The 72,089-nt window shown below is 38.4% G+C and overlaps 3 protein-coding genes across 3 annotated transcripts; 1 reads left to right on the top strand and 2 right to left on the bottom strand.

Moving 5' to 3' along the window:
* Positions 1–32,126: 32,126 nt before the first annotated feature.
* Positions 32,127–33,257, top strand: LOC112094741. Its single transcript, XM_024176444.1, has one exon. The coding sequence runs from the start codon at positions 32,127–32,129 to the stop codon at positions 33,255–33,257; it is 1,131 nt and encodes a 376-aa protein (XP_024032212.1).
* A 9,103-nt stretch (positions 33,258–42,360) lies between these two features.
* Positions 42,361–43,829, bottom strand: LOC112094740. The gene is made up of 3 exons (XM_024176443.1): positions 43,741–43,829; positions 43,448–43,622; positions 42,361–43,002 (listed from the first exon to the last, which is right to left on the bottom strand). The coding sequence occupies exons 1-3, from the start codon at positions 43,827–43,829 to the stop codon at positions 42,361–42,363; spliced, it is 906 nt and encodes a 301-aa protein (XP_024032211.1).
* Positions 43,830–61,634: 17,805 nt separating this feature from the next.
* Positions 61,635–62,042, bottom strand: LOC112094739 (uncharacterized mitochondrial protein AtMg00810-like). Its single transcript, XM_024176442.1, has one exon. The coding sequence runs from the start codon at positions 62,040–62,042 to the stop codon at positions 61,635–61,637; it is 408 nt and encodes a 135-aa protein (XP_024032210.1).
* Positions 62,043–72,089: the final 10,047 nt, after the last annotated feature.

Here is a 72,089-nt window from a genome sequence, read left to right as displayed (position 1 = left end):
ACAAATCTGCTAGATTATTCCCCTTTCCTAATGGTTTATTTTTCAAAGACTTCTCTTTCTTTCTTCTGCATCTATATGGAATAAAACTCATAGTTGATAAGTTCAGGCCATACTTGAGGATAAAGACCTTTTATATGGCTCATTTGCCTATTTTTTAAAGTCTGAGGCAAATCCTAATTATTTTGATTTTCATCTTTCTAACTGCATATCTTTTCTAAAGGTACGTCTATTAACACCACATTTTACTTTTCACACACTCCATTAATAAAATTATTGTTAAGGATAATAATATTTTTTTAAAAATACTCATTACACTCCACCTTAAAAAAAAATATATGTATTGCCTTCTAAAATTACACTCCACTCAGTTAGGACTTCTCTGTGAAATATATGATCCCTAAAGAACAAGAAATTAATAATGCCAACTGCATATAGTTTTCAGGAAAAAAAAATTTTCTTTCGTAAAACAACAAGAATTCGTGCATTTCTAAGAATTGCACAAGAGCACATATTATACATGAATCCACCATATTACAAGGGAGAAAAAAGAAAAACACTAGAGAATTTCTTTTGACAACCGAAATATCCCAAATGGTGAAAGCAAAACCACAAGAATAACTGCAACCTACGAAGTGGTCGACTTAAAAATTGGCTCTCTAAGAATCAACCAAATTCATGATTTTACTGTCGAAAAGGTCACGTTTTTCTAATTTATTTGCCGAGAAGGAAGAATTTTGTAGATTCAAGGTACAGATCACTTATATAACAATATCAGAATTTCCAAAATTATAGTGATAGTAATAGTCATATAATTGTTCAAAACTTATATAATTTTATAATTTGTTACGTAATAGATATTGATGATATTGTCGGAACTAATTATATGATTTTAGTCATTTACGTGACTGGAATTAATATGTACACATTGTGTATGTCGTATGGAACTCTTGATTAAAAAACAATAATTTCTTCATTTCTTGTATAATTTGAAGTACTTCTTATTGCTTTATTTAGTTGCAGAGATTTTTTTTTTTTTTGAAATTTTAAGGGGGTGTGTAACAAGTAGAATGCGGTAATTTAAGAATATGTGTGTAAAAAATAGGATGTGAGGTGATTTAATTGTAGCGACTTTTCTGAAATGTTAACAGGATTATAACAAATATAATACAAGGTGGTTTCAGAATGTGTGTAAAAAGTAAAATGGGGACGTTAACTTGTAAACCAAACTTCATATTACTCATAATGCATTTATATATAAACATTTTGAATTAGTAATTACAGCAACTTGAGAAAAGAAGAATATCTACTTCAGATATTGTTGTACTTGTAATCCACTCATTCAGATATTGTTGATTGCTTCTGCCTATCTATCATGCCTACTGTAGCCCACAAAGCTAAATTCAGATTTTATAATGGATTATTGATCAATATAAAACTAAAGAGTTGAAAATTAATCGAACCAAAGTTATTAAAAGGAAAAAAAAAGGACAGAAGAAAGCGTTACCTTTCAAGGCTCCAAAAAACAGCTTGAAAATCATGAAATTCCACAATACGCAGACAATGTAAAAAAAAAACAGAGAGAGAGAATTTAATATATATATATATATATATATATATGTATTATTACCTATAATCGGAGTGTAGTAACCTGTCAAATGGAAACCGAAAATTGAGCTCTCTTAGGATTCGGTTCCACCGTATTTCAGGGTCATTTGAAGTTCGATCACATGAAAATCATATTTAATTGAATCTCCCATGAGCTAAACGATTCTGAAATTTCATCTCCAGGACAACTTTAAGCCAAGCCAAGCTAAACCCGTCAACTTTCAAGGATAAGTTTAGTAATTTTCTCTATTACAGATAACCTTCTCTTGGTTTAAATTCATCAACAAAAATCTTATACTAGACAGAAATCTTAGTTCTTGTTAAGTTTTTTGAGTTTGAGCTCATTCTTATCACTTATTCAGAATTTATGGTGTTATATTGTGTATTAAAGTGTTAAAGTTTGTTTACTTGTTTTAGGTAATTTAAATGTATTTTAGATCAACTATAATTGTTTTCGAAGTAATCTATTAGCATTTAAGAAGATTTTGCTAATCGGATTCAGATTTAAATATGATATGACAATATGTTCACACTTATATAAATAATTCATAGAGTATTTATAAAATTTTACAATTTTAAAATATTAAGGAGAAAGTCGATACAAAACCAATATTTTAAGGGGTATTTAGGAAATTATATTAGTTCAGAGATGTTTCGAACCATTACATATTTTAAATGGTGAAACTGACTATTTTTAAAATTTAAAAGGCATGTTGAACAAGGATACATAGTTCAATGGACATTTTATGAAATTAACCATTAAAAAAAAACTAAGGATTCATTCATAAAAGTTTGAGATACATATATAATTTTTAGTCAGTTTTTTTTATAAGGATTAATTAGTCTTAGTTGAGTAAAAGTGGGTTCCTCTTGTCTTTAGAAAAAAAAATAATAATAATAATACGAGCATCTCTTGAGTCATTTTTCTGGTTTTAATTGGAATATGATGGCGGATGGCAAAAATTTGAAGAGTGGGGCTGGGTTGCAAGAAAACTAAAAAGTCGTGTAGTACCCAAGAAATTCACGAAGATAAATCATGATATTAATCAAACTTTACACAATAAATTTCTTAGTACACTTTTGTTTTACATCAATGTAGTTTGTGATTATAATTTGAATTAAATAAACCATGTCATACTTTTGATTAATTTAGGTTCTAATAGCAAACTAAATCTTGAAACATTCGTCAAGATTTAGACAATAAATTCTTTGATAGGCTGTTGAATTATGTCCATATTATCTTGTGATGAGAATTAAAGAAATTTACTTTGTTACAGTTATTGAAATTTAATTCGCAAAAATTTCATTGCACAGGAAATTAAGAGTGCAAGCTACGAAATTTTCGAGAACAGAGATTCCGCCAAATTTCAACATGAATGTATAATGTGCAGAAAGGAAATTCTAAGATTATAACCAAAATAGCCAATTATTTTAATTAGCGAGTCAGTATAGAGATCAAAATGATTAATGCAAGACTCGTAACTAATTACAGAAGGACTGAGAATTACTGACAACATATAATTCATAACAGATATTTCTCTATTACTACAAAGTTATCTTAACAATAAGTTAATCATGCCAAGCGCACATCATACGGTCAGTAAAGTTAGAAATTGCTGTCAATGTACAACTTCACCGCAATTCACTTAAACAGATAGGCTTTAAGAGTGATATGAACTTGCCAAATACATTATTAGACTGGAATGATGTCTAGAGAAAGCTGATTCCAAGGGTTTAGATTAGGTAGTTTGAAGTCAGTGGCATAAATTTCATTTTAAAAAATAATTGAAAATGATGAAAGGTGGCCGAAGTTACCAATGGGTAATATGGAGGATTATCAACTTTTACATATGACTAGTGAAAGGATTAGAATAATGCTTGAAATCGATAGAAGACACGCTATGGACCAAGAGTAGAGCTGTAAGTTAGGGCTTGGCTAAAAAGGTCAGTCCGTAGCTCGTTATTGTTGATTCAGGATGATCAGATCCGATCTTAAATTTTTAAGTTTAAATCATGTTAGGTTGACTCTTTCTCTTTTAAGGTTAAGTTGAACAAGCTCAAACATCATATTTTTTAAGTTTTTATAAAAAATACCGTATAAAATTTCGGGTTGAGCCTGACTGATCCTAAACTTTTTGGACTTAGAATCAGGCTGGGCCTATCCTCTCTCTTTTAAAGTCAGGTCAGACTGGTTCAAAATTTTATTTTAGACCGCCGGGTCCAGAACGGGCCGGACGGGGTCTAAACTTACACCTCTAACAAGAGCTTTAAAGGTAGTCTTAAACAAAGGATTAAAATAAGGGGGTAGGCATATGTATGTTAGATAATAGAATGTAAAGCAAGGCACTACCATTAGATTCTTTAATCAACTTTGTCTCTTCCTTGTGTACCCGCATTTTTGTAGGAGTAGATGAGCAAAAATTTTGTTGCAAGTAGGCTCCAATAAGCTTGTCTATATAAAGGATGGGGTAGTGAGGACCCGTTTAGTTCGCTGATTTGAGGTTTTAATTTGAGTTGAGATGTAATTTTATATGAAAGTTTTTTACTGTAGTAAAAATGTTAGATGTGACTGTTTCTGAGAGCTTTTTACTGTAACAAAACTTAAATTCTAAATTCGAATCAATAAAATTAACGGAACTTTCATTTGCTCTCTATCACTTAAAGGAAAGAAAAATCCTCTCCAATTCCTCCTCTCAAATCCGCCCCCTACACCACTCTTTCTCTCTCTCTCTCTCTAAATTTTCTTTTCTTTCTCTCTCTCTCTCTAAATTTTCTTCCATTAGACTCAAGATAAATCAACTATTAGCACAAAATCTTAGAAGTGCAAGTTGGGTTAGGTGTTTTAGGTAAGAGTTTTGTTAATTTCTCTTAGTTTCTTCAAGATTTGTTATGTTTTTAAACTAGAGCCTAAAGTAAGTTTTTTCTTCTCTTAGAAAGTAGATCAACCTAGGAGAAGCACTAAGATTTCAAGAAAGAGGTGTCTCCAACAAGGTAAAAAGAAATCAAAACCCTTTTCTAGTCTATCAAGTTCAAATGCCTTGTTATGTGAAGTAATTGCTGTTTTTACTAGGTTTTGCCTTTACAGTTGTGACTATACTTAGATATGAAAAGAGCATGTTACGACTGAGTATTGATTTGCTAAATAATGTATTTGAAGACTTCAAACATGGAAAATACAACAAAGATGGGATTTTTATGGTAGTCTTTGAAAAATGTAACTTTTTCACTAGTTTGATATTAGATTATGACTTGTCATGAGAAAATGTTATTTTGACATGAAAGTATTAGCTATCCACTGGTTATATATGATAATATAAGGTATAGAATGTTTGGTACCAAAATGAAAACTTGAAGAAATCAATACTTAAATAGAAATGGTTCACCGAAAAAATGTGACTCCTTGAGATGGCATAGTTAAAGGCCGAAGCATTGTAGGTCCACAGATAAAAGCTGTAGATATCAGTAAATAGAGCAAATCAAATCTCATGAAGAAATCTTTGTCATAGTCAGAATATAAAGCATAGAAAACTACCGTTGAAGTTTAGGCCTATAAGTAAAAGCACACATGAGATGGCAGAATTAGACTTGGGGCGCAACATGAAACTTGTAGATCTCAATGAAACAAGTAACTTACACAAAGAAAAGGTTTTTACAAATTCTGTACAGGTTATGAGCTATTTGGTACAAGATTTGTTGACCTAACTTTGACTTGGGATAAAAATGCCTAAATGTTTAGAATCAGCCAAGGGTCCTTTAGAGTATTTCATTCCTTGCAGGAAAAACGACTGTATGGTGAGAAAAAGTTTAGTTTGGTGTTAAGGGCAAAAACGTCAAAATTTCCGTTAACGTGTCAAAAATTGTAATTTCAGGAAAATTGATGGTCAATCTGTAAAAAATATTCAGAACTTGTTTGATGCAATAAGAAACCTAAAAAGTTATAATTAGAACCCTCTAGTTACCTAGAAAAATCGCTAAGGGTAAAACAATAATTTTTCCAAGGAGAGAACCATCAACAGAAATCAGAAACTTCGATTCAGCCCAATTTACCTTAGGTGACCAGAGGTAACCCTATTTTGACCCAATTAAGGTAAGAAAAATAGGCCAATATGAAAAGCTTAAGAAAGTATATAGGCCAATTTTTAGTTATAGAAATTAATAAGCCATAACTTGTCAAGTTATGGTTCATAACTAGATAAGTTATGGACAAACTTATCAAGTTATGGTTCATAGCGAGACAAGTTATGGACAACTTGTCAAGTTATGGTTCATAACCAGATAAGTTATGGACAAAAACAGTAATTTGACCTATTTATTAACTTATGTAAACTATTGGCCTATTAATTTTAATTCATCTCAAGTCTTAGCCTATTTCCCTCTTTCTCCCTTAAGGTAAAGAGACTAATTGGGCCTAAGGGGCCAAGTGAAAGATATAGTAATCCTTAGATTTACTAAAGGTGACCTTCTAGGAGACAGTTGACGCCTGAAACTTATGTGACCTTATAACCTAACCTTTAGGGTGCGTTTGGTTATAGTGGAAAAATGGTAATGAGAATGAAAATGAGAATGGTAATAAAATATAATGGAAAGGAAAGATGATTCATTTGTTTGGTTCTACTTTTATAAATGCAATGAAATGAGATATGAATATATTCATGTTGACAAAATTACCCCTCATGCTAATATAACTAATATCATATATATTAATATAATCATTTAATAACTAATATTATATATATAAAATTATGTATTCTTCTATGAAAGCTTTCTGAAATGACATTGCTGTTGTAACCACACTGATGTTTTGAGTGATGTAACGAACTTTTTTACCCCCTAGTGATTTTCTACAAGACCTTTGAACTCATGTTTGGTTTCTTCACGAAATCAATATTTGTGTTCCCTTTTAGCATTATTTGAGTGCACTCTACTAATGTATATGTTAAGAGAAGTGTGTTTTAGCATTGAGTGGTCTGACGAAGGCCCTGTTTACTTTACCGGTTTGAGTTTAGAATTCGAGTTTGAACAATAAATAAATGTTTACATGAAAAGGAGCTTCAACTTCTTCTGTTTGGATTTCCTCCACTGCGTTTCTGGACAAAGCAAAGTCATTATTGAATAGTTGTGATGATCATACTTAATGGTCATAATTATTAATTACAATATCACAACTATGTTATATTATATTATAACTATTATATTATATTTATAATGATAAATATAATTACAATGTATACTACATAATATAAGATATTATTATAATATTAAATATGATATATTATAATATACATATATAATTATAATATATTATAATATATGTTATAAGATATAATTACATTATATTATAAATTATTATAATATAATATTAATTATATTATAAATATTAATATTATAATATTTAAGGGTAATGATGGAAAAAAAAATTAAAAGAGCTTGGAATGGGCATTCCTCTCATATGAGGAATGAATGATGATTCACCCATTTGATGGAAAAATCATTCCATTTTGAATGACCATTCTTTTTCCTAAAACCAACCAAACATAAGAATGAACCTTGATTCCTTTCCATTCCTTTCCATTCCCCCAACCAAACACACTTTTAGAGAAGCTTAGAATTAAGCGTAAGTCTAAGTGAGCTTAGAAACCAACAGAGTTACGGAATCTCGAGATGAATTGCTTATGAATGTAATTAAATTAATTTTAGTATTCCTTAGTTTAGTACTAAAGTGAATTTGATTAAGTTAATAATAAAGTAACTAGTTAGTATAATTAATTGATTAATTTGAGTTACAAAGTATGTGATTTTGAGAAGAGTACGTAGAGTTTGGAAAAAGTGGCTTAGCATTATTTCATTAGGAGAGAATAATGATATATACAATGTACATGATCGGGAGAGTTAATGCTCTACCACTAAGTGCGTAAAATACATAAAGCTATCTATGGACAGAATATTTACATCCTTAAAATAGACAATATATACAACTCATCAATAGTTGACTATTATTTCCTTAATATGCCCCCTCAAGATGGAGTCCCAGGAAGGATGCCAATCTTGACTCGAAGTGTATCTAGCCGTTGATGAGATAAAGCTTAGTGAGTGTATATGTAACACCTTGAAGAATTAATTCAGATTAATTAAGGTAATTGAGATTATTAGTGTGCCTAATCTGGATTATTAATTGAGTATTAATTAATAAATGTTTCTGACATGTGTGAGTTTAAATAGTTCCAAGGTATTTAAATTATTTTTAGTAATTTATTTTAACCTAGAAGTGTGTATGGGCACATTTCTGGACTGTTGTTTAAAATATTGTACACATGTCCTTTTCTTTCATTTTCCTTTTCTTTTCTTTTTCCTTTTTCCTTTCTTTTTTCCTTTTCCTTTCTTTTTCCCTTCCTTTCCCGTGTGTCATTCTCCCCCTCTCTCTCTCTCTCTCTCTCTCTCTCTCTCTCTCATTTTTGCCCCAAATCAAACGGAATTTGAACCAAGGAAGGATTTAAAGAAATTTTCAACGTCAAAAGAAGGATTCGACGTAAGATTACTGAAAGAACCTCTCTTGAATCTCAAGTTTTTGAATTTCAAAACTTACTTTTGGTTCAAACCGGATTTTGATGGTTTTGAGTAAAACTAGAGTAGAAATTGGAGATCTTGGGTTCTTTGGACTTTTTTTAGGACCTAGAACCCATATCTAGTGGTTTCCCTTTGAAATATTTCGATTTGTGACTGGATTTGCAGGTAGAGTAGTGATTTCCGTGAGCTTCTCTCGCACAGCTGATTCCACCGGTCGACCTGTGCGGTCGACCGGATCACATGGAAACCGGTCGACCTATGCGATCGACCGGATTGTAGGCTGACCGGTCGACCGGTCCGGTCGACCGGTGTGCACACTACCGGTTGACCGGTAGTGTTGCACTGCTCTATCACCGGTCCACCAGTTGACACGGGGTTTGACCTTGTTTGGCCTGAAATTGCTGTTTTGACCCCTGTTTTCGGGAAGAACCTAATTTAGCTTCATTTGGGGACTTGAGATAAATGGATTAGCATTGTTAATCCTTGATTTGAGATTGAAAACCATTGGAATGATATTTTGAAACATGAAAATGGATTAGGGCACACTAATTGAAAATCTTGGTACATAATTGAGATTTGGATCGCTTTAGGAATGAGAATTGATCATAAAGTGTTGTCTTGCATCAGTGATCGCTGAGGATTCAGACTGAAGGGGCTTGAGGAAGCCGGAAAAGGCAACGCCAGTCCCAGGTCTGATAGTGCGAGGTAGGATTTCTATCCCTTTTCCTTGTGAGCCTGTTTTCAAAAGGATTTTGGCCTTGGAAATGTTTTAAAGAAAGGGATTGGTTTATGAAAGAAAACGTTTTGAAAACCATGGCTTGTTTAGTTCATGGAAATCCATGGCTTTCTTGTCCATGGAATCCATAGCTTGTTTAGTCATGGAACCTCATGGCTTGTCCAGTCATGGGGCCCGCGGCTTGAGTAGTTCGTAGGGTCGTATTAACGATTTCAAAATGTTAATGAATGATTTCTTAATAAAGAGATCTTGTGAACTGGTAATAGAGTCTATTGCTGTAAGCCTAGATAGGATGCGGAGAGTGCATCCTCGGGGGCAGAACCTGAAACTCGGTCCGGATAGGCGAGGCACTTGGTTAGGTAAGTAATTTGTACTAATTACTTGCTGAAGCCTGTAATATGGAGATTTTATATTTATTTCTTTTGAGAAAAAGGATGAGGTTCCGGCTGCTCTGTCGGGACTGAATGTCTTGTTTTATTTACTTATTCATTTATGTATTTCCTCACTCACTTATTAATCATTTATTTATAACGTTTATTTCAAATTATATCCTACTGGGCCTTTCTCTCATGTTTTATGTTTCAAATGTATTAAACCCTTCCCAGGAGACTCTAGGAGTGGTGCGGGGTAGCGAAAGATTGCTACTGTTGAATCAAGTGAGGATTGTGGTCATCCTCTGGAATAAAATGTAAGGAATTGAGAATTCTGTAAACTTATGTAATATTTGGATTAACTAGACTATGGTTGATGTCTGTTGTAATGATTATTTACATAAGCATGTATGTACGATACTGTATGTCCTGTGGGGTAGAGCCCTGTGTGTCAGAGGCTCCGGAATTCTGTAAGTTATTTATATTTTAATGCAGTTAAGTATGGGGCTCGGTTGGAAATCTGCTTTATTAATCCCTAATCGAGCTCCACGTCACCCACCCCGTTTGGGGGGCGTGACAAGAGTGGTATCAGAGCCCTAGGTTAAGAAACTCCAGGATTGTACATATATGTGTGACATCTGTGATCCACTGAATAGTCTAGTTTTATTTCAGTTAAAGGAAATGGTGCCTCGCTGTAGGCCCGCTAATCAACCGGCATAACAGAATCAGGGATTTCTAGATGCCATGTATGCTGCCTTTCAAGGCATGGCCACAAAAGCTCAAAACGAGCGGCCGGTTAAGGATAGGAAGCAAGGTTACTTCCGGGAATTTAGGCATGCGCCTATCCCCTCGTTCAATAGTGAGGGAGGACCCCAGGAAGCAGAGTTTTGGTTAGACTCCATAGTCAAGCATTTGAGTACTATGGGAGTTCCAGATGAATACTGGGTGGAATTTGCGGTGTACAAGATGGAGGGCTTATTGAATACTTGGTGGAAACAGGTCAAGAGAAGAATGGATGTTACAGGACTGACCTGGGAGCAATTTGAGACACTGTTCAATGAGCAGTACTTCCCTCAGAGTTATAGGGAGCAAAAAATACTGAAATTCATGTCTTTGCTGCAAGGTGACATGTCTGTAAGGGAGTATGAGGCCAAGTTTAATGACCTGTCCCGGTTCGCGCCATCTCTGGTGGAATCTGAACACCTTAGATGTCTTAAGTTTGAGAAGAGCCTCAAGAACTCTGTGAGGAGACCATTGGTGGCTTTGAGAATCTGAAATTTTTGAGATTTGGTGGCTGCTGCTACTAGGGTGAGCATGATAACATAGCTTATCACCAGAGTAAAGAACAAGTGGGAAGAGTTTCAGTTTCTGGGGGACCATCTGTTTCTGGCGGGCCACATCGGAGTGGTAGAAGGAACCGTAACCAGGGACAGCCTGGTGGGGGAGTGGTTAGTGGTGGCAGTAGTTCGTCAGGAAGTGACAGAAGTACTCCATACGGGCCCAGGTGTCACCATTGTGGGCAGGTGGGTCATATTAGGAGGAATTGTCCTAATCGACCGCCGGCTCAACAAGCCCAAAGTGACGCTTCATACAGTCAAGAAGGGCCACCACCGTACATGCCACCATATCAGCCACAACAGATGCAATACCCTCCTGTGCCAACTTATCAACCACCTATGTTTACACAATTCCGGCCTCAAACGCCGAGACGTGTACAACCACCTTCGCCGCAACAGTAGAGGCCTCCGACCCAACGGCCTAATGTTGGTGACAGAGGGAAAAGGAAAGTACAGGGACAAGCTTATGCCCTAGCAGGAGGCAGTTCTGGAGGTCAGACCAGCAACATGGTGGTTGAGGGTATGATTCTAATCTCTCATTCTTTTGCTCACGTGTTGTTTGACACAGGTGCCACACACTCGTTTATATCAAGTTCTTTTATTCAAACTTTGAAACTGAAATCTAAGAATTTAGAAGTCCCGATGACTTTGAACTCTCCACTGGGATGTGTGGAGGTAATGAGTGTGTGTAGATCGTGTGAAATCATGATTGAGAGTGAGCGAATGAGAGCTGACTTGATTATCCTTCCGATGAGCCTGTTTGATGTGGTCCTCGGAATGGGTTGGTTGTCAGAATACGGAGCAATTGTTGATTGTTACCGTAGGAAAGTGACTCTGATGACTAAGTCTGGAACAACGATTTCTTACTGGACAGATCTGAATCTAGTCCTAGGAAAATGACTGTTGAAGTACAGTGTTGGGGGACGGAGGAATCTAGCCTGTTTCTCTTCCCTCCTTGCTTTGGAAGGTGAACTTGAAGTAATTGGAGATAGTGTGGGAATCCCTGTAGTTGATAAGTTTACAGATGTATTTCCTGATGAGCTACCTGGTTTACCGCCAGATCAGGAAATTGAATTCTGTGTTGATTTAGTTCCAGGAACGGCACTTATTTCCATCCCTCCATACCGGATGGCTCCGGCGGAGATGAAAGAATTAACAACGTAACTTGAGGAGCTGGTAGAAAAGGGGTATATCCGGAATAGTACTTCCTCTTGGGGTGCACCGGTGCTATTTGTGAAGAAGCACAACGGATCTCTTCGGTTGTGTATTGACTACCGTCAATTGAATAGGGCAACTGTGAAGAACAAATACCCATTGTCGAGGATCGATGAGTTATTCGATCAGTTGGGTGGATCACAGTTCTACTCTAAGATTGACTTGAGATCTGGGTACCATCAGCTAAAAATCAAGGAGGAAGACATTCCGAAGACTGCTTTCAGAACTCGATATGGACACTTCGAGTTTCTTGTAATGCCGTTTGGGTTGACGAATGCCCCGGTTGCATTCATGGATCTAATGAACCGTGTTTTCCGGCCGTAGTTGGATCAGTTCGTGATCGTCTTCATTGACGACATACTGGTTTACTCGAAGACTTGGGAAGAACATGAGCAGCACTTGAGAATTGTTCTTCAGACTCTTCGAGAACACCAGTTGTATGCTAATAAGGAGAAGTGTGACTTCTGGCTGACAGAAGTGAAGTTCCTTGGGCATGTGATTTCTGGACAGCGAATTTCTATAGATCCTTCCAAGATCGAGACTGTGCTACAGTGGGAAAGGCCGAAGAATGTAGTGGAGATTCACAGTTTTCTCAGACTTGTAGGGTATTATCGGCGTTTTGTGAAAGACTTCTCGAGTATTGCTGCACCGCTGACTCGGTTGACCAAGAAAGAACTCAGATTCCAGTGGGACGCTGAGTGTGAAAATGTTTTTCAAGAATTGAAAGTCAGACTGACAAGTGCACCAGTCCTGACTATTCCTGATAGCCTGAGACCATATGAGGTGTATTCTGACGCCTCGGGGAGTGGGCTTGGCTGTGTCTTAATGTAAGACGGACACGTGGTAGCGTACGCATCTCGTCAATTAAGACCACATGAAAGGAATTACCCCACTCATGATTTGGAGCTGGTAGCGGTAATATTTGCTCTGAAGATATGGAGATGTTATCTCTATGGAGCAAAGTTGCAGGTCTTTTCTGACCATAAAAGTCTGAAGTACTTGTTTACTCAGAAAGACTTGAATCTCAGGCAAAGGAGAAGGGTGGAGTATATGGAAGATTACGACTTCACTCTACAATATCATCCGGGAAAAGCTAATGTGGTGGCTGATGCCCTTAGTAGGAAGACGACGGGGACTCTGGCGTCATTAGCTTTGGAAGATTGGAAAATGACTGAAGTGGTGAGTGAGTATGATCTTCAGCTCTACGAGGATCATAACCAGGCTATGGTGTATAATTTAATCTCTACACCGGATATTGTGCAACAAGTTAAGCAGAATCAATGGCAGGATCCACACCTCCAAGGAATTTGGATTTGAATCCAGAATGGGGAGCAATTCGAGGATTGGAGAATCCGAGAGGATGGAGCCTTGTATTTTCGCAACCGCCTTCCTGTTCCTAAGGCGGGTGAGGTAAAGAAGACGATTCTACAAGAGGCACACAAATTGAGGTATGCCATACATCCGGGAAGTACAAAGATGTACCCGGACCTGAAAAGACAGTATTGGTGGAGAGGCATGAAAAGGGACGTTCGTGAGTATGTCTTAGAATGTGTGACTTGCCTCCGGATTAAAGCTGAGCATCGAAAGTCAGCAGGAGAGTTACAACCTCTTCCTGTCCCTAGATGGAAATAGGAACACATCACTATGGACTTTCTGATGGGGCTACCGAGGACTGAGCTGAAGCACGACGCCATCTGGGTGGTGGTGGATAGGTTGACGAAGTCTGCGCACTTCATACTGTTCCGTGCGACGTATTCTCAGAAGATTCTGTCAGAACTGTACCTGGAGCACATCGTGAGGCTACACGGAGTGCCGTTGTCTATCACGTCAGATCGTGACACACGTTTTAATGCGAGGTATTGGAGGAGTTTCCAGGAAGCCATGGGAACAGACTTGAATTTCAGCACAACATTTCATCCTCAGACTGATGGGCAATCTGAAAGGGTAATTTAGATTCTGGAGGATATGCTGCGTGCTTGTATTCTGGAATTTGGTGGGAACTGGAAGAAATACCTGCATTTAGCTAAGTTTGCTTATAACAACAGCTATCAGGACAGTATTGGAATGGCACCGTTTGAAGCTCTGTATGGTCATCCTTGTAGGTCACCTGTGTGTTGGTTGGAACCAGAGGATCGACTGAGCACTAGGCCGGAAGTCATTCAAGAAAATAATGAAAAGATAGCTGTAATTCGGGACCGACTGTTGATAGCTCAAAGCCATTAGAAAAGTTATGCTGAGAGAAGGCGTAGGCCTTTGGAATTCCAAGAAGGCGACTTTGTCTTGCTGAAAGTTTCCCCACGCAAGGGAGTTGTTCGGTTTGGTGTGAAAGGGAAACTTGCACCAAGGTATGTGGGACCATTCCCGATCGTGCAACGAATCGGAGTGGTGGCTTACCGGTTGGCCTTACCGCCTGAATTATCTCACGTGCATGACGTGTTTCATTTCTCCATGCTTCAGAAATGTCAACCTGAGCCGGAAGCTGTAGTGCAGTGGTTTGACGTTCCAATACAGTATAACGCGTCGTACGAGGAGGCACCAGTTTAGATTCTTGACCGGAAGATAAAGAGTCTGCGTCATCGTGAGATTCCTTTAGTAAAAGTATTATGGCAACACCATGAAGTTGAGGATGCGACATGGGAGCTTGAAACGACGATGCAGGAGAACTATCCGCATCTGTTCACACTGTGAGGTAGGCTTTAATTTCGGGGATGAAATTGCCTAAGGGGGGTGGAGCTGTAACACCCTGAAGAATTAATTGAGATTAGTTAAGGTAATTGAGATTATTAGTGTGCCTAATCTGGATTATTAATTGAGTATTAATTAATAAATGTTTCTAACACGTGTGAGTTTAAATAGTTCTAAGGTATTTAAATTATTTTTAGTAATTTATTTTAACCCAGAAGTGTGTATGGGCGCATTTCTGGTCTGTTGTTTAAAATATTGTACACATGTCCTTTTCTTTCCTTTTCCTTTTCTTTTTCTTTTTCCTTTTTCCTTTCCTTTTTCCTTTTCCTTTCTTTTTCCCTTCCTTTCCCGTGCGTCATTCTCCCTCACTCTCTCTCTCACTCTCTCGTGCTCTCTCTCTCTCATTTTTGTCCCAAATCAAACGGATTTTGAACCAAGGAAAGATTTAAAGAAGTTTTCAACGTCAAGAGAAGGATTCGTGGTAAGATTACTGAAAGAACCTCTCTCGAATCTCAAGTTTTTGAATTTCAAAACTTACTTTTGGTTCAAACCGGATTTTGATGGTTTTGAGTAAAACTAGAGTAGAAATTGGAGATCTTGGGTTCTTTGGACTCTTTTTAGGACCTAGAACCCAGATCTAGTGGTTTCCCTTTGAAATATTTCGATTTGGAACTGGATTTGTAGGTTTTGGACTGATTTTCACGAGCTTTTCTCGCGCAGCTGATTCCACCGGTCGACCTGTGCGGTCAACCGGATCACATGGAAACCGGTCGACCTATGCGGTCGACCAGATTGTAGGCTGACCGGTCGACCAGTGTGCACACTACCGGGTGATCGGGGTCGACCAGTGTGCACACTACCGGTTGATCGGTAGTGTTGCACTGCTCTGTCACCGGCTGACCGGTTGACACGGGGTTTGACCCTGTTTGGCCTGAAATTGCTGTTTTGACCCATGTTTTCGGGGAGAACCCAATTTAGCTTCATTTGGGGACTTGAGATAAATGGATTAGCATTGTTAATCCTTGATTTGAGATTGAAAACCCTTAGAATGATATTTTGAAACATGAAAATGGATTAGGGCACACTAATTGAAAATCTTGGTACATAATTGAGATTTGGATCGCTTTAGGAATGAGAATTGATCATAAAGTGTTGTCTTGCATCAGTGATCGCTGAGGATTCAGACTGAAGGGGCTTGAGGAAGCCGAAAAAGGCAACGTCAGTCCCAGGTCTGATAGTGCGAGGTAGGATTTCTATCCCTTTTTCCTTGTGAGCCTATTTTCAAAAGGATTTTGGCCTTGGAAATGTTTTAAAGATAGGGATTGGTTTATGAAAGAAAACGTTTTGAAAACCATGGCTTGTTTAGTTCATGAAAATCCATGGCTTGTCTTGTCCATGGAATCCATAGCTTGTTTAGTCATGGAACCTCATGGCTTGTCCAGTCATGGGGCCCGCGGCTTGAGTAGTTTGTGGGGTCGTATTAACGATTTCAAAATGTTAATGAATGATTTCTTAATAAAGAGATCTTGTGAACTGGTAATAGAGTCTATTGCTTTAAGCCTAGATAGGATGATGAGAGTGCATCCTCAGGGGCAGAACCCGAAACTCGGTCCGGATGGGCGAGGCACTTGGTTAGGTAAGTAATTTGTACTAATTACTTGCTGAAGCCTGTAATATGGAGATTTTACATTTATTTCTTTTGAGAAAAAGGATGTGAGGTTCCGGCTGCTCTGTCGGGACTGAATGTCTTGTTTTATTTATTTATTCATTTATGTATTTCCTCGCTCACTTATTAATCATTTATTTATAACGTTTATTTCAAATTATATCCTACTGGGCCTTTCGCTCACGTTTTATGTTTCAAATGTATTAAACCCCTCCCAGGAGACTCTAGGAGTGGTGCGGGGTAGCGGAAGATTGCTACTGTTGAATCAAGTGAGGATTGTGGTCATCCTCTGGAATAAAATGTAGGGAATTGAGAATTCTGTAAACTTATGTAATATTTGGATTAACTAGACTATGGTTGATGCCTGTTGTAATGATTATTTACATGAGCATGTATGTACGATACTATATGTCCTGTGGGGTGGAGCCCTGTGTGTCAGAGGCTCCGGAATTCTGTAAGTTATTTATATTTTAATGCAGTTAAGTGTGGGGCTCGGTTGGGAATCTGCTTTATTAATCCCTAATCGAGCTCCACGTCACCCACCTCGTTTGGGGGGCGTGACAGTATCATCCAACTGATCATTGGATGAGACATGAGAAACTCGAATGGCGCCAGTTTGCACTTTTTCCCGAATGAAATGAATATATGTAGCAATATGTTTCATGCGAGAGTGAAATAACGGATTTGCACGAAGATATGTGGCGCCAATATTGTCACAATAAACTGTCAGCGTCATGGGCAATTGAATGCCTAGTTCATGTAACAAAGATTGCAGCCATGTAATTTCAGCAGTAATGGAGGCGACTGCTTGATACTTAGCTTCAGTGGAAGATCGAGCAACAGTGCGTTGTTTCTTCGAACTCCATGAAATAGCGTTATGACCAAGAAACACGACGTGCACACTGGTGGAGGTGCGGTCATTTGGGTTACCGGCCCAATCTGCGTCTGAAAATCCATGGAGTAACAATGGAGAATTTCGGTGAAGAAACAAACCATGATGGATGGTACCTCGAAGATAGCGGAGTAATCTTTTAACTGCGGACCAGTGTTGGATGGTAGGACGATGCATAAATTGAGATAATTTGTTGACAACAAAGCTAACGTCAGGGCGCGTAAGTGATAAGTATTGTAGGCCACCAACAATGGAACGATATTCTATTGCATCAGAGAGTGAGGTGCCATTTAACCTAATTGGTTAATAAAGTTTAAGGATAAATTGACTACTTAATCATTGAAATTATCTAGTTGATTTACTTTAAGATGTTACTAAATTTTAGAAGATGGATAATTAATTAAATTAATTGATCCCTAAGATGTCGTTTAAGACGTATCGCAGAAGAGTTGAATAAATTGAACTAGTAGTTTGAAATAAGATGATATTAAATTGTCGGGATACAATTTGAACGCAGAATCCACAACATTGAAATAGTGGTTGATATGAAAAACACTTAGTGCGATTATCTAGTGTGTATAAACCTAACCTATAGTATGCATGTGTTTTAAAAGAAATGTCTGAGATATAATCTGCTTAATGTGAATGATCTCTTTGTCATATAAATGATATGTCATGACGTTTGCCTCTAAAGTTCAAATTTGTATTTATAATGCCAATGTGATATGATTATAATTGCATGTTCACCTTAATAAAATGTTAAGATAATAAGGAGAAGATAAGTGTCGTGCCACCCTTCAATCTTGGGGAATAAGAGGTTTAAAGTTCCTCCGACCCCTATGGAGGTTTACTAAATAAATTAATAAAGGCCTTGAGGGTTGTCGAAATAAAATGTTTAGATAACTCCTCCGTCGTTTCATTGGACGTGCGCTAATCGTACGAGCACAGGGCCCACAGAAATAAAATACATTTCCATATAAAAGCATAAAATGTCATGCATCTCTAGATGATATTATGTGTGTAAATGTTTTGTAAAGATATTTGTACTTATTGAGCTCTAGCTCATTAAGTTGTTCATGTTGTAGGTAAATTGGGAAAAATTTTGCACCTCAGATGCCTCTGATAGATTGGTGAATCGGTGCAGGGTAATGGGGACACGGGTGCTAAATACCGCTATGCAAATAAATTCTGCACTAAGATAATAAAATTATTTTCAAAGTTTGAGTTATGTAATAAAGTGATGATGATGTTTATTATGATTGTGCATGAAGAGTTTTGGAAACTAGCACTTAGGTTGCAAGCAAGCTATTAAGGAAAATCTTATGTTTTTATAAGACAAGTTTTTCCTTATTAAAATTTAGTATATCAAGTCTTGGGTGACCTTAAGTTTTATACTTGTAATTATTTTTGTTAAAACATCAAGCTGTGAGTTTAAACTTTCATCTCTTTATAGTATATTGACATATTAGATACATATCCTATAACACAAGATTCCCATTCTTTAAAATCATGGTCGCTTGAATAAATAAGGGGCATCTATTATATAATTTAATTAGTAAAGCATGGTTTCAACTAGATATTTTAAAAAAATCTGTTTCTCCTCAATTAGTTTTGTTATCTAGTTTATTTTTTCATGTCATTAATAAAAAGATTTTTAAGATATATGAGAAAAGAAGTTTTATGTTTATAGGAAGAAAAAATCCTTGAAATTTTTTGGTAACAAAAAACATGTTTAAAGTCTTAATCATGGTTTAAACATGCTAAGTAGCGATTCAAAAGAGTTGGGCTGTTACAAACCGTGGGGCTTCTTGTATTTCCTGTAAAATGGTACCCTTTTGCTGTATGGTTCGAACCCTGTTAAATCTATTGAAAACTACATTTCAAGCCCCATTCCTAACTCTTTTAATTTTGCATGGGAACGCGACCGTATTTATTTTTGTTAAATTTAAAAGTCTGTTCTCGTTATTTTGGAGTTGGAACCTTGGAATGGGAAAATTTCATTTAAAAAAATTAATTAAAAATATTGCAAGTTTGAAAACAACCTATTGCAGCTCTTTGCAATTTTGAATTAAGGTTTTGCAAAATATTCTTCTTCCTCTTTTTATTTGTAACCACAATTTAGAAAGATTATTAGGGTAACATCATTTCCAGTACAATGCTAATGCCAAAGATATATTTATCACAAAATGTGTGAAAATAAATATATTATTCTATTTTGCGCTCTAAAAAATAAATATTATTTCAAAAGTTATATCTACTACTTTTTGTCATGATTATTACACTTAAAACTTATAAAAGTGAATTTTAATAAAAATAAGTTTAAAAGAACAATATTGTATTGATTAATACATCAATCAATAATAATCAGAAGCGAAATTTGGCATTTGAATTTGCCACAAGCTATAACATTTTCCAGAACATAGAAATTAACATTGTATTGGAATTTTTTTTTTTACTCAAATACTAAAACTTGACATTGGCAGATCAATTTTATGATTCTCACTAGTAAGAAAGTTTTAAGTTTGAATTGATATGATAAATCACAACTTATGGTCCTTTAGTATTTAGAAGAAATTGCACTGTTGCATCCTTCACTATGATTTTATTATTTTAAATTTACAGAATGGATTCCAAATTTTTAATTTCAGCCATTTGCAACCTGCATTTGAAAATCAATAGCAATTAAGGTATAGAGCTAACGGCTGTTAAATATTAATTGTGAGGCAGCTTTGAGCGGAGAGCTCCTCATTTTGCACTTCATTAGACTTCTCATTTTATGGGAAGAATATTTTAGGAAAAATTAGTGGAGGAGGCCGCAGGAAAACTTGGTGTATTTGCGGCCGGCCAACGATGAAACAAACGGTATAGACTTCGATGAATCTTGGTAGGCGTTTTTATGGGTACCAAAATTATCAAGTAAAACTGATGTTTTTAATTTTTATTTTTATGGTTGTTTTTATTTTGATTTTTTTTGCTAAGGTTAAGTATTTGAATGTGATGTTATTGGGTGAAAAAAATTGTGAATGCGGATCTTTATTGAGAAAGATTGACCGACTTGAGGAAAGAAAGAATAAGCTACAATCAAAGAGTAAAAACTCGTCACATTGAACAGGACTAAACAGCGATAGAATTTAATTATAGATTTTTTGATTAGATTACTAAGAACTCAACGTGGTGTTGATTGAGCTTTTATGGTAGTAGATTGTTTTTCAAGATGATTCACTTCGTTCCTTGCATGAAGACATCAGACACTTCACTTGTGGCTCATCTGCTTTTTCCGGCATTTAGCCCATCTTCATGTTGTCCTTCAATACATTAAGTAAGATAGGCATGTAAAATTTGCAAGTCATTTTTGGCGGACCCTTTGGAAGAAGTTCGATACTTTTTTCAGCTACTGTAGCACTAACAATCCTTAAACAGTAGGACAAAATGAAGTTGCTAATCGTACGCTTAGAGATTCAAATGTATGCAGGGACAAACCTATACAGTGGGATGTCACATTGCCCCAAATTAAGTTTGCTTTCGATAGCATGACCAATCAATCTACCCCGAAGACGCCGTTTGATGTTGTCTGTACTAGACCCAAGACATACTGTTCAGTTGATTAAATGGTCAAATTTCCTTGAGGTTAATCCCATAGCTGCAGAGTTTGATATGCAAGTTCATAGCGTGCATGACGAGGTTCACAAGAACCTGCCACAAACAAACATAAGAGGCCAAAGTTCTTTGCTAAGGGCAGTTTGGTTATGGTGCACTTGCAAAAAAACCGGTTTCCTATTGGTACATTGATACAACAAGCTCAAAGGCAAAGAGATTGGTCCTTTACGCATCACCAAGAAGATTGGTGATCACCTTTAATGTTGCAGATCCTTTCGAGTATTTCTCACCCGATGAATTCTCTTTGCTACTAGCGAACATAGGGACGAGTTTTCTTCAATTGGAGGGGATTGATGAAGAACATGTTTCTAGATAGCAACAACTACAAAGTTTCTAATTTTCAATTAGTTTCCTTTTCTAAGTACTTTATAGCATTGTCTTTAATTTCATTTAGTTTCCCGTTCTAGTTAATTTCCTATTCTTATTGTTTTCTTTAATGATTCACCTTTCAATAATAAAAAAAAAAAATTTAGAGTTATTTGAGTTTTTTCAATTATTCTTTGTGTTCTTGTTTATTTTTGTGTTCAATTATTCTATGAGTTTTTACAAATATTCTTGCTATTCTTTGTTTCGTTTCAAAATAAAAAACTTCTGCTGCACCAGTAGCAGATTTGCAAAAGTGGGAATTGTTAATAGAGGATAAGAGGAACAGATTAAAACGAGTATGAAAAAGACTGGAGTACAAAGGTTTGTACACTTCTTAGAGAGATAGAAACCAAATAGAAAAAATATAATTGTCAATAAATTAGGAATGATTGGTTGTCCTATTGCTGTATGTGGCCGAATATAGAGTAATTATGTAGGAAGATTGTTGGCTGAATAATTTCTCCAAAGTCATGGGATTAGTGTTTAGACAGTTTCCTTCTTTTTTTGATTTGTTTCTTTATTTGTTTTATTTCCCTTTATTTGTTATCTTCTGGCTCATCTATATAACGAGGCCGATATGTATGAAGTGATTATGAATGAGAAATAAGAAGTTCCCTTTTCTTCTCTAAAAAGCCTACATGGTATCAGAGCCCCGGCTCTTACCAAAAAAACCCCAAAAATTCTTCTTCAATTCTGCCCTAGATGGACTATAGGCGGGCGATGACCGGTTCAAGTGGTACTATAGCAGAGGATGCACAATCACGTGGTACAACGCCGGCAACCAGCGGAGGAGAAGCACCAGCGGCGGAGGAGCAACCAACAGTGGCGAAAGTGTCTTTGGTTCGAATATGTCCTTCCAATTAACGAACCATAGACAGAAAGGCAAAAATTATTTGGAATGGGCTCAATTAGTAAAGTTGATGATTGATGGCAGAGGGAAGCTTGACCATTTGACTGGAGAAACGACTAGGCCTGTTGCAGGAGATCCGAAACTGGCGACATGGAGATCTGAAAATTCCTTAGTTACAGCTTGGCTAATTAATTCAATGGAACCAGCCATTGGAAAGCCGCACATGTTCTTACTGACATCCAAGGATGTGTGGGATGCAGTTCGTGAGATGTACTCAGATATCAAAAATTCATCCCAAATTTTCAAACTGAAAACAAAATTATGAAAAGCCAAGCAAGGAGACCGGAATGTTACCATGTTTTATAACGAGCTTGTGACCTTGTGACAAGAGTTAGATCTTTGTTATGAAGATGATTGGGAGTGTCCGAATGATAGCGTTCGACACAAAAAAAGAGAAAAAAACGATCGTGTTTATGTCTTTCTTGCAGGTTTGAACCAAGAATTGGACGAGGTTAGAGGCCGGATATTGGGAAGAAAACCTCTGCCCTCTATAAGAGGTATTCTCTAAAATTAGGAGAGGAGATGAGGGGAAAAGTGATGATTGGGAAAGCCGAACCAGAGGAAGAAGCGTCAACGCTCTTGTCCAGAGGAACCGAAGCTGAGGGAGATAGGAGGAATGCAAAACAAGGCCTTGGTGCGATCACTGTAAATGACCATGGCACACTCGGGAGACGTGTTGGAAAATCCATGGAAAGCCGAATAAGTGGAAGAAAAAACCACCTGGAGATGATTGTGTCTCCCATGCCAATACAACTGAATCAGGGCCCGAAATCTCCTCTAGAACGCAACCATTCACAAAGGAACAGATAGAGCAAATCTGTAAAATTCGTCAGTCTCAAAATTTCTCTAACTCAAATCCTTCTTGTTCTCTGGTTCAGAAAGGTAACCTTCTAGTTGCATCCTGTTTTAGTGTCAATTCAAATGATTCTTGGATAATTGATTCTGGGACAACAGATCATATGACCGGTTTCTCTAAACTGTTTTCATCCTATAGTCCGTGTGCAGAAAATCAAAGAGTGAAAATAGCAAATGGTTCTTTCTCAGTAGTAGCCGAGAAAGGATCAATTGTTATTTCTCCTTGTTTTAAACTCCATAATGTCCTCCATGTTCCCAAGTTGTCTTGTAATCTGTTGTCAATCAGTAAACTGACAGTTGATCAAAACTGTCAGGCTAATTTTTCTTCATCTGGTTGTCAATTTCAGGAGTTGACCACAAGTAAGATGATTGGCAATGCTAGGCAAGTTAGAGGTCACTATTTCTTCGAAGATGGGTATGACTTAGCAGGCAATCCCAGAGGACTTGTCTCAATTTTATTTCAATTCTTAGTGAGAATGAAATTATGTTATGGCATTTTAGATTAGGACATCCAAGTTTCTATTATATGAGACATCTGTTTCCAAAGCTTTTTATGAATAAAAATCCATCTTCATTTCAGCGTGAAATTTATGAAATTGCCAAACATTGTCGAGCATCCTTTCCAGCACAACCTTATAAGACCACAGGATCCTTCACTATGATTCATAGTGATGTGTTGGGGCCTTTAAGAATTAAAATGAAAACTGAAAAAAATGGTTCATAACTTTTATTGATGACCATACTTAGATTACATCGGTATTTTTATTTAATGAAAAATCGGATGCTGAAAATGTGTCTAAAGATTTTTATAAAATGATTCAAACACAATTCAAACTCATATTCAAGTTTTCAGAAGTGATAATGAGAAAGAATATTTCAATAAGATTATAGGAATGTTTTTTGTTGAAAAGGGTATTGTCCACCAAAATTCATGCAATAATACTCCTCAACAAAATGGGATAGCAGAGAGAAAAAATAAACATCTTTTAGAAGTTGCAAGATCTTTAATGTTTTCAACAAAAGTTCCTAAACACTTATGGGGTGAAGCTATTCTTACAGCTACATATTTGATCAATAGGATGCCTTCAAAAGTTTTAAAATTTCAAACCCTTTTGAATTGCTTTAAAACATGTTTTCCTTCCTCCTGACTCTCACATGATCTCCCACTTAAAGTGTTTGGGTGTACTACATTTGTCCATATTCATGATATTAATCGAGGAAAAGTTGATCCTAGAGCAAAAAAATGTCTTTGTCAGTTACCCCTCAACCCATAAGGGCCACAAATGTTTTGAACCAATATCCCAAAATTTTTTTGTCTCTATGGATGTAACCTTCTTTGAAGATAAACCATTTTTCAGTTTGACTCATCTTCAAGGGGGACATCTAGTGAAGATTCAGATTCGACTTTTGGTTGGTTGTTAGATGATTTTTTTACCCAATGTTCATAAGAAAATTGATGAAATTGAAAATTGTGTGGATGTATTTCATGATTCTATTTCAAAAAATTGTGATGTCTCAAATAATGGAAATAGGGATTCTTCTTCTATGCCCTTGAAAAATCAAACTCAAGAAGGGATTTAAATGTGTGTGAGGCAAGGTGGTCATCGTTATAAAGGGATGGTCTATTCAAGGAAGTATCCAGAGCGACAGAAAATAACCGACAACTTGGAGCATGGTCAAGAAACTAACTCGAGGACAAATCCTGAGTTTGAAGATCATTCAGGTAAGTCTCAGTCCGAATCAAATCCCATCGAGTCTGTGTCTTCTGAACCATCTTCTATTGCAGAGTTAGATGAAACTTTAAATTTGATCATTGCTCTTAGTTAAGGAACTAGAACTTGTACTAATCACCCGTGGTATAATTTTCTATCCTATCAGAGTCTGTCTCCATCATTTTGAGCTTTTACCTCAAAATTGTCTTGTGTTGTTATTCCTAAGAATATACAGGAGGCTCTAAATGTTCTTGAATGGAAGGAGGCGGTTCTGGAGGAGATGAGAACTCTTGAGAAGAATAGGACGTGGGAGAAAGTGGACCTTCCAGAAGGAAAAACACCAGTTGGATGTAAGAGGGTGTTCACCGTGAAGTACAATTCTGATGGGTCACTCGAGAGATACAAGGCTCGATTGCTTGCCAAGGGGCTTACACAAACTTATGGCATTGATTATTCAGAAAATTTTTCACCAGTTGCTAAGTTGAATACTGTAAGAGTGCTACATCAACTTGACGTCAATAATGCCTTCTTAAATGGAGATTTAGAAGAGGAAGTGTACATGGAAGCTCCCCTGGGATTTATTGAAAGCTCTGGGAAAAAATGTGGCAGGTTGAGGAAGTCTTTATATTATGGACTTAAACAATCCCCGAGGGCCTGGTTCGATAGATTTACAAGATTTGTAAACACTCAAGGTTTCTTACAGGGGCAGATTGATCATACTTTGTTTATAAAGACTTCTGCAGAAGGTAGAATTGCAGTTTTGATTGTCTATGTAGACGACATTATCCTCACTGGTGATGATCTTGAGGAAATGGATAAACTGAAGAAGAGCCTCTTTACCGAGTTTGAGATTAAAGATCTAGGACCGCTTAGATTCTTTCTTGGAATGGAATTTGTTAGGTCTAAGAAAGGTATAGTAGTTTCCCAACAGAAGTATATGCTAGATCTGTTGGAAGAAACGGGAATGAGTGGTTGTAAAGCGTCAGACACTCCTATGGAATTTAACTCAAAGCTTGGGGAGGTTAAGGAAGGAGTTCCTATAGACATAGGTCGATATCAACACCTGGTGGGAAAGTTAATCTATTTATCCCACACTCGACCAAACATTTCTTTTGCTGTCAGTATGGTGAGTCAGTTTATGCATTCTCCCTACGAAGAACACTTAGAAGCAGTTTACAGAATTTTGAGATATTTAAAGGGAACTCCAGGGAAAGGATTATTTTTAGGAAAAGTGATCAACGGAGGATTGAAGTCTACACTGATGCAGAATGGACAAGGTCTGTAACTGACATGAGATCTACCTCTGGATATTGTACCTTCCTATAGGGAAATTTGGTAACTTAGAGAAGCAAACAACAGAGTGTGGTGGCTAGGAGTAGTGCAGAAGCAGAATATAGGGCAATGGCTCAAGGGATTTGTGAGATTCTTTGGTTAAAAGAGAATATTGGAACAACTTAGTAGACCAATGAAGTTTCCGATGAAGCTGTTTTGTGACAATAAATCTTCTATTAGCATTGCTAATAATCCAGTTCAACATGATCGGACAAAGCATGTGGAGATTGATAACTTTATAAAGGAGAAGCTTGAAAATGGAGTCATCTGTATACCTTTCCTACCTACAACTTAGCAAATTGCCGATGTCTTCTGCAAAGGGTTACGTAGGCAGAATTTTGAGTTCTTTGTAAGCAAGTTGGGCATGATCAATATCTATGCACCAACTTGAGGGGGGTGTCGGTAAATTAGGAATGATTGGCTGTCCTTTTGCTGTATGTGGCCGAATATAGAGTAATTGTGTAGGAGGATTGTTGGCTGAATAATTTCCCTAAAGTCATGGGATTAGTGTTTAGGCAGTTTCCTTCTTTTTTTGATTTGTTTCCTTATTTATTTTATTTCTCTTTATTTGTTATTTTCTGGCTCATCTATATAAAGAGGCTGATATGTATGAAGTGATTATGAATGCGAAATAAGAAGTTCCTTTTCTCTGCTCTAAAAGCCTACAATAATCTATCTGGATTTAATCCTTTTTTCCTAATAGCGAACATACCAAAACTATTAAGATTAAAAAAATTATAAGCAATCATGTAGTGGTAGAGGTACACCATAGAAAACAAAAGAGACAACTAAAAGCTCTGAACTACTAACCGATTTTCATAAACACTGAAGCAATACCCTTATGTGCCTTCTCCAGGTGAGTTTATAGAAGGTATGGTTAATGGGAAAGTACATTTTCTGATGTACAAAATTCACAACCGTGGTTAGGTACATACTTTAACACATGCAAAAAAATAAAATAATAAAAAAAATAATATTCAAGGATACTCGCTTTTTCTTGCTCATGACATGAACTCAATGAAAGCAAGTGATGAATCTGTCATGGAATAATAAAATCCATCAGTCTAATCAAGTGCAAAATAGTTTATGATTTCATCTATTATCAAAATGAAATACATTTAGAAAACGTAAATCCTTTCAAAAAAAAAAAAAGAAAGAAAACATAAATAAAAAAGAACAAAAAAAAGATTATCAATGCCATATATTTGAACTTTCAAAGAGAGCTAAAAACTAAATAACTATGCTTATCAAAAGTAAAAACGAAGAATTAAAGAAACAAATACTACTTCCATGTCGACGTACAAAGTCCTGAAAAAAAAAAAAAGAAATCACTATGTTTAAACACAATCCAAATGCCAGCCATTCACCCAAATGTTAAAGACAACTTCTAGTGCAACTAATTACGTATTAGTCAAGTAGAATTAAGATAAACATTAGCCAGAAACAGTAACTTAAAACAAATCTAGTATACTCAGGCTTATTTTTTGATATTCCTTCCCTTGTGTGCGTAATTTGCTATACTCGAGGTTTCCCCAAGTCAATGCACAGATTCTGGTGAAATTGTGGCTATGATAGATTATACAATTACAAGGTGAGAACTGTTTGGACAAATCAAAATACACCAGATTCAATTTTCCACATTTTCCACATTTGTATTTTCTGGTGTTGCTTCTGTTAATGTGAATTGCAATGGAAAAGAGAGAGTGCGACTGGCTGTAGGGAGAAAAAACAGAATGTCTAGACAAAAAGATGATATTATGACACAAAAGATGAAGAAAGAAAAGAAAACAATGTACTTCTCAAAAACACAAACTAATGCGTAAGAAAGATGGAGGAGACGGTCCATTTCCTATTCCCCTTAAAAGAGAAAAAAACTAAAGTTGACTGAGAATTTCCCAAAAAACAATTGAACAAACAGTTTTCAAAGGTGAAAGTATCCAATTAAATCTTGTCCTCTCCTAAAACTTTAGAACTAAACAAAACCACACAAAATATAAAATGTGAGTGCGTGTGTGTACAAGTTTACAATTCCAGAAAACAGAATCACAACTCAAATTGGGTGAAAAGGATTGACAGTGTAAGCCCGGATCCAAGAGCGAGAAGCAGCAAATGGCATTAACGGAAAAAAACCTGGGCAGGTTCTTTCACAAAACGAAAAAAGAAAAAAAAAGCCAAGGGGACATTTAAATTTTAGAATAAATAAATCATCCCTGCTTCTCTGGAACAATCCTATCGAATATATTCAGAGTATAAAATTATAAGATAAGAACTTTCAAGACATACCAAAATATAAGTAAACTCGTGCAACTAGTCTTGTGTGTTTCTGAGCCAGCCAAGTAAAAAAAAAAAAATCAATTTTCCACATTTGATCAACTCTTCACCCTCTGGGGCGTTGCTTCCTTAAGAAAAATTATAATGGAAAAGAGAGTATGAGCGGCTGCGAGGAGAAAAAATAGAATGTGTAGGCAAAAAGATGAAATTTTTTCTCCAAAGATGAAAGAACGGAAAGAGAAGAATTATCTAGATTTTTCCTTCCAGTAGATTAAAAATCTCACCCGCACTTGCTACAGTTGCCTTCATGCAAGGATTCCTTCTTGTTTCATTAATCCTCAAAAGCAACTCCAGGAATTTTCTCCAGGGGCAACAAATCAGTGATCTCCACATTGTAAAGCTCTAGAAAAGTGAATTTTACACTATACTATGCAAACTATTTGATTCCAATTAATTGAGGAATATCAGTATTCAATACTAAATATTGAGTAAAGATAACACACAAATGAAACTCCTTTGATCTTTTGCATAAGCATTCAATCCAAGATATAGCACAACTACAAGCATGTTTAAATGCAAATCCAAATTAAATTCAAGTCAATGCAATTAATTTTCCTAGTTTTCACACCAAAACTACAAATATGAACCATCAAGTTTCTATTTTCCACACAATCAAACGGAAAAAATTAAACCATTAACAGTAAACCAGAATCATGAATAAACTATCTAGATATTTCTAGCAGACTCTCATAGTAATAATAAAAGTAAAAAAAGATTTTTAAAAGAACAAAATGAACAAACAAAAAATATTAACGCAGACAATAGAACAAACGATAAAGTGAAATAACTTATGTTCAAGAACAAAAGATTACATAAATCAAACGAAATGGTGTTTGAATCCAAAACAAGGCCTTATTGAAGATGCATACCCTGTCAATGTGTTTCCCAAAAATATGAACTATAGTGTGATGGAGATGTCAGAGAAAGAACTGAAATTTGGCCAAGAACTTCCCCAAAAGATTTGAATATAGTTAACTCTTTTCTTCTACCAAACACTTTTGCATCAGAATTAAACAAAATCAGACAAAGAAAAAATGTTTACAACTCTATAAAACAGAATTATGAATCATAATTGGGTGAAATAGGGAGGCAGAGAGAGGGAGGGAGAGAGAGATTGTAGCTACACATTTGACGTTTCTCACTGTGAAGCTCTGAAAAGTTAACTTTTAACATTAAGTCCTCCTCATCCCACGCTGCGAAACCTACTTCTTCTTCCTTCGGTCCAGTCCCCAACAAATGACTCAATTTTCCTTTCCCTTTCAGAAAGTCCGAACCAATTGGGACCATTTTAAGTAGTTTCTGCCGTTCAGTCGATATGCCGAGTGGATGTTTTGTAACTCGCCTGTGGTACGAGATGTCTGCTCTTCTTCTGCTGACTGGGATGGTGGTGCTACATATGTAGATGATGTTGTCTCTGACATTCTTCAAGAATCAGCTATGAAGGCTGAAAAGAAAGAACTGGGTTGCAACATAAAGAGAAAAAATGGTAGATTATTGCCAGAAAGTGAGCAATGAAGGCACACCACAAAAAGAAAAGAAACGGGGGCAATGAAGGCCGGAATAGGTCAAAAACTTCCTAGAAAACCCTAAGCCTTACGGCTCTGATACAATGTGGGAAAAATGGTACTGATTTGTGAAAGGAATTCTTTGAATCGTTATTTCTGATAATAGATTACACAAGCCTCTATCAGACTATATACAGGGAATTACAATGAATCAAAAAAGGAATAAACTAAATTAGGAAATCCTATATTCTATAATCTTTGACTTTCTCTCAATCACATCCCTAAACACTAGGAAATAATTATTTACAGATTTCTAGCACTAGTCAGACCCTAATTGTAGGGAACCGTATTTTTCCACAAGAAGCAATCAGTTGTGGCACGCAGTAGTGCAGAAGCTGAATTTCGTGCCATGGCCCATGGTATTTGTGAAGGGATGTGGTTAAAAAGGTTGCTCGAGGAACTCCATTTCTTCCCTCATGCACCTATGAAGTTGTTGTGTGACAATCAAGCAGCAATCAATATTGCTAAGAATCCAGTTCATCACGATCGAACCAAGCATGTAGAGATCGAGCGCCACTTCATCAAAGAGAAGATAGAGCAAGGGGTCATAGAAGTGGATTACACTCCTACACGGCAACAGACTGCAGATATAATGACAAAGGCTGTTCCTAGAGCTCAGTTTGACATACTACTCTTCAAGCTAGGAATGATTAACATTCATTGCCCAGCTTGAGGGGGAGTGTGGAATTCCGAAGATATTAGGCAGTAATAGGCTGTAAATAGGAGATTTGCTAGGCTGTAAATAGCTATAGATTAGTTTCTATAAATAGCTGTTAGTTTCCTTTTTCTGTAGGATTTGACAGATTCAATCAAGGAATTACCAGGCTGTTGGTAATCTCCTCTTCTCTATAAATGTATATTTCGGCCATATGAATAAAGTAAGAAATTTCTCTATGATTTTCTTCAGTTTTCTCTGTCTGAAGCTGGTTTAGAAAGCTTCCAATCTGCAGGTTTGCCATGAATTTTCCAGCAATTGTCTCTAGTATGTCCAGTTTTTCTGCAGTTATCACACCAAGGTCTTCCTCTTCTTTATCGGTTGTCATTGTGATGCTGGATTCCTTGAGCAGCTAGGGCCGAATTTTGGTATGTGATGGCAATTGGCACTTCTCCCATCATCACCTTTTTCCTACTTTCTTCCTTTCGTACAACAGAAAACACTTCTCGGATGGTAGAAAGAGGCTTCATTCCCAGTATTCTTCCCCGAACCTCATCCAAGTTTTTATTGAGTCCCATGAGAAATTTGAATATTCTCTTTTTCTCAACAATTTGCCTATATCTTTTGGCATCATCAGAACATTTCCACACATGCTCCTTGAATACATCTAAGCATTGCTAATGGCGAGTAAGTACACCATAGTACTGAGTGACATAGAGATCCCCTTGACGAAGGTCGTGCAAATTAGTCTCGATCTCAAAAATTTTGGCCTTTTTTTCCTTGCTGGAGTGTAATTCCTTGGCTGCATCCCAGATCTCATGAGCCGTGCCATAGAGTAAGAAATTTTCTGCCTTCCAGCTTCTGTATTTTGGATTATCTGCTGTAGGAGGAATGATATCACCGGTAAGATAATTGTTCCCATTCAATTTGTGGCCTGTAATGGGAAGATGACTGATTTCCGTTCCACCATGGCTGCTGATATGGACGGAATCTGGTTTTGAAGTGACTTTAGAGGCGGATTCGGTTTGCTTATCAGTGGCCATACCGTATTTTGGCATATGGTGGAGACAGGATTTTAGAGGTTCAGAGAGTGCTCTGATACCATGAAGAGAATTGTGAATGAGACAAAGCAATTCTCATTAATTCTGAAAGGAGCAGTACACGGTTTTATACAGTGAAGAGAGAGTGAAAAACTGGAAGTAATTACAAAACAGGAAACTATCACTAATGAGGATTATGTCAAATCCCCCTTATTCTAGGAAACAGAATAAAACTATTTTAGGAAACAAAATCTGTGGAAAATTAGAGAAAATATTCTCTGGGATTATGGCCGGATATTGACTTTGAATAGGTTGATTGTGTATAGCTGTGAATATATGTACTTAGGAAGAATATTTGTATTTTAGGAAAGTAGACTGATTAGCTTATTTTAGGAAAGTAGATTGATTAGCTTGTTTCCTTTTCTCTGTTTGTTTCCTTAAATCAGTGATTGTGTTTTCTGATTTAATGGAGTTGTATTTCCTATAAATTGAATGATACAATAAGATGAAAATCATTCCCCTCACATATTATGTCTCTGCCGTGTTCTCTGTTTTTCTAATTTGGTATCAAAGCCAAGCTCTTTTCTTCTTGATTCCCCTTCTTCTCCTTTTGTTCTTCTCTTCATTACCCAATGTCAGAAACCTCTGCTGAGTCAAGCGGAAAACCCACCTTAGAAATCACCTCTGTTTCAAATCCGTCAAAATCCATAGGTACAACGGACTCTCATTCCGTTCAAATTACCACCATCCGTTTAAATGGTGATAATTTCCTATGTTGGTCGCAGTTGGTTCGTATGTATATCCGAGGTCGTGGGAAGATTGGATACTTGACTGGGGAAAATAAGGCTCCTGCGGAGAGTGATCCGACGTATGCTACTTGGGATGCTGAGAATTCCATGGTGATGACATGGTTGGTTAATTCGATGGAGGAAGACATTTGCTCTAATTATATGTGCTATCCAACTGCACAAGAGCTATGGGAGAATGTGAATCAAATGTATTCGGATTTGGGGACCCAATCCAAAATTTTTGAGTTGACTCTAAAACTCGGTGAAATAAGACAAGGGGAGGATAGTGTCACCAAGTATTTCAACTCTTTGAAATGGATATGGCAGGACCTTGATTTGTTTAACACCTACGAATGGAAGTCTGCTGAAGATGGTCGCCATCACAAGAAGGTGGTGGAGGATAACCGAATTTTTAAGTTTCTAGCAGGTCTCAACATTGAGTTTGATGAAGTAAGGGGGAGAATCATAGGACGACAACCACTACCTCCTATTGGTGAAGTACCTCCTATTGGTGAAGTATTCTCAGAAGTTAGGAGGGAGGAGAGTCGGAGGAATGTGATGCTGGGAAAGAAGGGACCGAATGCTGTGGTTGAAGAATCTGCTCTTGCTGCCATGGGAGAGAACTCAAGTAGGCCCTATCAGCGGAGAACAGGTGATCAGCAAAGGAGTGAGGATGGCTGGAGCAAAAATCTGACATACCAACGCCAAGACAAATCTCGGCTTTGGTGTGACTATTGCAGCAAGCCCCGCCACACCCGGGAGACCTGTTGGAAGATCCATGGCAAACCGGCAAATTTGAAGGGACCCAAGCTCATTGAGAAAACAGGTTATGCAGCCTCCAGCACAAAAGAAACTGATTCCAGCCCCTTCACAAAAGAACAAATGGAGCATCTCCTTGCACTACTAAAATCCAATTCCTCATTTCGTACTCCTATGTGTCTATTGCACACACAGGTAAAGAAATTGCTAGAATGAATGCTCTTTTGTGTTTCTCAACACCATGGATAATAGATTTTGGTGCTTCTGACCATAGGGCTTGTCACAGAAAAGGACTCAGTTTTTCTGTTATTCATCAATAAACATATTACACGGTATTATATAGCTAATTACAGGAGAAAGAATAGGAAACCAAATCATTCCTAAATCAGGAAACTACCTAATCCTACCTAACCCGAATCCCTTAAATCAAGGGATTTCTAACTAATTCTCCTAATCTATTTACAACCCATTTACACGTCAACACTCCCCCTCAAGCTGAGGAATAGATATCTTCAATTCCCAGCTTGAATACAAGATCATGGAAACTCGAACTGTTCAGCCCCTTTGTTAGAACATCAGCTAATTGTCGTCCTGATGGAACATAGGACATACACACTAATCCTTCCTCCAATTTCTCTTTGATAAAGTGTCGATCAATTTCAATATGCTTTGTCCTATCATGTTGTATAGGATTATGAGCAATATTGCTGGCTGACTTATTATCACAATAGAGCTTCATAGGACCTTCCCATTTGATTTTCATATCATCTAGAATAATCTTTAGCCAAAGCAGTCCACACAATCCTTGAGCAATGGCCCTGAATTCTGCTTCTGCAGATGACCTTGCCACCACGTTCTGCTTCTTGCTTCGCCATGTTACCAGATTGCCTCCAAGAAGAGTACAATACCTTGTAGTTGATCTTCTATCCACTAGGGAACCTGCATAGTCAACGTCAGTGTAGGCTTCTAGAGTAAGGGTATTGTTCCTTTTGAACAAAATTCCTTTCCCTGGATTGCCTTTCAAGTAATGTAGTACCCTGTAAGCAGCTTGAAGAATAGGTTCTCTTGGGTCATACATGAATTGACTGATCACGCTCACGGAGTATGCTATGTCTGGCCGAGTGTGAGCAAGGTATATGAGTCTACCAACCAACCTCTGGTACATTCTTTTATCGACAACTGGTTCTTCTTTAGCTTCTCCCAACTTATGGTTCGGATCCATTGGAGTAGAGACTGGCTTACACCCAATCTTTCATGTTTCTACTAATATATCAGTCACGTACTTTTGCCGAGATATGAAGATCCCTTGTGTGGAATATGCTACCTCAATACCGAGTAAGTACTTCAGTTTCCCCAGCTCCTTTATCTCGAACTCTCTTACTAAATCTTTGCTTCAGTTCATGCTTCCCTCTTTCATCATTTCCAGTCACTATGATGTCGTCCACATAGACTAGAAGAGCAGTCACTCCCCCAGCAGCCGAGAGTGCTTAATGAAGAGAGTGTGGTCTAGGAGATTGCTTTAACCCATAAAGGGCCTTTCTCAGCTTGCACACTTTGTTACTTGTGTCCCCCTCAAATCCCGGTGGAATATTCATGTAGATTTCTTCATCTAAGTCACCATGAAGAAATGCATTCTTGACATCATACTGTAGTAGCTACCAATTGAAATGAGCCGCCAATGATAGCAAAATTCTCACAGTATTCATTTTTGCGACTGGAGCGAAAGTCTCCTGATAATCCACTCCATAAGTTTGAGTGTATCACTTGGGCACCAATCTTGCTTTATATCTCTCAAGAGATCCATCAGCCTTGTATTCAGTGTGAAAATCCACTTGCAATCAACAACATTTTTCTCTCTTGGTTTATCAACAATCTCCCATGTTCTATTCTTTTCTAATGCACTCATCTCCTCTCTCATAGCCTCCCTCCATTCCCCTTTTGACAATGCCTCAGAAACAATATTAGGGATAGCAATGGTGTTTAAACTCACAATGAACTTTTTGTGGGCTGATGACAGGCGCTTAAGGGAGACATAGTGAGATAGTGGATAGATTGGATGTTTAGTACACTCTCGGGTACCTTTTCTGACAGGAATAGGAAGGTCGAGGTCATCTGTTGGATCAATGGATGTTTCAACCGGTTGTGTGTGTAAGGGTGGATTAGGTCTTACCGTGATCTCATTCCCAGAGCCTGAGTTGGATTCTTGGACTTATGGCGGTTCTGGAGCAGCCTTTCTCCTTGAATACACTTGAGAGAACCTTAGAAAATTGTGAGTGACGCTGGCTGGGACAGGAGGGACGCTGGCTGGGACAGGAGGTGACACGGGTTCAGTGACAGAATGGGGTGACTCAGAAGTGGTTGGCTCAGAGGACTCTAGTTCAACAACACGAACTGGAAGACGAGCAGGAACTTGAGGAAGATTAAGAGTTTTAGGGGTTCAAATGACTCACAAGGACTATCTTCCATTATTGGAATCTCCCCCTGAAGAGAGGACTTGGAGAAGAAAGGTTTATTTTCTGTGAAAGTGACATCGGTAGAGATGTGGAATTTTCTAGATGAAGGGTTGTAACACTTGTACCCCTTTTGAGTGGATGAGTAACCAAGGAAGACACATTTGGTGGCTCGGGGATCTAGCTTGCCTCTATGTTGGCTATGGACATGGACAAAGGCAGTGCATCCAAAGACACGTGGTGTGAGACCATTTGAGGTTCTAAAGTGAGGATTGAAAGTATTGAGGATTTCTATGAGACTCTTGTTTTCTAACACACGTGAGGGAAGTCTATTAATCATGTATGTGGCTGTAACAACTGCCTCTCCCCAATAGGACTTAGGAACATTCCCTTAAAAGAGTAAATGCCCATTTGTAAATGCCTCTCCCCAAGGGAAGTCTATTAATCGGGTGGTGTTTTGTAAATGCCCATTTTTCCTCTTAGCTACCCCATTTTGTTGGGGTGTGTTAACAGGATGAATCATGAATAATGCCTTGTGATTGAAAGTAGGGTGACAAAATTTGATTGAAGTAGTCTCTAGCATTGTCTGTCCTAAAGCTTATTTTAACCCCAAACTGGTTTTGAACCATTGAGTGGAAATTAGGTATAACAATACTCACATCAGATTTTTGTTTTAGAAGGAAGAGCCATGTAACCCAAGTGCAATCATCAATCAAAGATACAAACCAACGAGCCCCGGAAATATTAGGTATAGTAGAAGGACCCCATATGTCACTATGAATCAAATGAAAAGGATGAGAACTTTTATTGCTAATAGGAAAAGATACACGAGTATTTTTGCCAGTTCACAAACATCACAATGAAACTCAGAAATATCTAATCCTTGGAATAAATGAGGAAACATGACTTTTAAAACCCTAAAAGATGGATGACCTAGGCGTAGGTGATACAACCAAATGGCATCCTTATTTGAGGAACTGAGAAAAGACAGACACATTGCTCCTAATTTTCTGAGATGATTCAAGATGATAAAGGCCGCTCCTTTCCTTAGCAAGTCCAATCCTCCTCCCCAAGCCCTGATCCTGAAAAACACAATAAGAAGGGAAAAAAGTAGCACAGCATTTAAGGGCATTGGTAAGTTTTTGAATGGACACAAGGCTGGCCGACAGTTTTGGTACATGGAGGACATTTTTAAGGATAAGGGTGGGTGTGCTATGGATATCTCCGGTCCCTGCAACAGTGGCTAAAGAACCATTGGCCACTATAATTTTTTTGTTACTCGGGCATGGGGTGTAGGTGTGGAAGAGTTGAGATGTGGGAGTCATATGGTCTCTGGCACCTGAGTCTATTATCCAAGAGTTAACATAGAATGTTTCTGAGGCATTCATGCAAAATGGAATGGAATGTTTACCTGAAAGAGCTAAGGAACAGGTCCCTGAAGGCTTATCAAGTAGTGATCCTAACAAGCTCCTTAATTTCTCAATTTCTTCCTTGTTGAACCCCCCGGTTGTTGAATTTTCCTCAGTTTTGGGTTGCTCGGCTATGTGTGCTTGAGGCCTTTGCTGACCCCACGGTTGCCCCACTCTCGGCTTGGGGGCTTACCATTCAGCTGCCAACACGTCTCTTTCATGAGCCTTGATTTCTTACAATAGGTGCACCAGAGATTGTCCTTGTTCTCCTTCCACTGATTTTCTCTACCTGGGTGTTTAGGCGGATCACCCTTTCCTTTCTCCTGGTGATCTGTTTTTGCTACTAAGGCTGACTGGTCCATGGTTGGTTGTTCAAGCATAATACTCCTTCGGCTTTCTTCCGCTCGGATCAGTGAGATTGTCTCTTCTAGAGACAATGTGTTCCCCTTGCCAATGATTTGAACCCTCACTTGATTGAATTTTGGATTCAATCCAGCCAAGAAATCGTATGTCCGATCTCTTTCAATGAAGTTCTTCAAAATGGTAGCATCCTCAGTGACACATGTATGTTCTTGACTAATGCAAAGCAAATTTGGTATTTTATCACTCGGTAATGGTCCAGTTCTTGCCACAGATTTTGCAACAGGTTTGCATATTCTGTGACAGATTTGTCTCCTTGTTTAGTGGGTGCATCATCACGAGCCTTCGAATATATGCGGTGAATATAATACCAAATTTGCTTTGCATTAGTCAAGAACATACATGTGTCACTGATCGTTGGATCCATGGAGTCCCATAGCCATGACATAATCATGGAGTCTTCCTCGTCCCATGCTTTCAAAGGCTGGATCCGTCATTTCTGGCCCCTTTCCAAGCAGGTGATTAAGTCTCCCCTTACCCTTTATGTGCGAACAATTTGGGTCCATTTGAGGTAGTTCTTCCCATTAAGCCTATTGGAGGCTCGGATATTCTGCAAGTCTCCGGTTTTCTAAACATAATTGACTTGTTCGGATGGGTTGCTAGAGATGGTGGTTTCTGAGGTTGACATGATGAAGGAAGAATAATAAGGAATGGCAGCGATGAAGGCTAAATCGCAACAATTAAGGGTGCCCGAACAGGGATTATTGACGGGAAAATAAGAAGGAATGGCAGCGATGAAGGCTGGAATACGCAGAAAAAGAACCCAGACACGCAGCAATGAAGGCTGCTCGAGAAGAGAAAGAAATCCCAGAAAAGAAAAAGCCCTAGGTCTCTGATACCATGTCACAGAAAAGGACTATGTTTTTCTGTTATTCATCAATAAACATATTACACGGTATTATATAGCTAATTACAGGAGAAAGAATAGGAAACCAAATCATTCCTAAATTAGGAAATCAGGAAACTGCCTAATCCTCTGCCTAACCCAAATCCCTTAAATCAAAGGATTTCTAACTAATTCTCCTAATCTATTTACAACCCATTTACACGTCAACATGACTAATGCCTCAAATCATTCCTAAATCAGGAAATCAGGAAACTGCCTAATCCTCTGCCTAACCCAAATCCCTTAAATCAAAGGATTTCTAACTAATTCTCCTAATCTATTTACAACCCATTTACACGTCAACATGACTAATGCCTCAAATTTGTTCAATTCTTATATCCCATGTTCGGGTAATGAAAAAGTTAGAATTGCATATGGGACTTTCTCGTCGATTGCAGGTACACGATTAATAAAAATCCCATAAAGAATAGATCTTAAATCTGTTCTTCATGTTCCAAAACTTTCCTGCAACCTCTTGTCCGTCAATAAATTATCTAAAGACTAACTGTCAAATTACATTCTTCGAATCCCACTGTGTTTTTCAGGACTAGAGCTCGGGGATGACGATTGGCAGTGCTAAGATGGTAAATGGCCTTTACTACTTTGAAGACAATCTACCTAGGAATAAAAAAGCTCAGGGCTTGGGTTGTGTTAGGTCTTCTTCTATTTATGAACAAATTATGATTTGGCATTACCGGTTGGGGCATCCCAGTTTTTTCTATCTAAAACACTTGTTTCCATTATTGTTTAAGAACATTGATCCTACGGTTCTTTATTGTGAAAGTTGTTTATTGGCTAAAAGTCATCGTAAAACTTATGTTCCAAGGTTTTATCGCCCCTCAAAACCTTTTTTGTCTCTTTCATAGTGATGTTTGGGAACCTTCCAAGATTACTACCATTTCACAAAAAAGATGGCTTGTAACATTCATAGATGATCATACCCGACTTTGTTGGATTTTTTTGATGAAAGAAAAAAGTGAAGTTGAAAGTGTTTTCAAAAATTTTTACAAAATGATTGAAAATCAATTTCAAACAAAAATAAGCATACTACGTTTTGACAATGGAACATAATATTTCAATAGTATGTTAGATGCTTTTCTAAAAGAAAAGGAATTTTTCATCAATCCTCATGTCATGACACCCCACAACAAAATGGAATAGCTGAGAGAAAAAATAAGCATTTACTTGAAGTTGCTCGTGCTATAATGTTTTATATGAATGTCCCAAAATATCTTTGGGGAGATGCAATTTTAACTTCGGCATACCTTATCAACAGGATGCCTACACGGGTTTTGCAATACATCACCCCATTAGAATGTCTAAAAAAAGGGTTTCCAGATTCAATACTAAACAATGATTTACCCTTTAGAGTCTTTGGGTGAACGGCTTATGTCCATATACCTAAGAGGTCTAGGTCTAAATTAGATCCTAGGGCTGAGAAATGTGTCTTTGTCGGGTATGCCCCAAATCAAAAGGGGTAAAGGTGTTTTAATCCTCAAACAAAAAAGTACCATGTGACCATGGATGTTACCTTTTTAGAGAAAACTCCTTATTTCACCAAAAAAGTACCATGTGACCATGGAAAGGAATGAAGACAATTTTTGGTAGAAATCCGAACCTTTACCTCACATGATTTTTGATACTCTTAATCCTTTCTTGATTATGAGAAGACCCAAACTGTTGACGATGAATCTGACGTTGTTCCAATAGAAAAAGAAACACTACTAAAGGATCAAAATCAGAATCTGAAACCTGATCTTCTGGTTTATTCTAGGAAGAAAGTCTTCGAAAAAAATAAGGGACATTCTACTATCCCTGCATCAAATCAATCGAAATCTTCGAGTACTAGAACTGAGTCTGCTACAGGTAACCCTTCTTCTATTTCTACTTTAACTCCCAATCCAGATTTTGATATTCCAATAGCTCTCAGAAAAGGAACCCGAGCCTGTACTAAACATCCTATCTCTAAATATGTTTCCTATGAAAAGCTTTCCAAAACTCAGAGCATTTACTTCTAATATTTCTAAACTTGTTGTGCCAAGAAACATTCAGGAAGCATTAGATGATCCAAATTGGAAGGCAACAGTGATTGAGGAGATGGATGCCTTGAGGAAGAATGAAACTTGGGAAATAGTTGACTTGCTGAATGAGAAGAAAACAGTTGGGTGTAAGTGGGTTTTTACAGTCAAATGTAAGCCTGATGGCAGTATAGAGAGTACAAGGCTAGACTTGTTGCAAAGGGTTTTACACAAACCTATGGGATAGACTATCAAGAGACTTTCGCCCCAGTTGCTAAAATCAACTCTATTCGTATCCTCCTGTCTCTTGCCGTTAACTCTAATTGGCCGTTATACCAACTAGACGTGAAGAATGCATTTCTCAATGGTGAACTCGAAGAAGAAGTTTTTATGAGTCCTCCACCAGGTTTCGAAAAAGGGTTCAGAGAAGGTAAAGTTTGCAGCTTAAAAAGATCTTTATATGGGCTCAAGCAGTCTTCAAGGGCCTAGTTTGAACGATTTGGGGAAGCAGTGAAGCGACATGGAAATTGCCAAAGTCAGGCAGACACCACCATGTTCTACAAAAGATCAAAAGAAGGAAAGATAGCTATTTTGATTGTTTATGTTGATGATATAATCCTGATAGGTGATGATAGCTTGGAACTAAAAAATATGAAGGAAAGATTGGCAGCCGAGTTTGAGATTAAAGATCTAGGGGTGTTAAAGTATTTTCTTGGAATGGAGTTTACAAGATCCAAGGAGGGCGTATTTTTCAACCAACGCAAGTATGTTATAGATCTTCTTAAAGAAACAGGGATGCTCGGTTGTAAGAGTGCTGACACACCGATAGAACCCAACTTGAAACTACAACCTGCTAAAGCTGAAAAGGTGATCAACAGGGAACGTTATCAAAGATTAGTAGAAAGATTGATTACTTATCACATACAAGGCCATATATTGCCTTTGCGGTTAGCATGGTGATAAGTAATTCTGATATCATTAGCAGCCCACTTTAACTGGCAACTTCTATAGTATGATGTTAAAAATGCATTCTTACATGGCGACCTAGATGAAGAAATCTATATGAGTATTCCACTGAGATTTGAGGGAGACACACGTAACAAGGTATGCAAGCTGAGAAAGGCCCTTTATGGGCTAAAACAATCCCTAAAACAATCCACTAGAGCATGGTTTGGGAGATTTGCTAAAGTTATGAGAGAATCAGGATATAAACAAAGCCAAGGTGATCACACTCTCTTCATCAAACATTCGGCCGTAGGGGGTGTGATTGCCCTTCTTGTCTATGTTGATGACATTATAGTGACTAGGAATGATTAGAGGGAGAAACTTGATTTGAAGCAGAGACTAGTCCAAGAGTTTGAGATAAAGGAACTAGGGAAACTGAAGTATTTCCTCAGTATTGAAGTGGCATATTCTACACGAGGGATTTTCTTATCTCAACAAAAGTATGTGGCTGATGTATTGAAGGAGACAGGGAAGATTGGGTGTAAACCGGTGTCCACCCCAATGGATCCAAATCAAAAGTTGGGGGAAGCAAAAGAAGAACCAACAGTTGATAGACGAATGTACCTAAAGAATTAAATGAAGAATATAATTCTTTTAATTGATTTAGAATAGTACAGAAGCTGAATATATATACAAGAAGGCGGCATGATCTGCTGCCTTATTCTAAGGAAATAATACTGATTTCTAGCCTAATCTGATCAAGAAAATATCAGGAAATATTTCTTGATTTCCTAAATTAACTAAATAAGGAAAGTTTGACAAATCAAGGCTAATCTACAGCTTGTCACAGCTGGAGCAAGGCTGTACAATCCAGAAGGTGATGCAGTCCAATCCGGATTTTCAACACTCCCCCTCAAACTGGGTAATAGATGTTAATCATACCTAGTTTGATATTTAAATCCTCAAAGTTTGATCTTGGAAGAGCTTTGGTTAGAATGTCGGCTGTCTGGCATTTCGTTGGCATGTATTGTAGAAAAATTTCTCCATCTTCTATCTTCTCTTTGATGAAATGGCGGTCAATTTCCACATGCTTGGTCCTGTCATGATGAACTAGATTCTTGACAATGCGGATTGTAGCTTGATTGTCACAGAACATTTGTAAAGGCTCTTCATATAGGATTTTGAGTTCCTTCAAGAGTCTCTTAAGCCACATTCCTTTGCAAATTCCATGTGCCATAGCTCTGAACTCAGCTTCTGCACTGCTTCTTGAAACCACTGTTTGTTTCTTACTTCTCCAAGTGACAAGGTTTTGCCATATGAAGGTGCAATACCCTGATGTGGATCTTCGATCAGTAACTGAGCCTGCCCAGTCTGCAAGATTTCTATTCTCCTGTTTGTGTTCTTCTTAAAGTATAAGGCTTTGCCAGGAGTCATCTTGAGATATCTCAGAATTCGATAAACAGCCGTCATATGCTCTTTCATGAGATTATTCATGAACTGGCTCACAACAGTCACTGAAAAACTAATGTCAGGCCTAGTGTGGTAGATCAGTTTCCCGACGAGTCTCTGATATCTTCTCTTGTCAACTGCTGTATCATTCTCCCCAAGTGCTAATTTAGTGTTCGGATCCATAGGCGCATTTGCAGGCTTGCATCCGAGCATTCCAGTTCGGATCCATAGGAGATCTAGGACATATTTTCGCTGAGAGACCGATATTCCATCTTTTGTTCGAGCCACTTCCATTCCTAGAAAGTAGTTGAGGGTTCCTAGGTCTTTGATCTCGAACTCTTTTGCAAGGATGTTCTTCAGTCTTTTCATTTCTTCTAAGAAATCCTATAAGGACAATGTCATCGACGTAGACAATGAGAATGGATGACTCCCCTCTTCTTGATCGCTTGATAAAAAGAGTATGATCCGCCTAACACTGTGCGTACCCAAATCTCTTTACGGCCTTACAAAATCGGTCGAAGCAAGCTCAAGGTGACTATTTTAGTCCATACAATGACTTCTTGAGTTTGCAGAGTTTATTATTTGTTGCTTGACTCTATGTATACTTCTTCTTCGAGGTCACCATTGAGGATGGCATTCTTGACATCTAGCTAGAATAGTGGCCAGTCTAGGTTAGCTGCAAGGGATAGGAGAACTCTTACAGTGTTGAGTTTAGCAACCGGGTCAAATGTTTCTTGGTAATCAATCCCTTTGCAACTAGTTTGGCTTTGAATCGTTCCACACTTCCATCTAACTTGTGTTTTATCGTGAATATCCATTTGCAACCCACTGGTCGTTTTCCTTGTGGCAAGTCAACTATCTCCCATGTATTGTTCTTTTCTAAGGTCCAAACTTCTTCCATAATAGCTGCCTTCCAATGTGGTATCTCAATGGCTTCATGAATGTTGTTGGGAACCTGTATCTTGTCAAGATTGGAGACAAAAACGCGATATTCTAGAGATAATCTTTTGTAAGACAAGAAGTTATAAACATGATGATTTGTGCAGGATCTCACTCCTTTTCTTACGGCAATGGGCCGATTATCATGAAGCTCGAGAGTGGAAGAGTCAGGTTGGGAGTTACCTTGTGTTACTGTTGGAGGACTTGGAGTTGGTTCTGACTCTTGGACTTGCTGAGGGAGTGCTTATTGTTCTATCTCCTTTAGATGCCATTTCTTTCTGGAATAAACACGGAGCTCACTATTTTTAGCAGGAGAATGGTGTGATGGAAATTTGTGTAGTAACTGTGGAAATAAGGAAACGTGTTAGGAGAATAAGTTAGGAGATTTAGTTATTTAGTTTCTTTATTTAGAAAAGATTAGATTTTATTTAGTTGTGGTCTTACCGAAGTTAGGAGATTGTAATCTAGGTTAGTTATTATTTTATTTTTAGAATTCCTGATTTGTAGGAATTCAGTTTCCTATTTTGGAGGTCTGGTATGCCAGCCCTTAGTCTATATATTAGGATGTAAATTATTGTTTCAATTCAATGAAGAAAATTCACGATTTCTTCATGGTATCAAAGCTGGTTTTCTAAGCCCTAGCTCCTGCGTCCTCTTCTTCATTCTTCTGGCCGACTCTTTTCCATGACCAAATACGGCATGGCGTTTCAATCGACTTCCTTGGAAGTGACTTCCAGACCCGAGCCCACTCCTGCGGTTTCCACCAATCACAAACTGAATGGCCAAAATTTTCTGCAATGGTCTCAGTCTGTATTTATGTTTGTGTGCGGCAGAGGCAAGGATGGATATCTCACTGGTGAAGCTGCTGCTCCAGAGGCCACGGATCTAAAATTTTGTTCATGGAAGATTGATGATCATCTTGTAATGTCATGGTTAATAAACTCTATGACCACTGAAGTTGGAGAGAACTTTCTGCTCCACAGGACAGCCAAGGAAATATGGGAGGCTGCCCATGAGACTTATTCCAGCACAGAGAATACCTCAGAATTGTTTGAGGTTGAGACACGGCTCTACAATCTGAAACGGGGAGACATGAGTGAGACGCAGTACTTCAACATGCTTACTCGTTATTGGTTGCAGTTGGATCTGTATGAGACCTATCCGTGGAAGTGTGATGATGATTCATCAATTTATCGGCAGATTGTTGAACAAAAACGAACTATAAGGTTTCTTCTTGGCCTGAACAAAGACCTAGATGAAGTCAGGGGGAGAGTTATGGGAATTAAATCCTTTCCCACCATTCGGGAAGCATTTGCAGAGGTCCGAAGGGAGGAGAGCAGGAAGAAGTTAATGCTGCCCGAACCCAACATCACCCCTGCAGTAGAAGAATCAACCTTATATACTCACGGTTCTTCACAGAACAATAGGGCTGGAAAGGGTCGTCCATGGTGTGATCATTGCAAGAGACTTGGACACGTGAAGGCAACCTGCTGGAAGTTACATGGAAAACCTACTGATTGGAAGCCCTTCAATCACCAGGACAGAATCTCGTGCCAATGCTGCTGCTTCCACATAAACCAGTGCAGAAAATAGTCCGTTTACAAGGGAGCAAATTGAGGCACTGCAGAAGATGTTTAGTCAGTCTCCTAGTTCCAACCAAACACCTTCATCCAATGTCGAATAGCATACTAGCCTCCTAGCACATCAAGGTACACTGTCTCCTGCCTTTAGTCTTCAAAATAATCAGCCAAGACCATGGATAGTTGATTCGGAAGCCTCATACCATATGACTGGAGATTTCAGTATTCTAATGGATTTTCAGCCTTCCTCTCTAATCACTCGGGAGTCAGAATTGCAAATGGCACAATTTCCCCAGTTGCAGGAACCGGATCTGTTCGTATAATAGAGGACTTACAACTTTCATATGTTCTTTATGTTCCAAAGTTGAACTGCAATTTATTTTCCATCAGTCAAATCACTCGGGATCTCAATTGTCTCACTAAATTACATTCTAATTCTTGTGTTTTTCAAGCAGTGGATTCGGGGAAGGTGATTGGTAGTGCTGATATGCATGGAAGACTTTACTTGCTCAAACAAAAGAACCTCCCAAGTAAACAAGTTCATCAATCAAGTTGTGTCTTCGAGTCGGTCAAGTTTGCTTCTAATTTTGTGCATGTTTCCAATTCTAATTCTGTGTCTGTTTACAATTCTAATTCTGTCCCAGTTGAGAGTTAAGTCATGTTGTGGCATTATCGCCTTGGTCATCCAAATTTTGCTTATATTGAAAAATTGTTCCCTCATTTGTTTATCAATAAAAATTTCAGTTTTTGTCAGTGTGAAATTTGTCAATTAGCAAAGCATACCCGACATGTATACTCAAGTCTTCAATACAAGCCGTCACATCCTTTTTCAGTAATCCATAGTGATATTTGGGGGCCATCACGAGTGAAAAATATCAATGGGACTAGGTGGTTTGTCACGTTTATCGATTATCACACAAGAACCACTTGGACCTTTCTCATGAAAGAAAAATCCGAAACAGCCACAATTTTTCAATCTTTTCATACCATGATTTTAACCCAGTTTAAAAGCCATATCTAGGTTCTCAAAACTGACAATGCCAAAGATTATTTCAACTCCATTCTCGGCTCTTACTTGTCAAACCATGGAATTGTTCACATCAGTTCTTGTGTGGACACTCCACAACAAAACGGAGTGGCTGAAAGAAAAAATAGACACTTACTGGAAGTAGCCCGTGCCAATATGTTCACAAATAATGTCCTTAAACATTTTTGGGGGGAGGCTGTACTTATAGCCACCTATCTCATCAACAAGATGCCAAGCCGTGTCTTGAAATTCCAAACACCTCGTCAAGTCCTCACCACAATACACCCTCACATTCTTACTTTTACCTCTGATCTTCCCCTTAAAGTCTTTGGCTGCACTTCCTTCGTCCATATTCATCACAATCATTGCACCAAACTCGATCCAAAATCACTCACGTGTATATTCCTTGGTTACTCCTCTCATCAAAAAGGTTATAAATGTTACTCTCCTCTTACCAGGAAAGTCTACAATTCCATGGATGTCACCTTCTTCGAGAGTCATACTTTCCCAAATCCGACATTCAGGGGGAGAGTTCCAAGGAATATCAGATTTGGGATCTTCTTCATGACAATCAATCCATGTTTGTAAATTCCAGTTCAGCCACTGTTCCTGCTCCAGCCGAACAGTCTTTAAATCCCAGTTCAACCACTGTTCCTGCTCCTGTTCACAACCCTGCCACTGTTCAATCCGTTCCTAGTCAGCCTACCACAGAAACAGCCCAAAATCCATTGCAACTTGATACTACTAATAACATTGAACTTCGTGTCTACAGAAGGAGAAGAACAACTGAGCAAACTGAAGAACCAGTGCTTTCAATCACAAGAACCAAATCCTACTGTATCTGACACTCACAATGGTATGGATTCCTCTCCTCCTTATACTCATGCTCCTATGATTAATGATTCAGATCTGCCCATTGCTTATAGGAAAGGGGTCCGTGGATGCACTGAACATCCAATTCAGAGATATGTTGCATATGGAAAACTGTCTCCATCCTACAAGGCATTTGTCACAAATTTGGATAGTGTCAAAATGCCTGAATCTATTCAGGAGGCTCTTATGAGGCCGGAATGGAAGAAAGCAGTAGAAGAAGAGGTTCGGGCCTTAGAAAACAACAACACCTGGGTCCTGACACCATTACCACCAAGTAAAAATGCGGTTGGGTGCAAGTGGATTTTCACTGGCAAGTACAAGGCTGATGGAAGTGTAGACAGGTTCAAGGCGAGACTTGTGGCAAAGGAGTTCACTCAATCCAACGGAATTGACTATCAAGAGACTTGCACCGGTGGCCAAACTAAACACAATTCGAGTGTTACTCTCCTTGGCAGTAAATCAAGATTGGCCACTATATCAGCTTGATGTCAAGAACGCATTCTTGAATGGAGATCTTGAAGAGGAAGTCTACATGATCATACCTCCTGGACTAGAAAACAGGTCAAATCGAAAATTAGTGTGCAAATTGAAGAAGTCATTGTATGGCTTGAAGCAGTCTCCTCGTGCATGGTTTGACAGGTTTGCTAGAACTTTGACAGACAATGGGTACTTGCAGTGTCAGGCAGATCACACACTGTTTGTTAAAGGTGGATCAGGAGGAAAAATGGCCATTCTCATAGTCTACGTGGATGACATTATTCTAATTAGAGATGTTTCAGAAGAAATTCTTAGGCTGAAAAAGGTAATGGCAATTGAATTCGAGATCAAAGACGTCGGGACACTGAAGTACTTTCTCAGAATGGAGGTGGCTCGATCAAAGGAGGGGATTGTTATATCCCAAAGGAAGTATATCCTAGATTTGTTGAATGAAACAGGGTTTCTTGGTTGCAAACCTGTTGATACGCCAATGGACTCTACAAAGAAAATGAATTGAAGCGAAGAAAGTATGCCAGTTGACAAGGGGAGGTATCAAAGACTGGTTGGAAAGCTCATTTCCCTCTCACACACTCGACCTACCATTGCTTATTCGGTGAGTGTGGTCAGCCAACATATGAATAATCCAACGGAGGATCATTTAGATGCAGTGAATAGAATTTTGAGATACTTGAAGATGACTCCCGGACATGGTTTACTCTTCAAGAAGAGTGATAGCCGTGAAGTAGAAATCTACACGGATGCAAGTTGGGCAGGAGAAACAAACTGATAGAAGGTCAACTGCTGGCTACTGCTCTTTGGGGGAATCTAGTCACTTGGAGAAGCAAAAAACAGGCTGTGGTTTCCCGTAGCAGTGCAGAATCGGAATACCGAGCTCTTGCCCTTGGTATATGCGAAGGAATGTGGTTACAGAGATTGTTAAGAGAACTCAAGGTTGAAGTTCAAGCCTCGGTGAAGATGTTTACTGACAGTCAGGCTAAGAATCCGGTGCATCATGATAGGACGAAACATATTGAGATTGATCGTCATTTTATCTCTGAAAAGGTGAACACGTCATTCAGCTCAGCTATATTCCTACAAGACAGCAGATTGCCGATGTCCTCACCAAAGCACTTCCAAGAGTCAGTTTCGATGAGTTGAACTCCAGGCTTGGTTTGTATAACATATACAACCCAGCTTGAAGGGGAGTGTGGAAATAAGGAAACGTGTTAGGAGAATAAGTTAGGAGATTTAGTTATTTAATTTCTTTATTTAGAAAAGATTAGATTTTATTTAGTTGTGGTCTTACCAAAGTTAGGAGATTGTAATCTAGGTTAGTTATTATTTTATTTTTAGAATTCCTGATTTGTAGGAATTCAGTTTCCTATTTTGGAGGTTTGGTATGCCAGCCCTTAGTCTATATATTAGGATGTAAATTATTGTTTCAATTCAATGAAGAAAATTCACGATTTCTTCAATAACTCTTGAGGTGGATTATGAGAAAGAACTTCAACAGGAAACTCATGATAGGGATGAGTTTCAATGATGTCCCAAAACTGATGTTCTTTTGACGCACTCTCCCCCTGAACGTTAGTTTTTGGGTAGTAGGGTTCTTCTTCAAGGAAGGTAACATCCATCGAGTTATAAAATCTCCTTGTGATGGGTGAGTAACATTTATACCCTTTTTGATTTGGTGAGTACCCAAGAAAAATGAATTTGATTGCTTTGGGATCGAGTTTGCTTCGGTTATGAGGATAAATATGAACAAAGGCTGAGCAGCCAAACAGTTTGGGTGGAATGGTGGAAATGAGACGACTTTCTGGATAGGCTTTGAGAAGGACTTGACTCGGAGTTTGAAATTTTAGCACATAGGATGGCATTATGTTGATAAGATAAGCTGCCGCAAGGACAACTTCTCCCTAGAAGTGTTTTGGAACATGAGAAGTGAACATCTCCCATTATGTTCATGAGTGTCGACACAAGAACTCTGATGGATAATGCCCTGGCTATTCAGATAATCTCCTAGAACAGTTTTGTAATATTCTTTTGCATTATCTGTCCTGAAAACTTGGATTTTTGTTTTAAATTGTGTTTGGATCATGGTGTTAAAATTTTTGAAGATTTGCTCTACTTCTAATTTCTCTTTCATGAGAAATATCCAAGTAATTCTTATGTGATCATCAATAAGGGATACAAACCAACGTGTCCCGGTGATATTTTTAATATTAGATGGTCCCTAGACATCACTATGAATCATAGAGAAAGGATGTGACATGTTATATGATCGACTAGGATAAGAATTACAAACATGCTTTGAAAGATGGCACACTTCACATTGAAAATTCTTAGATCTTTTATTTCTGAATAATGAAGGGAACAGTTTTTCAAGATAAAAGAAATTAGGATGTCCTAGACGATAGTGCCATAATATAATTTCACTATCCTTATTTGAAGAAATAGAAACACAACATTGTGAGACTGACTTGAGAAGGCTGCTTCGTAAGCTTGTTTTTCCACAAAGTGATCGCCTTTGAGGAGATAGAGTCCCGAGCATGCCTCAGCACTGCCAATCATCTTTCTCGAATCCGAGTCCTGAAATTCACACATATTTTGGAAGAATTTAGCAACACAATTCTTATCTCGGGTCAGTTTACTGATTGACAATAGATTATAATCAAGATTCGGTACAAGTAAGACAGAATGAAGAGACAAAGTCTTAGAAATTGTAACCGAACCAAAGCCTGCAACTTTTGAAATGGAGCCATCTGCAATCTTAACTAAGTGATTTTCATTGCTAGGCATAAAATTAGTAAGAAGGGATTTATCTCCCGTCATGTGGTCTGAAGCGCCCAAGTCAACAATCCAAATATCATTTCTTTCCCTGCTAACAATTAAGGCTTTTGAGAAATTACCTTTTTGAGCAAATGGAAGAGCTGGTGGATTGACTGATCATCTTTTGAAGAAGTTCAAGCTGTTCTTTGCTGAAGAGAACCAGTTCGGTGGTGCTATTCTCACTAGTTGAGGATGCAATATTGCTACGGCTTTCAGGTGTTGGGCGTGAGGGTTTCCAATCAGCAAGTTTCCCGTGAATCTTCCAACATGTATCCCTGGTATGGCCTGTTTTCCGACAATGCTCACACCAGGGCCTGCCTCTTCTCGCCTTGTTCTCTGTGTTGTTTGGTTGAGGTCCACACACAGCAAGGGCTGATCCTTCAGTGGCTGTGGCTGTGGGCAGATTGTTTGGTGTTCCCAGCATCACTTTCTTTCGGCTTTCTTCTTTTCTTACCTCCGAGAAGGCTATCTTCAGACTTGGCAGAGGTTTTGTGCCCAAAATTCTCCCACGGACTTCATCTAGATCCTTGTTAAGTCCCATTAGAAACTTAAAACACTCATTTTTTCTCAATGATCTGCCTATACCGATTTCCATCATTCGGACTCTCCCAAGTATACTCTTCAAACAAGTGTAACTGTTGCCAATAACGAGTAAGAGTATCATAGTATTGGGTAACAGAAGTTTCACCTTGTCGGAGATCATGGAGAATGGTTTCCACACCAAAAAGTTCATAGGTGTTTTCGTTGCTGGAGTAGGTGTCTTTGGCAGCATCCCAAATGTGTTTGGCAATACTATAGAGGAGAAAATTTTCTCCAATATCGTTGATCATAGAGTTGATGAACCAAGACATTACCGTGCTGTCCTCAGCCCTCCAAGACCGGTACTTAGGGTCTTTTTCTCCTGGTGAAGCCGATAGGCCTAGGAGGTGGTCTGTGGACGAATTGAATTTGATTAGGATCTAAGGTAGTTCCTTAAGTTCAAGGAATATTCTTGGTTTATTCGTATTGTATTTGATTCAAGTTATAAGGGAATAAGAATTCTATGGAGTGTTTTTCCTGTTCTCTGTTTTCTACCCGTGCGTGTTCATATGGTATCAGGCATCAACCGAGAAACAAGAGGAGACTGAACCAGCCTTAGGAACCACGGCCTTTACCAAGGAGCAAATGGAACAATTGAGACAGATGATCACTCAATCCTCTTCGATGTCCCTTATGTCTCAGAACGGTAAAGCTTTAACTGTTTTTCGTGGATTGGCTGAGAAAGGAGAACCATGGATTATTGATTCTGGAGCAACAGATCATATGACTGGGTGTGCAAAATTATACACATCATATGTTCCTAGTCCGGGAAATCACAAGGTGCAGATTGCAGATGGTACCTCTTCAGTTGTGGCTGGTACTGAGGCTGTGAAACTCGGAGAAAATGTTATCCTAAAAGAACTTCTTCACGTGCCTAATTTAAATTTCAATCTTTTGTCAATAAGTAAGTTAACAAAAGATCTAGATTGTGACGTGACCTTTTCTCCATCTGCTTGTATTTTTCAGGACCAATCATCGGGGAAGAGGATTGGCAGTGCTAAGGAACGAAATGGTCTATACTACTTTGAGGATTATTCAAGTGTCCATGGGCAAGCTCAAATGGTTGCAAGCACCTCTCTTTCAAGAATTCAAAAAATTATGTTATTGCACTATAGGTTAGGACATCCCAGTTTCCCTTATATGAAGTTCTTGTTTCCATCCTTGTTTGAAAATAATGATAAATTTCAATGTGAAATTTGCCAATTAGCAAAACATAGTCGTGTCTCTTTTTCTCCAGTATCATATCGTGCATCTAAAGCTTTTGTTCTTATTCATAGTGATATTTGGGGACCTTCTCGCATCGCTAGCATTACCAACAAAAAATGGTTTATTACCTTTACTGATTATCATACACGTGTTCTCCTCAAAGAAAAATCTGAGACCGAGGGTATTTTCAAACAATTCCATTCCATGGTTAAAACACAATTTGATGGGAAAATTAAATTTTTAAGAACAGATAATGGGACTGAGTTTTTTAATAACACTATGGGAGAATTTGTCACCACTAATGGAATAATTCATCAAAGTTCTTGTGTTAGTACACCTCAGCAGAATGGGGTGTCTGAAAGGAAAAATCGTCACATTTTAGAAGTGGCCCGTTCCTTGTTGTTTGCAACTAACTTACCAAAATTTTTTTGAGGAGATGCAGTTTTGACCGCTACCTATCTAATTAATAGGGTACCCTCTCAAGTCTTAAAATTTCAAACCCCATTGGATTGTCTATACAAGTCGTACCCCCAACATTAGATCTAAAAGTGTTTGGTTGTGTGGCTTTTGTACACAATCTAGATCCTCGTCATGGGAAGTTGGATCCTAGGGCTCACAAATGCATTTTTTCGGGATACTTTGCGACTCAAAGGGTATAGATGCTATTCAATAGAAAAGAGGAAATATTTTGTGTCTAGGGATGCGACATTCTTTGAAAATCAACCATTCTTTACCAAAAATTCCCTTCAGGGGGAGAGAGTGTGGGAAGAAAATTTTTGGGAAAAATCAAAACCTACTTCAACCTCAACCTCAAATGACTCAAATGTGTGGGAATTCTTTTGGGATTTTGCCCCTTCTTTAGAAACTCAAAGTCCTATCCCTTCCAATCCGCAAGACACTGTTCAAAACCCAGAAAATCAAGAGGAAAATTGAGCCAACGTTTCTAAAATAAACCCACAAGATATTCCTGACATTAATCTTGAAGCCTTCTCTGAATCAACTTCTCCTGTTCTTACTTACTTAATCTATCCCTTCTGATTAGAGCCCAGATCAACCTCATGATGACCAAAAAACTCCGATATCTATAGTGCAGGAACATAATAAAAACAAAGAGAGTGGCTTGCAATTTTTTTATCGAACTTATATACGCAAGAAGAACAAACAAATTGTAGAAAACCAGGAAGTTCCTTGCCACCAAGAATCGAAACCAATGACAGGTCTTGAAGGGGAGACTAGTGACATAGGAGTCCCAATTGCATTAAGGAAAGGAGTAAGGACTTGTACGAGACATCCAATGGCACATTATGTTGGATATGATCATCTGACAGACTCCATAAAAGCTTTTGTAGCCAGTTTGGCGAGTGTGGAAATCCCAAGAGATATCCAAGAGGCTATGAAGAAGCCTGAATGGAGACAAGCTGTTTTGGAAGAGATGAGCGCTCTTGAAAGGAACAATACTTGGGATGTGGTGAGAAGACCAAGAGAAAAGGCTTCAGTTGGATGTAAGTGGGTCTTTACAGTTAAATATAAAGCAGATAGGTCTATCGAGAGATACAAAGCTCATTTGGTGGCTAAGGGCTATACTCAGACATATGGGATAGATTATCAAGAAACTTTCGCCCCAGTTGCCAAGATCAATACAGTGCGGGTGTTGTTATCCATTGCTGCTAATTTAGATTGGTCGTTGCAACAACTTGATGTGAAAAATGCATTCCTTAATGAGGACTTGGAAGAAGAAGTCTATATGGAGATGCCACCAGGATTTAAGGACAAGAGTAATCAAGTCTACAAGCTAAAAAAGTCTTTATACGGACTCAAGCAATCACTGCGAGCTTGGTTTGATCGCTTCACTAAGGTAGTTAAGGAACAGGGGTACAAGCAAGCTGGAGGTGATCACACATTGTTCTATCAGCACAAGAATGGTAAGATCACCATTCTCATTGTATATGTTGATATCATCTTGACAGGGGATGACCTTGAAGAGGGGGAGAGACTAAAGAGAAAACTGGCGAAAGAATTTGAGATCAAAGATTTGGGAAGTCTTAGGTATTTTCTTGGAATGGAGATTGCCATAAATAAATCTGGGATCTCGGTCTCACAAAGGCACACATTGTTCTATCAGCACAAGAATGGTAAGATCACCATTCTCATTGTATATGTTGATATCATCTTGACAGGGGATGACCTTGAAGAGGGGGAGAGACTAAAGAGAAAACTGGCGAAAGAATTTGAGATCAAAGATTTGGGAAGTCTTAGGTATTTTCTTGGAATGGAGATTGCCATAAATAAATCTGGGATCTCGGTCTCACAAAGGAAGTATGTGTTGGATCTTCTAAAAGAAACAAGAATGATGGGTTGCAAACCTGCAGAAACTCTGGTGGAGCCTAGTTACAAGAAAGGAATGAGAGACAGTGATCCTGTAGACAGAGGGAGATTCCAGCGTCTAGTTGGAAGGTTAATCTATCTGTCACATACTAGCCCCGACATAGCTTTCGCTGTTAGTCGAGTTAGCCAATACATGCATGCACCCACCGAAGAACACTTGGAAGCAGTGTTTCGTATCTTGAGATATTTGAAAGGAACACCTGGACGAGGTTTGTTTTTCAAGAAGGAAGATGAAAGAGGTGTAGAAGTATACACGGATGCTGACTGGGCAGGAGCAGTTGATGATAGGAGGTCCACTTCAGGGTATTGCACTCTTGTTTGGGGCAATCTTGTAACGTGGAGAAGCAAGAAGCAATCTGTTGTTGCAAGAAGTAGTGCCGAAGCAGAACTGAGATTTGTAGCTCATGGAATTTGTGAGGTTTTGGTGGCTGAGAATGTTGTTGGATGAACTTAAAGTTGGAGTTACTCTTCCGTTGCGTGTTTACTGTGATAACAAGGCAACTATAAATATCTCGCATAATCCTGTTCATCATGATAGGACTAAACATGTGGAAGTGGATCGACATTTTATCAAGGAGAAGATCGAAGAAGGAACAATCTGTATGTCATATGTTCCTACAACAGAGCAAGCTGCCGACATTTTAACCAAGGGATTGTCTAGACCCTTATTTGAAAGATTAGTAGACAAGTTGGGCATGTACAACTTATACTGCCCAACTTGAGGGGGAGTGTGGACGAATTGAATTTGATTAGGATCTATTTATGGTAGTTCCTTAAGTCCAAGGAATATTCTTGGTTTATTCGCATTGTATGAGGAAAGGATTATTCTGCTTTATTCTTTCCTTTTCTATTCTGTTTTTCAGAGCCTATTTAATGGCTGGTTGTATTTTATTCAAGGTATATGGGAATAAGAATTCTATGCAGTGTTTTTTCTGTTCTCTGTTTTCTACCCGTGTGTGTTCATATGGTCATCCTTCCCTTTCCCACGAATAAACATGAGAACGGACTGTGACCACTGCAAATAGTTATTCCCGTTCACCTTGTGGCTTGTGATTGGTAGAATCCCACTGCTCTCCGCACCCCCACTGTTTCCTGCCACTTGATTTTCTTGATTGGAGGTGATTTCAGAGGTGGAGCTTCCTCGGTCTGCTGCCATGCTGTATTTGGCCATTGTATATGGGACTATAGGAGAGTTGATGGGAAAAAACAGGGGTTACTGGACAGAGTCAGAGGCAAGGTTCTGATACCATAAAGAATTGAATGAAGAATATGATTCTTTTCATTGATTTAGAATAGTACAAAGGCTGAATATATACAAGAAGGAGGCATGATCTGCAGCCTTATTCTAAGGAAATAATATTGATTTCTAGCCTAATCAGATCAAGAAAATATCAGGAAATATTTCATGATTTCCTAAATTAACTACACAAGGAAAGTTTGACAAATCAAGGCTAATCTACAGCCTGTCACAGCTGGAGCAAGGCTGTAAGATCCAGAAGGTGATGCAGTCCAATCCGAATTTTCAACAGTACCAGAGGTTAGTTGGCAAACTTATTTATCTTACTCACACTCGACCAGACATAGCTTACTCAGTGAGCGCGATTAGCCAATTTATGCTTGATCCAAGAGAACCTCATCTTCAAGCTACTTACAGGGTGCTGCACTACTTGAAAGGCAATCTGGGGAAAGGAATTTTGTTCAAGAAGAATGATACTCTTGGTCTAGAAGCTTATACTGATGCAGATGATGCAGGTTCTATAGTGGATAGAAGGTCGACTACGGGCTATTGTACCTTCCTTGGAGGCAATTTGGTAACTTGGAGGAGCAAAAAGCATAATGTTGTGGCTAGATCATCGGCAAAATCAGAATTCAAGGCAATTGCTCAAGGGTTGTGCAAATTACATTGGGTAAAGATTATCCTAGACGATTTGAGAGTCAAATGGGAAGGTCCTATGAAGCTCTATTGTGACAATAAATCAGCCATCACTATTGCACATAATCCTATACAACACAATAGGACAAAACAAATTGAGATTGATAGACATTTTATCAAAGAAAAATTGGAGGAAAGGTTAGTGTGCATGTCCTATGTTCCCTCGGGAAGTCAATTAGCTGATGTCTTAACAAAGGGGCTGAATAGTTCTAGCTTTCATGATCTTGTATTCAAGCTGGGATGGAAGACATCTATTCCTCAATTTGAGGGGGAGTATCGAGAGAGATATGTGATGTAAATAGGTTAGAAAAATAAGCAAGATATCCCTGAAATTAAAGGATTCAATTAGATAGGTTCCAGATTTAGGAATAAGTTAGTTTCCTATTATTTCTCCTTTTATATCTATATAATACCATGTATAATGAATGAAATCAATACAGAACAGTTTTTTCCTTTCCCATAATTTCTGTCACTTTGCAAACTATTAGATTCTAATTAATTGATCTCTATTCTATAATATCAAAAGATCAGTACTCAATACTAAAAAATTAAGGATAAACTAATGACACACCTTCAATCTTTTGCATAAGCTTTCTAAAACTGTGGAAATCTATGATTTAATGTCTCATTCTAGGAATTAGTTGTTACCCGATTCTTAGGAATTAGCTACAATTAGATTTATTTATTTCCTAGAATAAGAGGGATATTGGTTTTATTCACCGATTCCCTGTTTTGTATTTTTCCTTTTTTGGTTGCTTATTTTCGGGAGAAGAGTCCTTCCTCCCTTATTATTTAAGGCTGTACAATTAGTCAGAATTATCAATGAGAATTATAGAAATTCCTTTCTCAAAAACTCACATGGTATGAGAGCTCTAGGCTCATACTCTCTGAGAATTCCTTCGAACCACATTGCCATTCACAGGCCCATTCTCACGGCAGGGTTCTCTCTTTCCTTCTTCCCATATTCCCTCAGTCTTATTAGGAGACTATTCTTTCCTCAATCTTCTCTGCCCGAGTACTGCTCAATCATCTCCGAGGCAATATTTAAAACTATCCCTTCAATGACCAAATACGGAATGGCCACAGAGAAACAAACCCCATCCTCATCAGAAGTTACTTCCAGTTCTGAAATCCCCATCACCAGCAACCATGGCGGAACCGACAGTGTTCCACTTCACATAACAGGACACAAACTAAATGGGAGCAATTACCTCCAGTGGTCTCAGTCAGTCATGATGTACATCTGCGGAAAAGGAAAGGATGAGTATCTCACCGGTGAAGTCACTCCTCCAAAGGCTGAAGATCCAAAATTTAAACTCTGGAAGACTGAAAATAATATGGAGATGTCTTGGTTGGTCAATTCTATGACAAACGAGATAGGTGAGAATTTCTTGCTCTATAAATCGGCTAATGAAATCTGGAATACGGCGAAGGAACTTTATTCAAAGAAAGAAAATACCTATGAAATTTTTGAGATTGAAGCCGCTCTCCAGGATCTCAAACAAGGAGATTTAGCCGTCACTCAATACTACAACATCCTCACTCGACACTGGCAGCAACTGGATGTTTTCGAAGAACATGAATGAAGCTGCTCCGATGATGCGAAAAAATTCAGAGAATTTGTCGAAAGGAAGATAATATTTAAGTTCTTAATGGGACTCAACAAAAGCCTAGATGATGTTCGAGGGCGCATATTGGGAACAAAGCCTCTGCCAAATATTGGAGCAGTCTTCTCCGAAGTGCGCCGTGAATCAAGCAGGAAGAAAGTGATGATGGGAGAGCCTTCTGTCCATGTCGTTGTTCTTGTCACAAAGAGCTCTGCCCTTGCTACTCGAGGATTCTGAAACAACAACTATGACAATCGACCTAGGAATGAGAGACCATGGTGTGATCATTGCCGGAGACCAAAGCACACCCGAGACTTGTTGGAAGATCCACGGAAAACCTACAGATTGGAAACCTTCAAGACCTTCTCGTGACAAAGAAAGCCGAGGGAATCATGTCTCGGTGGCTGAAGGAACTAATCCCACTGATTCCAATCCATTTTGCAAGGAACTCGAAGCCTTGCAAAATATGTTCTCACAATAGAATTCTGCTCAGAGCATCATAGGAACAGGATCATTGGCACACAAAGGTAATTATCTAAGTGCTTTCACTGCAAATTCTGGTAAAACAGGTCTGTGGATTGTAGACTCAGGTGCATCTGACCATGTGACAGGAGATGCAACACTTTTCCACAAATATAATCCCTGCCGAGGAACACTTACAATAAAAATAGCATATGGGTCTTTATCTAAAGTGGCTGGAACAGGTGGAACACTTACAATAAAAATAGCATATGGGTCTTTATCTAAAGTGGCTGGGACAGGGTCTATCATTGTTTCAAATGACATAATACTAAATTCAATCCTTCATGTCCCAAACTTGGAATGTAATCTATTTTCAGTCAGCAAGCTCACTCAAGAAAATAATTGTGTTGCTAAATTTTTCTCGGACTTGTGTGAATTTCAGGATTTGGATTCAGGGAGGACGATTGGCAATGCTCAATCCTTCATGTCCCAAACTTGGACTGTAATCTATTTTCAGTCAACAAGCTCACTCAAGAAAATAATTGTGTTGCTAAATTTTTCTCGGACTTGTGTGAATTTCAGGATTTGGATTTAGGGAGGACGATTGGCAATGCTAAGGTATGCTCAGGACTTTTTTCTTCTTAAAGACGATGAACCTCCTAGAAGACAAACTCATGATGCACTATGTGTTAAGTCAAGTAGTCAGGCCAATAACAGTAATGTGTTAGCTGAAAAATTCAATAAGGATAGTGCAATAATGTTATCACTACTAGGTCATCCTATTTTTGTGTATCTTCAAAAATTGTTCCCATCTTTGCTCAAAAATAAAAATCCAAGAATGTTTCAATGTGAGGTGTGTCAATTTTCTAAGCATGATCGTAATTCCTATCAAATTCAGCCATACAAAGCATCTTATCCTTTTTCAATGATACATAGTGATGTATGAGAACCATCTAGAGTAAAGAATATCACTAGCACTAGATGGTTTATATCATTTGTAGATGATCACGCTAGGATTACATGGCTATTCCTTATGAAAGAAAAATCAGAAGTAGGACAAATCTTCAAAAATTTCAACACTATGGTTCAAACGCAATTTCAAACAAAAATACAAGTGTTGAAAACCGATAATGCAAAGGAATATTCATCAAAGTTCTTGTGTCGATACACCCCAACAAAATGGGATTGCAGAAAGAAAAAATAGACACCTCCTTGAAGTTGCTCGGTCACTTATGTTTACCCCTCATGTTCCTAAATTTCACTGGGGTGAAGCAGGATGCCTTCACTCATTTCCTAACACTCATGTCTCGTCTACTCTTCCTGTGAAAGTCTTTGGTTGTTCAGTGTTCGTCCATATCCATGCTCAACATCGGAGCAAACTTGATCCTAAGGCACTCAAATGCATATTTGTTGGTTACTCCTCAAATCAAAAAGCGTATAAATGTTATTCCCCTGTCACTCAAAAATTCTATAATTCTATGGATGTTTCTTTCTTCGAACAACAATCCTACTACAAATCTAATATTCAGTGGGAGAACTTTACTCAGGAATATCAGCTTTGGGATGATGTTGAAACCTTGGATTCGTCTCACCTCAATCTAAATAATCAAAATCTGGTTATTCAAACAAATCAAAGTCCAATGTCTGTCATTCGACCCGTCCTTGATACTCAGCCCGAATTCAATTCTCAAATAGAACTCCTATCAGTACCTCAATCAATTCAAACACCTCAGCTTTTGACTCACACACAACCTGCAACAACTAGTGAGTTCCGTGTCTACTCTAGGAGGAACAAGACTCAAGAAGGAAGAAATGCAACCACATGATTAAAGTCATGAATCCAACCCGACTCTTGAACCTCAAAATTCACCAGGTAACTCAAGTTCTCATCCTGCCCCTAGCAACTCATCTATTGATGACAGACCTATTGCCATAAGAAAAGGCATTACGTCGTGCACAAATCATCCCATCTACGCTTTTGCATCATATGGAGGATTGTCACCTAATTACCGTGCATTTGTTAGCACCCTTGATGAAATACACGTTCCGAGTTCCATACATGAAGCTATAAATGTACCTGAGTGGATGGCAGCTGTTTTGGAAGAGATTCAGGCTCTCAAAAAGAACAGGACTTGGGTGTTATTAGAGTTACCATTAGGGAAACATCCGGTTGGCTGCAAGTGGATATTCACAATCAAACATAATGCAGATGGCAGTGTTAACAGATTTAAGGCAAGGTTAGTAGATAAGGGTTTTACTCAATCTTATGCGATAGATTATGAAGAGACTTTGCCCCTGTAGCTAAACTCAATACAGTCTGAGTGTTACTCACTTGCCTCAAACCTAGATTGGCCCCTATACCAGTTGGATGTGAAAAATGCATTTCTCAATGGAGATCTAGAGGAAGAAGTCTACATGGATATACCACCTACTTGAAAAAAGAGTTTTTCAGGGAATAATTGATTTCTTTCATTGATCATCTATTTATAGGATTTACACACCATATACAAATCCTTCGAATCAGGAAAGTAATCACTGATTTAAGGAATATAGCTAATTCTAGGTAGAGAATAACTTCTGACAGCTACTTTCCTAAAATACAAAGATTGACAACTAATTAGCTAATTTATAGCTTTACAAGGATTGTTTCCAAAACAGTTTCGATCTAGAGGAAGAAGTCTACATGGATATACCACCTACTTGAAAAAAGAGTTTTTCAGGGAATAATTGATTTCTTTCATTGATCATCTATTTATAGGATTTACACACCATATACAAATCCTTCGAATCAGGAAAGTAATCACTGATTTAAGGAATATAGCTAATTCTAGGTAGAGAATAACTTCTGACAGCTACTTTCCTAAAATACAAAGATTGACAACTAATTAGCTAATTTATAGCTTTACAAGGATTGTTTCCAAAACAGTTTCGATTTTTCAACACTCCCCCTCAAGCTGGTCTAAAGATATCTTTCCATAGCCAGCTTGCCAATTAAAAAGTCAAACTGTTTTTGTATAGCCCTTTGGTGAAGACATCTGCCACTTGTTCCTCGGTAGGAATATAGGTCATACAAACCAAACCGTTATCTATATTCTCCTTAATGAAATGCTTATCCACTTCTACATGTTTCGTGCGGTCATGGAGAACTGGATTCTAGGCAATTGAAATTGCAGCCTTGTTAACCCCGACGCCTTTAATTCCTCTAGCAATCTTCTTATCCACATAATCTCACAGATGCCATGTGCCACAGCTCTAAACTTAGCCTCCGCACTACTTCTAGCGACCACGTTCTGTTTTTTGCTTCGCCATGTAACCAAGTTGCCACCTACAAATGAGCAATACCACGAGGTAGATCTTCGGTCCACTATACTTCCAGCCCAGTCTGCATCAGTGTAGGCTTCAATTTGTAAATGTCCCCGTGACTTGAACAGAAGGCCTCTACCTGGTGTCCCCTTTAGATACCGTAGAATCCTGTAAACAGCTTCAAAATGTTTTGATCCAAGTGAATGCATAAACTGACTAACCATGCTTACAGAGAATGCTATATCAGGGCGTGTATGAGATAGGTAAATCAGTCTCTCAATGAATCTCTAATAACGCTCTTTGTCCTTCACACTCTCAGCTTTTGCAGGCTGTAGCTTTACATTAGGCTCTATTGGTGTTTCAGCAGGCTTGCAACCTAACATACCCGTCTCATTAAGTAGATCAAGCACATACTTACGCTGATTTACAAAAATACCTAGCAAACTCCATTCCAAGAAAGTATTTTAATGTCCCCCAAGTCCTTGATCTCAAATTCTTCAGCGAGTCTTCCTCTTAACTTCTCTAGTTCACTATAATCATCTCCAGTTAGCACTATATCATCCACATACACAATTAAGACGGCCACTTTCCCTTCCTTTGAATGTTTGTAGAACATAGTGTGATCAACTTGACTTTGAGTGTATCCATAACGCTTTATCACCTTACCAAAAGCGTTCAAACCAAGCTCTAGGGGACTGCTTGAGTCCGTATAAGGACTTCTTCAGTTTGCACACTTTCCCAGCTCCAAAACTTTCTTCGAAACCTGGTGGCAGACTCATGAACACTTCCTCCTCTAGGTCTCCATTAAGGAAGGCATTTTTAACGTCCAATTGATGTAAGGGCCAATTGGAATTTACTGCAAGGGACAACAAAACTATAATTGAGTTTATTTTACTCTTTATTTATTGTGAAGACCCATTTACACCCAACAACTTTTTTTCCTCTCGGTAATTCTACAATCTCCCAAGTACCATTCTTCCTCAAGGCATTCATTTCCTCAAACACTGCCAATTGCCAACTCGGTTCATCTAGTGCTTCCTGAATGTTTCTAGGCACCACAAAGTTTGAAATATTTGTAGTGAACGCTCTATAGCTGCTAGAAAGGTTATTGTAGGAAATATATTTGGCAATAGGATGCTTAGTGCACGTGCGGGTTCCTTTTCTAAGGGCAATGGGAAGATCAAGGTCAAGGACCTATGTAGGAATTTCTGGAGCTAATTCTAAACAAGGTTCGGGTGCAAATATTTCAGAATTAGGATTAGAGTGTAATGGCAAAGAATGAGTAGGAATAGACGAAGAATTACCTGAGACACTTGGAAGGCCATCACCCAGGGCTTCCGTTTGACCATGTGTTAGGATGATTAATTGGTCTTTACATCTTCTAGGGATATTCTTCCTTGTATAAACCACAGGCTCAAGATTGCTACGATTTTTTTTCATTCGTAGTATTTCTTTTTCTGACAGACCAGTCATATCAGATTCAGATTTAGTGGGTTTAGTTTCCTTATTTTCTTTTTCCATTGATTTAAGAGAGATCAAGAATCAGATGAGGTAAGGGTTCAGCAATTTCCCAAAAATTTGGTTCAAAAGTTCTCCCCTTGAAGTAAATTTTTGGTAAAATATGGGGTTTTTTTCATAAAAGAGACATCCATAGTTGTGTGTAAAACCGTTTTGTAAGGGGATTAAAAAACTTGTAACCCTTTTATTAGGAGTATATCCTACAAAAACGCATTTTTCTGCTCTTGGGTCTAACTTAGATCGTGACCTTTTTGGAAGGTGAACATATGCAACACAACCAAATATTTTCCAAGGTGATTCAGAATTAATTCGAGAATCTGGAAATACCTTTTTGACACTCCAGCGGGGTAGTGTACTGTAAAACTTTTGTGGGCATCCTGTTGATTCTAATATGATGCAGTTACTATGGCATCCCCCCATAAGTATTTTGGAATATTCATGTAAAAACATCATAGCTCGGGCTACTTCTAACAGGTGCTTATTTTTGCGTTCAGCTATTCCGTTTTGTTCAGGAGTATCTGAACATGATGATTGATGTAAAATACCTTTTTCTTTTAAGGTTTCCAAAAACTTTATTAAAATATTCCGTTCCATTATCATATCTCAAAATGCTGATTTTTGTTTGTCTTCCAATGATTCTCCCCCTTACCTCATCAAACTCAACATTGAGGCCAGCCAAGAATTTGAAAATATGATTATACTCCACAGTCTTCTTATGATGGTGTCTATCCTTGGCAAATTTCCACTCATAGGTATTGAAGAGGTCCAGATCTTGCCAAATTTACTTCAAAGAATTGAAGTATTTTGTGACATTGTCCTCCCCTTGCCGAATTTCACCGAGTTTGAGAGTCAATTCAAAGATCTGAGATTGATTCCCTAAATCAGAATACATCTGATTTACATTTTCCCAAAGCTCTTGTGCCGTTGGATAGCATTGTAATTAGAGCTAATGTCTTCTTCCATAGAGTTCACGAGCCATGTCATCACCATGGAATTCTCAGCGTCCCATGTAGCATAGTCCGGATCATCCCTCTGCATGAGCCTTCTTGTCACCCGTCAGGTAGCCCATCTTTCCACGTACTCTTATGTACATCCGAACTGATTGAGACCATCTTAGAAAATTGTCACCATTCAATCGAATTGTGGTGATTTGGACAGAACGGGATTCCGAGGTGGTTGTACTGATTTTTGTGGAATCAGTGGTGGTGGGATTGTTCAAAGATGATTGAGGAACAGTTGGCGATTCATTTGAAATGTCTGACATGGTGATAGAAAGAGCAGAGGATCGAATAAGAGGAAGAAGGATTACAGCAAGCAATTTGCTCGCTCTGATACCAACTTGAAAAATGAGTTTTTCAAGGAATAATTGATTTCTTTCATTGATCATCTATTTATAGGATTTACACACCATATACAAATCCTTCGAATCAAGAAAGTAATCACTGATTTAAGGAATATAGCTAATTCTAGGTAGAGAATAACTTCTGACAGCTACTTTCTTAAAATACAAAGATTGACAACTAATTAGATAATTTACAGCTTTACAAGGATTGTTTCCAAAACAGTTTTGATTTTCCAACACACCTGGGTTTACCAGCCACGATGAACAAGGTTTGCAAACTCAAGAAGTCTTTGTATGGACTAAAACAGTCACCGCGTGCTTCGTTTGACAGGTTCACTAGGGCAATTAAGAAGTTTGGGTAAAAAGGGCAATACTAATTGTGTATGTTGATGATATCATCCTAACCGGAGATTATGATGAAGAGATACTCAGGCTCAAGAATTTGAGATCAAGGACTTGGGCAGTCTAAGTACTTCCTTGGCATGGAAGTCGCTCGATCGAAAAGAGGCATTTCAGTTTCACAACGGAAGTATGTGTTGGACCTCTTGGAAGACACAGGGATGCTCGGATGCAAGCCAGCTGACACTCCTATGGACCCAAACTCAAAACTGGGAAGTAAGATTGACAGCACTCCAGTTGACAAAGGGAGTTACCAAAGATTGGTTGTCGTTTATCTCTCACATACCCGACCAGATATTAGCTTTGCTGTAAGTGTGGCTAGTCAGTTCATAAACAATCCAACAGAAGATCACATGGAAGCTGCATACAGGATTCTATGGTACTTAAAGATGACACCGAGTCAAGGATTGTTCTTCAAAAAGACAGCAAAGAAAGAAGTTGAGATCTTCACTGATGTAGATTGGGCTGGGTCAATAACTGACAGACGATCAGGTTGGGAAAATCTAGTCACTTAGAGAAGAAACTATCAGTAGTTTCTCAAAGCAGTGCAGAAGCAGAGTTCAGAGCTCTTGCACTTGGCATTTGTGAGGGAATATGGTTGAAAAGGATGCTTTGTGAACTAAAATTTTCAGTATCAGAACCTATGAAAGTTTAATGTGATAATCAGTCTACAATCAGCATAGCAAAAAACCCAACCATTCAACAGATTGCAGACATCCTAACAAAAGCTGTTCAAAGGAAGACCTTCGAGGATCTTATTTCCAAGCTTGGTTTAATCAACATCTACAACCAAGCTTAAAGGGGAGTGTGGAAATCTATGATTTAATGTATGATTTCTAGGAATTATCTGTTACCCGATTCTTAAGAATTAGCTATAATTAGATTTATTTGTTTCCTTAAGAGGGATATTGGTTTTATTCACCGATTCCCTGTTTTGTATTTTTCCTATTTTGGTTGCTTATTTTCGGAAAAAGAGTCCTTCTTCCCTTATTATTTAAGGCTATACAATTAATCAGAATTATCAATAAGAATTATAGAAATTCCTTTCTCAAAAACTCACAAAAACCTCATTCACTAGTACATCCTTTAAATCAGCATCTACAAAAATATATGAAAGTGATTAATCCTAAAAATCAGCCTCTATCCGATGATGCAACACAAGTTCAAGCATGTTTAAATGCAAACCCAATTAAACTCTTGTATATGTAATAAAATTTCTAGTTTTCAAACCAAAGCCACAAATTGAACCATCAAAGTTTCTGTTAGGATCCGTTAATGACTTGGGAACTTGTTTGCTTAGTGGGCTGGTAGAGTTAGTAGGAATTAGTATAAATAAAGGACTTAATAGCTCACTAGAGGTAGGTTGTGATTTTGAGAGTTTTGGGAGATTGAGATTAGAGAGAGTTGGTGGTCTCTCGAATACCATCGAAGTTAGGAGTTCTCCGGAGTCCTCAAATACTCCAACCTATCCTAAGCTTTCTTTACATTTTTCTTAGTTTGGTTGTAAAATTCTATGAGCTAGTGTTGGTGATGATCAATAAAACCACGCTGATTGCCTACTATTCTTGTTGTTCTATGAGAAAATTGAGTTGGTATCACAGGTTCCTAACATTTTGGTTGAAAAATTCTATGAGCTAGTGTTGGTGATGATCAATAAAACCACTCTGATTGCCTTCCATGCTTGTTGTTCTGTGTGAAAATTGAGCTGGTACCACAGGTTCCTAACATTTTGGTTGTAAAATTCTATGAGCTAGTGTTGGTGATGATCAATAAAACCACTCTGATTGCCTTCCATGCTTGTTGTTCTGTGTGAAAATTGAGCTGGTACCACAGGTTCCTAACATTTTGGTTGTAAAATTCTATGAGCTAGTATTGTGATGAACAATAAAACCACTCTGATTGCCTTCTATTCTTGTTGTTCTGTGTGAAAATTGAGCTGGTATCACACGCTCCTAACATTTTGGTATTAGAGCAACAATCTTTGGCATCGTTGTTAAAAAAAAATCTGTGGAAAAAAAAATAATTACAAAAAAAAAGGTGAGAAGAGTCTGGAATCGTCAGGTTTCGAGAACCAGAGCCGCCGACCGCCGCCGGTGGTGAAGCGTTCAGAACCGTACGAACTGTGCCGGCGAGCGACGAAGGAGGGAAGACAACCAGATACGAAATCGCGCGAGATTGACGAAGATTGGAGCCATTTGTCGTAATCTGGTTCTGAGACGTTCAGATCTGAGAAGAACGACGACCCTTGGCTGATGCGAACTGGTCTGCAAATCCAACGAAGGCGAACGACGCCTGAGATGGGCGATAGACGCTAGCGTGGGGCATAGGTGGAGATGCGAACTGATTGGAGCGATTTTTCACGAACTGGAGCTGATCAACTAGATGTGAAGTGAACGACAGCAGATTCGCGACGGGATCGAGCATAGATGGGGCTGGGTTTCGCGATCCGGGTGCATTCGAAGGTGATTCTGGCCGGATTTGGACTGGGTGTCGCGATTCCGATGTGCGTCTAAGGCTAATTCCAGCTGAATTCGGTCTGGGTCACGCGAGTTCGGCCCGATTTGGGTGGATTCCGGTGAAATTAGGGTTGGGTCCCGAAATTCCGGCAGCCCTAGGTCTGGGTTTTCTGATTCTGATGTGATTGAGACTGATTCCGGTGATGTTTGGGTTAGGCCTCGAACTTACAACATTAGAGTCAATTACAGCCAAATATGGATTGGATCTTCAAGTTTTGGCATGACTGGGGCTAGGTCTGGCAGATCTGAGTTGGGTTAGGAAGATTGGGTTTTGCAATCCGATTTGAGAGAGCGAGTTGGGTCTTCTCGATTTGGAGTCAGAATCAATCCAAGGGTTTCGAGTAGGGAGAGGGAAAGGTGGCACGACACCCTATGGGAGGGCCGAGCGGATCAACGATTTCAGCGAATTGATATACCATTGTTCGCCGGAGAAGATCCTGATGGGTGAGACTTTAGAGCTGAACGATACTTTTTGTTCTATAGAATGACGAATAGTGAGAAAATCCAAGCTGTTGAAATGGCTATGAAAGGTGATGCTTTGGCTTGGAATCGATGGCGGGATGCTCATTGCCCATTCTACAGTTAGAATGAATTAAAGACTCATCTGCTTAAGCATTTCAGATTGTCATCCGATGAGGCCTTACATGAGAGTTTCTTAGTGAAATGTCAAGAGGATACCATGGCTGACTATACACGACAATTCAAGGTACTTGCCAAACCTGAGAAAGAGATTTCAAATTTGGTTTTAGAGAGAGTTGTCAAAATTGGAAGTCGATAAAGAGCAAGTGGTAGGCCGTTCAAGCAGGTTGCTTCCAACTTAAACAACAGATGTTTCAGATTCAATGGATGTTCAAGGAGACTTGACTATGAAGAATTTTGATGGCAAGGTTGACCAAGGCATTGAAAATGAAGTTGGTTTTCAATCTCGTGCTAGTAATGATGGGCTTCAAGATATGGGAAACAAGATGTCAATGACATCAAAATTTCCAAGGATGTTACTGTAGAGGAGTTTGCTGCACCAGTGAAAGAAGATAACAGTGGAGTCCATTCTTGTGTTTTAAAAGATGAATTTGATTATGTACACTTGCAGCTGCCCTCCATTGTTGATGTTCTGACAAACAACAAGGCAGCTTTCTCTGGCATGGTGGAACATGCACAGCGGCAAGATAACGCATGTGGGAGGAAGGTTTTTGTTATAAATAAATTATTGAATTATGTACATTAATTAATTAATTAATTAGGAGATATTGTTTAAATTAGGAGATATCGCATATCTCTCCATATCGCATATCTCTCCTAGTTTAGGGGGCAGTTCCTATTTCTTAGGAAAGATTCTAGGAATATCTTGAGGATAGCTTCTCTATCCTATTAGGGTTAGTTTCCCGGATTCACTAAGCCACGGGAACTAGGTCCTTTTGTATCCTATTTATACTCCGGTTTTGCACCAATTAAATCAAGAAAGGATTTATATTTTTCTCCTCAGAAACTTACATGGTATCAGAGCCTGGTTTAGGACTTATCTCTGTCCGCCATGGCCAAGAATCCAGAAAACCTTCCTTCAACCCAAACCGTATCCTCTGCCTCTAATAATGCTGATTTCAACCCTAATGCTTCCATTCAAATTACTACCGTACGATTGAATGGAAGGAATTTCTTAGAATGGGCCCAATCGGTAAAACTAGCCATAGATGGCCGAGGAAAACTAGGGTTTCTTACAGGGGAGGAACCAAAACCTAAGGATTCTGACTCTTCATTCCGAAAGTGGAGGTCTGAAAACTCACTCATCACTACATGGCTTCTCAATTCCATGGAGGAATCAATCCGGAAGCCATACCTGTTCATGTCAGCCCAAGAAGTATGGGAGGCCGTGCGTGAAACCTACTCGGACCTGGAAAATTTTTCACAAGCCTTTGAATTGAAGACTCGGCTGTGGAATTCCAAGCAGGGGGAGGCCGATATCACCACGTATTACAACAGGATGCTGGCACTTTGGCAGGAATTAGACCTTTGCTATAATGACGAATGGGAGAATCCCAAAGACCTTGCTAGGTTTAAAAAAAGGGAAGAAATTGATCGTGTTTTTATGTTTTTAGCAGGGGTTAATGCAGGATTTGACGATGTTAAAGGGCGTGTTCTAGGCAGACGCCCTCTTCCTACAATCCGTGAAGTTTTTTCTGAACTTAGGCAGGAAGAAGGACGAAAGAGAGTCATGACTGGTTCATTCTTGCCACCAGCAGAGCCTGAAAATTCAGCCTTAGTAGTTCGTGGCAATGAGGGTGATCCAGATAAGAAAAAGAAGCCGTGGTGTGACCACTGCAAACGGCACTGGCACACCAAAGATTCCTGCTGGAAGCTTCATGGGAAACCACCTAATTGGCAGCCAAATTGGAAGAAGAAACAGGAGGGAAGCAGGACGTTTAACACCGTGACTGAGACTACTCCAGAGCAACCATCTACCTCGGTACAGCCTCCATTCACCAAGGAACAAATTGAGCATCTTCTAAAACTCTTTAAGTCTCCACAAATTTCTAATCCTCCTTCTACCTCCTATGCTCACCAAGGTAAACAAGCTCCTTCTGCCCTCACTTCCTCAAAAATTTCTGGCCCATGGATCATAGATTCTGGCGCCACAGATCATATGACCAGTTGTTCCCATTTATTTTCCACTTACAGCCCTTGTGCAGGAAATAAAAAAATCCAAGTGGCTGATGGCTCGTTTTCAGCCATAGCAGGGACCGGTTCCATCAAAATTTCTGCATGTTTAACACTAAAAGATGTGTTACATGTTCCAAAATTGTCATGCAATTTACTGTCAGTCAGTAAATTAACTCTTGACCAAAAATGTCATGCTAATTTCTTTCCATCTTACTGTGAATTTCAGGACATGGCCTCGGGGAAGATGATTGGCAATGCTAAACTAAGTGGTGGACTCTACTACTTTGACGATGGATCACTTCCTAAAGATTATGCTTCCAATACTTGCTTAGGTGTTATTTCTAGTTCTAGTAAGAATGACATTATGCTTTGGCATTTTAGACTTGGTCATCCAAATTTTTATTATTTAAAACGTTTGTTTCCTAGGTTATTCTCAAATAAAGATCCATCTCTTTTTCAATGCGAAATTTGTGCTTTAGCAAAAATGCATCGATCTCCATATATCCCTCGTCCATATGTTCCATCCCAACCTTTTTCTCTTATGCATAGTGATATATGGGGACCTTCAAGAATATCAACTCCTTCGGGAAAACGATGGTTTGTTACCTTTATAGATGATCACACAAGAATGACTTGGGTTTACTTGATGACACAAAAATCCGAGGTGTAGCACATCTTTAAAACATTTTATAACATGATTTACACTCAATTTGAAACAAAAATCAAAGTTTTAAGAAGTGACAATGGTCGTGAATATTTCACAAAACTTTTGAGTGATTTTTTCTCACAAAATGGCATTTTTCAGCAAAGCTCTTGTGTTGACACGCCTCAACAAAATGGCATTGCCGAAAGGAAGAATAAGCACCTATTAGAAGTGGCTCGGGCATTGTTATTTACACATAAAGTACCAAAAACTTTCTGGGGAGACGCTGTTTTAACAGCAACCTTTTTGATAAATAGAATGCCTTCAAAAGTTTTGAAGTTTGCCACTCCTATAAGTGAATTTTCCAAAAATTTTCCCCAAACAAAAATTCAATCAACTCTGCCATTGAAAACATTTGGGTGCACTGTTTATATCCACAATAAAGAGGTCAACATAGGAAAACTTGATCCTAGAGGAACTAGGTGTGTCTTCTTAGGCTACTCACCAAGTAAAAAAGGATATAAGTGCTATGATCCAAAAAAAAGGAAATATTTTGTCACCTTTGATGTGCAATTTTTTGAAAAACAATCGTTTTTTCAGCCTCATCTTCAAGGGGAGCACACACAGGCAGATTCGGCTTTAGGGGGAGATGAAAAAATAGTCTTTGACTTTCATGTTCAAGGTGAATCTCTGTTTAGAAATTTCTCCTCAGAATTTGCCCTCCAAAATTCGGATTTTCTGCAAAACCTAAATAATTCCGAAAATTCTGAAGAGAATGATCAAGAGAATAAACCTACAGATGTTTTAAATAATGAAAATTTGACTCCTTCTAGTGTTAGTCAAATTAGAACAAGAAATAACACTGAAAACAGGTTTGGGATAGTTTTCTCAAGAAGAGAACCAAAGTCAAGTGGATTGACCAATGACTTACAGCATGGTCAAGAATCAACCTCGATACCAAGTCCAAAAGTTCCAGGTTTGAATCCAATCCCTGAAAATTTCTCAAATGAGCTTGATGTACCTATTGCACTAAGAAAAGGAACTAGAGAATGCACTAGGCGTCCTCTATATCCCATATCTCATTTTGTTTCTTATAAAAAGCTATCTCCTTGTTTCCGTGCCTTTGTTACTCAACTCTCACACGTGGAAATTCCGAAGAGTATTAGAGATGCATTTCAGGTACCCGAATGGAAAGCGG

This window comes from Morus notabilis, unplaced genomic scaffold, assembly GCF_000414095.1.
Source record: "Morus notabilis unplaced genomic scaffold, ASM41409v2 Scaffold248, whole genome shotgun sequence".
Taxonomy (NCBI): domain Eukaryota; kingdom Viridiplantae; phylum Streptophyta; class Magnoliopsida; order Rosales; family Moraceae; genus Morus; species Morus notabilis.
Note: the sequence above shows the minus strand (reverse complement) of the source record. Positions and strands in the feature narration are given on the sequence as shown.

Bases quoted from the DNA above. Each gene is read 5' to 3' on its own strand.
- LOC112094740 (XM_024176443.1), bottom strand. From the start codon at position 43,829: ATGGCATCTAAAGGAGATAGAACAATAAGCACTCCCTCAGCAAGTCCA. The intron at 43,623-43,740 runs GTAACTCCCAAC...GTCTTACAAAAG, and splicing joins TCCTCCAACAGTAACACAAG to ATTATCTCTAGAATATCGCG. The intron at 43,003-43,447 runs GTGGGTTGCAAA...TTGTCCTTATAG, and splicing joins TGCCACAAGGAAAACGACCA to GATTTCTTAGAAGAAATGAA.
- LOC112094739 (XM_024176442.1), bottom strand. From the start codon at position 62,042: ATGGTTAGTCAGTTTATGCATTCACTTGGATCAAAACATTTTGAAGCT.
- LOC112094741 (XM_024176444.1), top strand. From the start codon at position 32,127: ATGTCAGAAACCTCTGCTGAGTCAAGCGGAAAACCCACCTTAGAAATC.